A 72,089-nucleotide genomic window follows, 5' to 3' on the forward strand; every position below is an offset into this window, starting at 1 on the left:
TAACTTCTGGCTTCCCCATGCATACACACAAATGAACATATATACTTGGACACAATTGTGCATGTATATACACATGAATATGCATATACCTTGTACACATACACACACCTGCTGTATTAGTTGCTTTTATGTTGCTATGATATGATGCTACAGCCAAGGCAACTGATAAAAGGAAAGTTTATTTTGGCTTATGATTTCAGAAGGTAAGAGTCCATCTTAGCAGAAAGGCATGGCAGCAAGTGGCAAACATGAATGCAGGAACATGAAGATGAGAGGTTTACTTCTTCAATCACAGATGCAAAACAGTATGAGCTATGTAGCGATAGGAGCGGTGGGCTGCAGCCTGGCTCCCGGCTAGCTTTACCCAAAATAATTACATGGAAACTGTATTCTTTTAAACACTGCCTGGCCCATTAGTTTCAGCCTCTTAATGGCTAACTCTCACATCTTGATTAACCCATTTCTTTTTTTTTTAATTTTATTTATTTATTTATTTATTTATTTATTTAAGATTTCTGTCTCTTCCCTGCCACCGCCTCCCATTTTTCTCCTCCTCCCCTAATCAAGTCCCCCTCCCTTGTCAGCCCGAAGAGCAATCAGGGTTCCCTGCCCTGTGGAAAGTCCAAGGACCACCCACCTCCATCCAGGTCTAGTAAGGTGAGCATCCAAACTGCCTAGGCTCCCACAAAGCCAGTACGTGCAGTAGGATCAAAAACCCATTGCCATTGTTCTTGAGTTCTCAGTAGTCCTCATTGTCTGCTATGTTCAGTGAGTCCGGTTTTCATCAGGCGAGGAAAGGAGACAGAGACAGAGACCCACATTGGAGCACCGGACAGAAATCTCAAGGTCCAAATCAGGAGCAGAAGGAGAGAGAGCACAAGCAAGGAACTCAGGACCGCGAGGGGTGCGCCCACACACTGAGACAATGGGCATGTTCTATCGGGAACTCACCAAGGCCAGCTGGCCTGGGTCTGAAAAAGCCTGGGATAAACCCGGACTCACTGATTAACCCATTTCTAATAATCTGTGTAGCACCACTAGGTGGTGGCTTACCAAGAAAGATTCAGTATGTGTGACCTGAGGCTGGCTCCATGGCATCTGACTCATTTCCCTTCTTCCCAGCATTCTGTTCTATCTAGTCCACCCATCTATGTTCTGACCTATCAGGCCAAGCAGTTTCTTTATTAATTAACCAATGAAAGCAACACATAGAAAGAAGACCCATCTACATCGAGCTGAATGTGGGGTGAGGCTAGATTCACTTTCTCCAGCAAGGTTCTTCCTCTTAAAGTCTGTGACCTCTTAAAACATCACCACTAACTGGGGACCTATTGTTAAATATGGGAGCTGCTCGTTTTTTTTTTCTCTTTCCAACAACCCACACCCACACGTACATTCACACAAATAATTATTTGTAAACAAAACAAAGACAGAAAATAAAAATAAGACAACTAAAATTTATCCTGGTGAGAGCAGGGACTGCATTTTACATAGAAATAAGTCTGGATACTTGTGCATAGAATTAGTGTATTATACTGAGAAACACTGGGAATTTTTCCTGAATTATATTCATGGTAACTAATAAAGCAACCAATGATGGGGTAAAGACCTGACAATCAGGCTGAATTTAGCTTCCTTCTAGTTGTTTCTTTCTGCCATCTTGGCGATGAAGTTCAAATAGTCTCAGGAGTAAAGGCATATGCTTCAATTTATCTTTATGATAGAAGCAGAAAGTGGTGCTTTTCTCTGTGTTGACATCTGTCTGGGCTAGTCTCCTTTCATTCTGAAACAGATCAATCCTACATGTGATAGAGGATTATCCTCTTTGGTACCCATAAGCTGCCTTTGATCCCTCTTATCTCTCTTTCTGAAAGGGTCACACCATTTCACCATGTCTGTAGCAACTTACAGCATTGCAAACAACGCAATATTTTAAATACAGTTACTCTACCCAACCTCTCACATATTTTTATGTTTTAGTGCCTTGAATGTTCTCAGATTTTCAGAAATGGAATGCCTGAATGTCACATTTCCAATTTAGGAAAATAAAAAGAGAAAAAGAAATGCTGTCACTGGAAAACATAGTCTTATACTTTAGCACTTTTCTCCTAGCATGGAGTGTGACGGATTCAACTTTTATTTTATTTTTTTACAATTGTAACTTATGTTTACTCTCTCTACGTAGATTATTATTATTTTAGGCTTTTTCTCTCAAATGCCCATGTGAGTAAATTCATTTTAATTTGATTCAACAACTTTTTAATGAACTCTTGTTGGATGGAAGATACTAGATAAAGAGATTATGTATAGACTAAATCAGCAGGCAAGGGCATATGCTACTCTTGCAGAAGACTCCAGTTTGGTTCCCACCACCCATTTGGGCAGTTTACAACCTCCAGTATTCCCAGCCCCAAGTCACTCCGTGCCTTTTTTTTTGTCTTTCTGTCTAGCTACACTCATGTGTACAAACACAAGCACATACATACACATAACTAAAAGCAGTAAAATAAATCTCCTTTTAAAAAATCCTCCACAACCTCTGTCTGCATGGAGAACACAGACTGGAAGTGTGTTTGTTCTCAGTGCTTAAAGATCTGATAAGTAATAGGAATGAAGGCAAGCTCACCATAGGATTCAGAGAGGCTTCCATGAGAGGGAAATATTTAAGTTGAAACTTGCAATGTAATTTTAAGGTAGCCATGAGAAAACTGAAAATGCTTGCAACTCTTGCTATTTGGTGATCACGTTCTCTTTTATTCTGCCATGCATTCTAGCCTTGAGGTCATGCAAAAGTCATCAGCTAGTGCCAAATCATATAGAGTTAACAAAAACGTCAGTGTGTAGAAAGAATTTTATGCTCTCAGTAAATTTATTTGACTATTCGATAAATATTTAAAGAGTATATATAATGCCACACACTCTCCTTGCTCATGAGAGTATATTAGTTAAAAAAAAATAAACGATCAGGGACTTTTGTATTAAAGAACATTTTATGTCTAGTAGGAGGACCAAAAATAACTAAATGAGAAAAATACTAGGTACTGGTTATCATTGAAAATGAAATAAAGACTAGAAGATTTCCTTTTCATTAAGTTGGATAGTATTTAAGCTGAGGTATAAATTGCAAGAAAATCAGACAAGTGAGAAATATTCCAAGATATTGTGATTTTAAGGGTGAATGACTTAAAGCAGAAAGAATTTGGCAAACTGGAAGTCAAGATAAACCACTAAGACAGATCACTGGGAGGGATTGGAAGGTAAGGAAGGATACAAGCAGAAATGTGTGGCTTTGTGAACATCCAGATTTTACTCAAATAGTGGAGAACATTTCTTATATATTCACTATCTAATATGGCAGCAACTGTTAGATGTGTTTATTTAGAACTTACAATACAACTGGAACAAAATGAGGTATACCTAAAGTTGGTCTAAAAAGAGTGCAATATAAGGTATGTCAATAATAAATTTTAACGAACTACATACATATTGCATGTCATCTTGAAGATTCTAGATTTCCTAGGAAGTGAAAGGGTGGTTGAGCTGGAGCTCTGCACTGATGCAGCTTTTATGAGTTGTCACCCAAGCGGGAATGGGACTTTTCAGTGATACAGCTTCCATTGTGTCATATACGCTCCTGTCGTTCATCTCTAGCCATGCTCCTGTAGGGAGCCAGAATAAAGTCATTAATTCCCTGAGCTACTCTAGCTCAACTTGTCTATTTTGTCTATCAGTACATTACTTGTGGTAAACAGATGTTTGTTTATGTATCCACAGGAAAATTCATGCAACAACAGATGAGAATTGGGGTATAAATTTAAGATTCATAAGCATATATACATATACTCTGTGAGAATAGTCCATCACTCAGTGGTAGCTGATAGAATAAAGAATAGTGCCCATGAGAGGACTCTAAGGCCTTCAAACATAAAATGATTGGATAAGTGTTGCAGAGTTACCTCATGAAGCAGCAATGTTTGCAATGCAACCATAAGTATCTGAGTTCAAATCTCCAACATGCACTTCAAAACTGTGTATGACCATATATGTACCTATATTCTCTCTACTAAAGGAGGATGGAGACAGAAAGACAACTAAAGCTTGCTGGCTACCTAGGCTAGCTAAAATACAGAGAGTTTTAGGTTCATCAGGTGACTCTGTCTTGAGGAAACAATATAGAGAGGGTTTAAAAAGACACCTGGAAAAGAAAAAAAAAAAAAAGACACCTGATGTTCTCCTCTGCTCTCTGCCAGAGTAAGCACAGACATTCACACCTTCACAAAAAAATGTGCTTGCAGATGCATAAAACACACACACACACACACACACACACACACACACACACCAGTGACTGAATGAAAAAGGAGACTCCAACAAATGAGATAGGGGACATCTGGTAATCTGTTAGTGAAAGAGGGATGGCAATACAGAAGACAAAATAGAGAAATCTTTAGTGTAAGGAAAAAGTGTTCAACTGAGTTGTGCTCTTCAGTAGTCAAGTGAGGAAGAGAAGTAATTATTTTATTCATAACTGTACTAGTTTGAAACTGAGATGCCTATCATAGTCTTATGTGGTGAATGTTTTGCCCTGAGCTAGTATGGCAACTTTGGGAGGTGGTGAAAGTTTTGCTAGGTGCGACTGAGTTGAGCAAAGTAGATGAGCGGGGACTTCTGTGCACCTTTGACTGTTGTACCTGATTTTCTTTTTGCTGCATGCAGACAGGCATAAAGTGAATAGATCCTGCAACATGCTTCCACTTCTGTGATGTCTGCTTTACAACAGGCCAAGAATCAACAGAAACAGTTATTACAGATGGAAGCCTTTACAATCATGAGCCAAGACCAACATTTCCTCTTATGTCAAATATTTTATCATAGCAATAAAAAGTCTATTACAGAATCGTGGAGATCATTGATCTTAGTGAAGCGATGGCCACATAAGCGTCATTAGAATGAGATGAGATGTGAGTGTAAGTAGAGACAGTGAAAATGGAGACTCTTCCTAGATATTTCTTGAGAAGAGTGCTTTAGTCACTGTTCTATTGTCGTGAAGAGACACCATCAGCAAGGCAACTCTTATAAAATATAGCATCTAATTGGGGGCCCGCTTACAGTGACAAAGGTTAAGTCCATGTTTATGTCAGCGTGCATGGTGGTGTGCAGGTAAGTGCTGGGGCAATAGTTGAGAGCTTTGTATCCTGATCTGTAGGCAGAAAAAGAGAAAGAGCCTAGGCCAGTTGTGGACTTCTGAAAAACCTCAAAGCCCACCCCCAGTAGCATACTTTCTCCAAATAGTTCACACCTATACAACAAGGCCATTCCTCCTAATCCTTCTAATCCTTTCAGACAGTTCTACTCCCTGGTGCCTAAGCAGTCAAACATATGAGCCTATGAGGGTCATTCTGATTCAAACCACCACAAAAAGAAATGGGGGATTAGCTAAAGAAAAATAGAGTATTAAGGGGAGGTAATTTTACAAAATGAAAAGTATATTAGAGTGATAGAGATGGCTTAGTGGTTAAGAGTACTTAATGTTCTTGCAAAAGGTCTGAGTTCAGTTTCTAGTACCTACATGGTGACTCATGAACATCTGTAACTTGTATTCCAGAATATCCTTTGCCTCTTCTGACTCCCTCAGATTCTTCCATACATGTAATTTACATATATACATGCATTCAGTGCACATACACACACCAACATAAAGTTAAATAAGCATTTTTAAATGAGAGATACTATAGTGTTTTAAATAATGAGGGAATGATTCCACAGAAAGAAGAGAGTACACAGGAGAGAAATGAAGTGTTGAGAAATATAGACAAGGCTTTAATTAGAACAAAGATGTGCTAGTCACCGAAGGAGTAGAAACAGTGAAAGACATAGATTATGGCAAGAATTATCTGGTTGTTTCTGGGACTAGGAGCCATGAGTGGAGGTTATGAGGCAAAGACAGGCAAATGAGCTATTGCAGCTGATTTGAAGAGGAAAGAAGTTGTGAAATAGCTTTGAAAAGTAAAACAGTAAACATATGAGGGTCTGAAAATATCCCCGGGCAATGCTGTATGCCATTTAAGATTTGAGTTCGTGCATTTAAGGGCAATGTACACAGTTGTATGATTTCTGCCAGTAACTGCCTAGAATTGACAGAAAGCTGAAAGAAGCTGCTCTTCATAATTTCTAGAGTGAGGGTCATAGACATACACTTGTGTAGTTTGTTTATGTTACCTCACACTCATTTATCTGGAGTTGGCTTTTTTCTATATAAGACAATTACTTCAGAAATCTGCATGTTTGCTTGCAGATTGTATCTTTTTCTAAACAGATTTTCAAACAGGAACTAATAGTTTTGCCCCCACCTTTGCTTTAATTCTAATGTACATTTTGAACTAAAGTTGTCAAATATCATTTCTCCCTGTATACCAGGGAAACATTTAATTTAATACATTTTTCTTAATTTCTGACATTTAGTCTTCCACTTAGCATGATTTCCTTCCTCTCCCTTATGTCATCCTCTTTACCTTTGCATATTCCCATCACATTTTCATGGCCGTTCTGGTTCTTTTAAGTAGCTCTTACTCCTCTTTGACTCCTCTGTCCCTTCTCAACTTCCGCTTTCATTTTCCTTACAAAGCTTCAGTGGATTCCGTGCCTACCACCTCATATATGAATATATGTTTTACCTTTGTTATCCCTTTCCCATGGAATACATTCTCAGCAAGGCTCTCAATATGTTTTAACCTTTATTTTTAGAAAGTATTTTCTTCAAGTGGACTAAACTTCACAAGTAGTATGCCTATTATTAGTAGGGAATTGCAATTAGAAATTTACTTTCTATTTAATTTTATCTTTAAGTACTTTTAAGTGAGAATTTAATGCACTCATAAAATTTGTTTTGATCAAATCCACTCCATTCCCTCTATTTTAATTCCTCACCTATCCCTTCTCTTCCTTTCCCTCCCAAATTCTTGTTTTCTCTCTCCTCTCTCTTTCTCTTCCCTATAGAGTCCACTTAGTGATGCCTCTGTGTTATATATATTGTGAGACACTGTTCTCGAGGAGGAAAGAATAAATGCCCACTCACTCCAAATAGGAAGCTGATGACAAACAAAAGTGCAGATCCCGCCAAAGTCTGTCTTGGTGAATTTAAGAATTTTATTGTGATTACTTACAGGAATATGGATGAGGGGTTACTTTATAAGCATATAAGAGCAATAATTCGCCACTTTTCCATTGCAATTTCATCTGCTGCCTCTCTGTACAAAAGCATGTTAACTGGCCAAGAAACTGGTGATTAACTAGGTAACAGCTCTAGGGCAGAACCTGCCTGATACTGATTTTCAGCTAAATGGGCATAGTATTAAACTATCCCTAAATCCTTATCTTTACACGGGTAGATTAGTGCTTCTCTGAACTCTCATCGAAGAAGCCTCTTTTTGCATTATATGGCAATTAATTCAGAGACCCCCTAGCAGGTCGAATGCCGAGATTAAGAGACTGGAGTGCTTAGTTCTGATGGAACAGCTGAATCACACCCCTTACCTAAAGGCTCAGGGATCATTCTGGAAGAGAGGATAGAAAGATTAAATGAACCAGAGGGTGCAAACATATGCAGTGAAATAGCATTTGCTCATACATGTGAAGTCACAGCATCTGGGGCTGCATGCAGAAGATTTACACAAGATCAGGCCAACCGTAATCTCAGCATGGATGGGAACGGGCTCATAAATTCCCACCCCTAGTTGAGAGGATATTGGAAAATGATGGCGTCGAGGATGGGGAGAAGAAGTTTTGTAAATACCTTCTCTTTAACAATTCAGTGGAAAATAGGAAATTATTATTGGACACTCGGAAACAGTGTAAAGATAGGGACAAACTTTAAATATCATTGAAAATCTAGTTTGGCTTTTCTTAACATCATATCTATAAGGACTCATCATACCATTGTTTGTCGCCAGCATCATTCTTCCTATCAATGCTCACATTTTATTGGTGATAGGGGCTGGAGAGATGGTTCAGTAATTAAAACCACCACCTGCTGTGGCAGAGGACCAGAGTTAAATTCTCAGCATCCATGTTGGGTAGCTCACCACCGCCTGTAACCCCAGTTCCTGGATATCCAACATCCTCTTTTGGCCTCCTGTAGCATAAATAATAAAAGCCCAGAGACAGATATTGGGGTTTAAAGTACAGATCAGAAAAGCAAAACAGCCAAACCACAAGAGAAGTTGTACCTCTACCAAGGCTGGGCAACTGCAGACTGAAAGAGTGTTAGTTCCTGTCTCCTTTCATTTTATAATCCTCTCTAGCGCTGGGATTAAAGGCGTGCACACCACTGCCTGGCCTCTATGTCTAACTAGTATGGCTGCTGGGATTAATAGTATATGCCACCACTGTCTGGCCTATATGACTGACTAGTGTGGCTGTTTCGCATTCTGTTCTTTAGGCAAGTTTTATTTATTAAAATACAAATGAAATATCACTACAGCCTCCAGGGACACACACATGACACACATACATATATGTACATCCTCACACATGGACACATAAAATAAAAATTATAAATACTTTTAAAAAGTCAATAAGTAAACTTGTATTAATGCAGCATATGAAACCCATTCAATGAGGTCTAACTTCTGATATTTTTAAACATTATGAATATTACAGGTTACACTAAAATGTAGTCTGTTGTTAACTATAGTTATGTGAGTCCCAATGTCTTACGCCAGTTTCATAGAACTGCATGTCTATTATAATTAAATTATAATTATTAACAATAAGAATCGTAAAAACTCACTTATTATCCCAACCTTAACCCACAAATGGGTGATTTCAATCAGTAAGGTTTTTCTTTCAACAATCTGATTCTTAATCAGAGGAAGCAAAGATGCTTTCTATATTGCCTCTTGATTGCTCTTAGTCACAAGATTCTTGCCTTCTATCCATATAGAAACAACAAGGTTCCCATGTCTTGTTTTGTACTTTCTGCTCTCCCTAAATTGTACCTGACACTCCCTAGCATTGTCGACTGATCCGCTGCTGTAGGGTTATGTTAGCATCAGTGTTGTCTCCCTGTGCCTAGTTACTTAATACTGAATTTTCTTGCTGCCACTTGCCTGTGTGATTAGACGCCCTAGCATTACCTTCTGCTGTGATCCAAGCAGAATGACTATAGAATTTAGATGACAACATCTAGTCTCCAATAATCTCACTTGCCCTTTCTGATTTTACTCACACATTGCCAGTTTAGTCATGCTTTGTAGACACTTTGCTGTAGTTAAACGTAAGCAGTTGTAAAGGAGCTGAGACATTTCACAGTATTCACCAAACAATACAAATCAGGATGAGAAGGAGGATCTATGATATTTTGTCATTAAGGCATGACCAGCTTGTCTCTGTTTGAAGGTTTCTAAATAAGCCATAAGAGAAAAATGAAATGATTAACACCCCAAATCGAACAGAGATAATAGACGTTAAATAAAAACTTTCTGAGAGACATGCCAAAACAAAGGTATTTTGTAGTACTTTCTAAGAGACAAGCCAAAACAAAGGTATTTTGTCAAGTGTTAATTCAAAAAAGAATAAACTCGATGTGTAAACTGGGCACCATTTTATTGCATTATTGTTTAATATTTGACAATTTTGTACTTGTCTGCAATATATTATCAATGCATTCAAGCATCAATTGACGACTGTTGTTCTATCTGTGGGGACTTAGTAGATGGATACATTCAGCAGTGGAGGTGACAAGGGCATGGTAAGTAAGTAAATTTGGGAGAGAAAGTGAAAGCAAATGAGAGCGCCAGGTTTGCATATCAAAGGAGTAAAAGATGATGTGGAAGGGCAGGGTATTCCTGAAGTGAACAGAAGTCAGAATCTAGTTAGGTTGGTAATTGCGAGCGAAGTGAAAGCAAAGGGGGTAAAAAAGAAAAGTGATGCATTCCTGCAGAACGAATCTGGGAAGATTGCAGCAAGAGCTGTGTGAAATTGAATGAGTGCAAGCAGGAAACGGCAGAGAATAGAAATGCAAAGCATTAAAGGTCCCTCAATAGAGTTCTAAGGATTCTGTCTGTCATCCACCAATAAAAATAATAGGAGCTAAAGAGGCCTTCTGTGTCTGAACTGCTATACGCAAAAAGCATGGCAGGACAAAAGGAGATATATTCAAGGAATAAAACATCAAGTTTACAGGGAGACAGGAAAATACCACAGCACAAGTTTGAGTGTGAAATAAAGATAAGCCTGACAAAAGGAAAGAATGAAAGGAAGAGCTGCCATATGTAAGATGTCTTGAAAGCCCATCCATTTCACAATTTTTCTTTTCTGAATTGATAGGCAGACACAAACTCCACTTAAATAATACCTTTTGTCATCTGGAAGTTGTGCCTTACATAATTTGAAATTTCTCCTTGTTCTGGGGAGTGAAGTCTTAGAAACCTTTTTCGTGTCAGGAGGAATTCAATATTTAAAAATTTTAAAAGATGGTCTATGAACTCTCTGGGAAAAAACAATCACAAACGTTATTTTTGTAGTGGAATCTGTGTTGTTTACAAATAACACTTTCCTTACTAGAATGAAGAATGTCAGTAGCCTTTATATCAAACTCTGCCATGCACCGATACACTAATGCCTTTATGTGTTAATACCGTTCCAAAAGGACATTTTTGGTGAGATTCTAATATTAACAACTTAACAAAACACAGTAATTTAAAGAAAGATTCACTGAAGGAAAAGAAAGTATGTTCTTAATGCTATAGACAGCTCACAATTTCGATGACCTAAGGCTGTACGTTCCTTTATAATATTACTTCATCTGTAATGTTGTGGTCCTTTCTTTGTGGAAAGTTTAAGGATCTTGCATGCCACAGAGTTGTTGAAATTCATGATAAAATGGAATGATTAATTAAGATGAAGGTTTTGGTCATAATGGAAAGATAAGTAGGCTTTCCAAATGTTCCTCATTTCTCATCCTTGTCATGGTATTTAAATATAGCAGATTTGCTTTTATATTCATGTTGAATAGGAAAATTACCTAGAATATACTTAAAGTCCAAATTCCTTGGTTCCTTTCAATTTAATAGATTACAATAATGTTCTAAAATCAGCACTCAGCATGTATTTTTTAATTTTTATTAGTCTATGATATTATCAGTAGCTAAAATGAATAAAATCTGATCATCAAATAATTGACAATAATTGTGGTAGAAATATGGAATGCTTAATTATCATGCAAAAATATAGGTCCTGAATTTCATTATGCTTCTAAACATTTCAAATGTATAGGATTTTCAACTTCTCTGTTTGATTATACAGGAACTACAGCTTGTATTGTTCATGTCCTTCAAATTCACTTTGGAATTTGATCACTTATTGCGGTGGTGCTAGGAATAGAAGCCTGAAAGTGTTAATGGGATCTATTGCACTCAAGGACTGGGCTAATTGCCATGGATATGAGTGACTTCTTGTTCTCCAGGGACTGGATTAGTTACCATGAGAATGGGATGATGTAAAATGAGGCCACACTTGTGTTTTGTCTCTCATGTGTGCTCACTTGGCCTTTCTCATCTTGCTACATTAAAACAGCCTGTTGAAATGCTTTACCGCCTTTAGATTTCTCAGCCTCCAGTACTATGAGCTACACACACACACACACACACACACACACACACACACACACATATATATATCTGAAATGTTCTTTAGTAGCATCAGAAAATGGGCTAAGATACAGGCAAAGAAGCCCTAACTTTTAGTGTTTTACAGTTTTTCTTATATTTATTTTATTTGTGATTTCTCTGTGTGTGTCATTCACACATTCTCTCTCTCACTCACTCTCTTTCGCACTTTCTTTTATGCCCTGAGTCATCTCCCCAACCCCTTGATACAGCTAAATATTCCCTTTCCTTAAATTACATTTCTACAATGTCTTTTTTAAAAATTTGAAATAAAAGTGGACATAAAGACTTGTGCATTGGATGAATTAAATACTTAACAACTCTTTGACTAGTGGTTACCACAGAGAAAACATTCAATAAGCATTATTTGTTGCCACAATTAGTATTTCACCTCATGGAAGAGAGGAAGAATGAATTCTACAAATACAGGTGAGAATTTGTGAGGATGCTATAAGGAGAATGAAGAAGGTGAAGAAGAACGATGTGCATACCCAGTATGCTTTGACAAACAGCTAAAGCTTTGAGTTGGGAATGATGTGCGAAGATGTCATACGGCAATTCCCAACAAATGTCTCAGTTAGAATGTGACAATGTTAATAGAAACCTGCTCCAGAAGAGCTGCAATAACCTACAAAAAAGTGACCCATCAACATTCTGTCATGAAAGTGGGGGGAAAACATACACCCCATAACTATATCAGGTACTAATTGCTGAAGGAGGGGGTGTCAATCTCTCCAGTAATGCAGATACTGATAAGTTGCCTGTGTGCCAGTTAATAATCTCATATCTATGTTCACACAGCCAACCCTGATTAAACACAGTGGGACACATACACAGACAGACAGACAGAGATTTGAAAGCAAGAGGGGGATATGTTGCAAAGAAGGAAAGTTTCAGTGGGACAAGGAGGATTTTGAGAGAGGGAAACAGGGTTGAAAATGACAAAAACTCATTCTGTGTGTGTATTTATGGAACTGTGAAATAATTAAAACAAAAAAGTTTTAGTATAATGAAATAAATTATGTACTGGTACACCAAAAAAAATGAAATAACTTAAAATATTTGGAGTGTGTGTGTGTGTGTGTGTGTGTGTGTGTGTGTGTGTGTGAAAGCCTTAGGACTTGTGTTCAAGTCCCAGAATCCACATAAAAAAACAGAGAAGGTGGTGTGTATTTGTAATCCCAGCATTCCTATTGTGAGTTTGGAATTAGAGACAGGAGAATAGCCAGGAGGTATGCGAGCCAGCTAGCTTGTAATATTCAATATAGGAACAAAATGTACCAAAGAGGCCCTGGCAAAAACTAAGATGGAAGGAAAAAAAAAACCAGATTCCAAAAAGTTGTACTCTGGCTTTTTATCATGGCACACAGGTACAATAGCACCACACATGCCCACAGCAGACACAGACATAAGGCATACAAACACACATGCACACATGTGCATGCACACAGGCATGCACACAGAGAGAGACACAATCATTAACTTAAAACTAAAGTACACTTTCAGAAAATCTATCAAGTACCAGAAACAGCAGACAATATGATTTCTAGCTGAATGTGTTGATACCCTATTTTCAGCATATGTGTCTTTCCTGGTAAGCTAATTTTAATGCTCCAGGTCATAAAAATAGGAGAGAGATCAAGATGTAAGTCTAGATTTTAAAAAGTAAATGTTCAGAATAAACTGATTTAAGACTAGGGGGAGTATCAATCGGGATCAGTTTTGCCAGCTTCATTTTAGTCGTAGCTTTAAAGGTGTATGCCACTAATATGAAAGTAACAATTACTTTTAAAAGTAGTTTTACAATTCAGGAAGTGAATGTAGCGTTTTTACAGTGCACCAGAAACAAGAAGTGAGATAAGAACATTTTAAATTTGTGATAAAAGTTGGTGACTTGCTCTCCGATTTCAACAATATAATTTCATTTTTATTAGAATCCTTCCTACCCATTTTAAACAATGAAAATTGAACTAGGATGAAACATTTGAGGAGCTTGTACAGTTAAAGTTTCAGGTATATAATTTTATTTTCATTAAATTATGTTCTCATGAAATGTTAAAAATTCATCGAAGAATGAAAATCTGTGGAGACCCTAAATCTTGTTTCTTCTCATTTCATTAAGTTTTTTGTGGTAACTCTAGTCCCAGGATATTACGCAAATTTGCTTTAAAATGGGATTCATCATAGTCCTGTCTCACATGTTGTGAAGTTTCGTGTGCAGAATGTGAGATGAGAGTATCTAAATTCAATTTACACGTTTGGTATAAGGTTAAAATGTTTCTGCCCCTCAATGAGGTGAGGGAGGAAAGTTGCTTTGTTTAATGTTAATGGGAAAGAGTCACCTGTGAAATAGTTTCAGAATGTGAAATAAAGTGCCACCTATGTGTGTTCTACACTCAGTCCCTCAGTGTTTCCTTCCCCTTTCTCAATATAACTTCCTTTTGGGTCATTCTAAGAAAGTATTAAAATACCGCATTGCACACAGGTATATCCAGATCTGAGTGTGGAAGATCATTTCTGTGATCTTGTGGAAACCCACTTGTAAATATTGGCTTTCCATGTAGACTGTAAGCTAAATAAGGTGACAGAGATTTTACTTTATGTAGCTTCTTACATTGTCTTACGTTAGCTAGTGCTAGATAAAGGTTTAATGAGTTTAATGTGAAACTGATTACTGTAGTTAATCAGTAACACTCCAGCCTACTCAATGAAGCACATTATATATAAATGCATTAATGTATTAAAGTGTCACAGGGAAACATATTACTCTGTACAATTAATATTTGCTAATGGAAATGCTAAAAAAAACTTTCTGATTTTCTGTAAACATGTCTTTGTCTGTGTTCCATTGACCAGCAACACAAAATTCACTTGGAACTTAATGGCTGCAGAATCGCAAGCCCTACTGCTGACTTAGTCAATACAGTGCGATCTGAGGAAGATCTACCTGTTATTTGATGCAGATTATTGTATTTCAAACTTTACTAATCCCACTTTAAACACTCTTTCTTTCTTTTATCTCATTTGTTGCCCCTCTTTCTTCAATAGATTGTGTTACATTTGTAAAGTTTAATCCTCAACAAGAGACATTAAATTCTTCATAAAGTAATCAAAACTGAATCATCTAGATTTTCTCTCTTAGCTTTATTAAAGGGAGGGGGAGTTTTATAGCCTTTTCAGACTGTGTTTTCTGAACTGACATCATATATAGTTTTTCTCAAGTGTCAAGAGGTACAATATTATTGCCTTTAAGCAATGAACAGAATTTTGATATGGAAATTGTTCCTCCAAGGGGTATGAAGTCTATTTCTCGGGGTGGTGAGGTTTTGCTTATATTTGGAAAAGACGGAAGGACAAGAGAATTAAAAGAAATTCATTCTGAGATTTCTGACATATGGGGGACATTTATATTTATCTAATGTAGATTTTTGATGTTTTGTCACTCTAAAATACACAGTACTTCAAAATTTAATGAGATTATATTATGCCGTATTTGCTCCTGCAATTTTCAGCTGTATTAACCCTTTTTAACTGAAGAAGCTCTATTGAATGTTTTGTTTTCCCTCTCCTCACTGGACATTTGTGTCATTCTTACTTGTTGAACTTTTACTGGAAGTACTGCAGATAAGATAAGGATATTTGGAATAAGTTTTTTTAATGACTATTTTTTTTGGCCTTAATGAGTGCCTGAGGGCAAATATCCTACAGAAATTCACATCACTTGGCAAATAAACTGTGTGTGTGTGTGAAGTTAACAATTCATAGATGAATAAACAATGCTGGACATTTCTTGTCAACTTAAAACACGCGTTTGATTAAAATAATTAGCAACCGCTTCTTTGATATGACTGTCAGAAGATAAGTGCTGTTCTGACGTTTCAAGAAAGATATACATGATTTGTTTTACCATTCTGAACCTCATTGAAGGAATCAAACGCTAAATCCCAGGCAATTACTCTAGGCATCTAAGCAATAAATCCCACAGTGTTACAAATGAGTTAACCAATTATTGGCTGATTAAGTTCACAGAAACCCTGAGATGCACTGTTTTCAAGACTGAGCCAAAAAGACACACTTTTTGAGATTGAAACTCTTGGGCTCTCATTGTATCACTTTGCCACGGCCCCTATTTTTACCAGCGTGCAGTTAGGGAAATTAAAGTCTTTGTTCCTTTCCCAGAGGAACAAGATGGCTTCATATGGCTTCGAGTAATGTATTTAGAACGAGGATGCACAATGATTATGTTTAAATATACCTATGGTTCTTTACCCTTATCTAGTTGATTATGAATATATTGACTCCAATCACAGTCCAATTAAAGCAGTCTAGCTGGCAAATATCTTTCTTATTCTGTATTTTACTCTCACAACTACCTTTCACCCATGCCAGAAACATGTAACCTTAGTTCTCTGGTAGTTGAAAGGCATAGTTAGATGCTAAAACAAGCACAAAGCTTGGGGAGGGGGATATAAACCCAAAAGAAGTCAAGTGACTTGTATTGAATTATAGAAGATAGTGGCAGTCCCTTGACTAATGAAAAGTGCTTAGTATTTATTAAACTATCTATCAAGCTTTGGAAGAAATAAGAAAGCATAGCTCCTCCATAGGTTCAACATTGGGACTTCAGTATGTAGTATATAGTCTGTAAATTTGGGCAAATATACCCATCAATCTCTTTGGATGCTAAGATTCTAGTCATAAAATCTACCAATATCAATGGAAATGATTCATGCTGAGCACAATACCATACACACTAGATCCCCGCTCCTGTCTTTTGAAGACAATGCAATATTTAATTAGTACACAATTATGGTCTTTTGACATGCACTGTTTCTTTGAGAGCAATCTGGGGAGAATCACAATGAGGATGCTAACTGATAATGTTGATATACTCCCAAATGATTCAGCCATCTGACAAAAGTGGGGGGGGGGAGTGTCAAGAAGACAGAGACAGCAGAGAAAAATCTGAAAAATTCAAAAGTGACTTGGTGGTTCACTAACGATGAGATGATCAATGAGAACAACCCTGACCTTCACAGTGGCATCTGTGAAGAGGGAAAGCTTCTTTCCTAATCTACAACCCCATTTATAGACAACTGTTTTCCAAAGGAGATACTTTGTAGTTACCGTTTACTGATCCTCGGCTTAACTATATTTCCTCCTGTGGGAAACATAGTTTATATGTGGAAGAGACAGCCTATATATTGTACAACTGATAGCATCACGAGTGGTCAAATACTTTGTCTTCTTCCCTCACTCCTGCCTCTCAACTAGCACATAAAATTCAATGATCTGAAAGGTAAATTATTTTCTAGTATACCAAACCTTACATATTCACTACTCATTCATCAATAGTAGCTCCGTGTGAGTGAAGTGTCTGACCCAATTTTGTAAAAAAGTAAAGATGAAAACACGGGGAGTCTAAGGTCCCTCGTGCAAGTAAGTGGAGCTGCAACATGGACTCTAGAAAAAGTTAACGTAAATAGCCTGATTCACAATCTTGTTTCAGATAGATTTGGTCCCAATGTGAACATCAGTGTTTACACGAGACATGTAAAGAAATAACACCTGTTGCCAGCATTGTGTTGGGAATGTGAAGTCTGGTACCATTTTACTAGATGCTGTAGATGGCACAGGTGAAGCAGAAATTATTACCCCAGCTTTTAAGCCAGAAATAGACATCATCAGTTATATGCATGCCAGTGGCAGAGCTTTGAGGAATCAAAGCTAGTCGATATTGTATGGTGTGCACAGCCCTAAAATGATAAAAAAAAAATTCTCATTTTCATTATGTTATAATACTTACTGTTTCATATGTAACTTTCCAATATTGCTTCGAATGGAATATTTTCCTTGTGAGTATGTTGGCTAACTACCATGCTCTTGCAGAAGCTGCTATATACCTTTCAGAAATTTAGCTTTGAGAGCCAAACCATCAGTAGCTATTCATTTTATTTTTTTATTCCCATTTTTGTCTCCTTTTCTGCAAAGAGTTGTATTTTTTGTCTCATTTTCAGTCAATTTGGTTTAAGAAATGGCGTGTCTCAAGAGTAACTAAGGGATTCCATACTTGACTGCATTCCCTAAAAGTTACAGTACACCCTATTAGCCTAGAAATGCCAATTTGAGGTAAAACAAATACAGGGCTTTGCTTTTCTTTTTCCAAAAATAGCACTTGCCACCTTGGCAGTAGCACATTTCTGCCTGTATGATTCCCCACTGTGTTGCAAGAGTTTTATTCTCATTCTGGGATGGACGTTAAGTTGCTCATTTGCAGGCCTATTATGACAATAACAGGCTATAATATTTGAAGGCACACATTTGATTTTTTAATCATATTTGTTTCCTTTTTACCAGAACTTTTCATTTGCTAATTAGAGCCAGAAGAAAGCTAATTTACTGCCCTTTCATGTTTATATTAGTACTTAATGGACTACTGTAGGAATTGGCCATTTCCTTCACCTTAATAACATTCCAGATTGAAGATCCTTTAGTAATACTCAGTAAAAATCATTTGTAGAGCTTCATCATAGATATATCTAGTCTCATATTTTCATGAATGTTTCCAGATGGATTTTCAGTAACTCTGGGCCTGCTGCACAGCATTTGCTGTTATGCCTAGGCCAGGAAAAAAAAAAAAACATGAACTAAAAAAGATACTATTAGGAATGTTTATAGAATATTAGAAAAACATTAAGCTCAAAATTAGCATAGGTCTATTCCATTGTCCCATCTCTGTAACAAAAACTCTCCATATCATTCAACTTATTATTCTAAAGACTGTTTGTTTAAAACCTTATGCTAATGACTAGTGGAAATAGGGAGACTTTGAGGATATTGTTTTCTCAATGATATTGCTGTGAGATACAGGCTGGAATGTGTCATATTAGAAATCTGAAGGGGAGACCTTGAAAGGAATGCATGGTAAAAATTAGAAATATATTTGAAGCTTACAGCATGCAGTTAAAGACATATACTTTAAATTCTAAACCCTAATTCTTCCCTTTACTGTTTGTATAGCCATGGCAAAATTTTACACATATATGAGCCTATCTCCTCATGAGTGAAGGTGGTTTTAATAACTCACAATTTCATTGTGAAATTTATAGATGATACTCATATAAAGTGGTGAGATAAAAGAGTGGTATGTATTATATATTCAACAATTTGAAAATAGCATCCACATTTTATTTAATTCTCAAAGTCTTATTATGTCTCCTCAAGTGTTTGCTTTACATTTTTTCAGACCAGGTATATTGAGGCATAATTTAAAGACCACATAAATCATTCACTGCTCTTGTACAATTAAGTGGCATTTAGTAAATTTACTCAGATTTATAACTATCACCATTACCCAGTTAGAACATTAATACCATAAGCAACCATAGATAACCCCTATGGGTTATGTTTACTGGTCCTATAGATTTGTCTACTATGGACAATTCTTATTAAATGTATCATGTAATCTCTGGTCTTATGTGACTGCCCCCCCCCGATTTATCATGATGTAAATCAGGTTCGTCAATGTTATACCATGAATCAGCATTTCATTCAGGTGAACAGTATTGTATTGGGTGGATATACAATATTGTTTTTATCAGATCATCAGTTGATCACCAACAGTTTTTATTTGAAGGGAAATGCGTGTTCTTAAGTGTACATCTCATAGTGAAATTGCCATAGTGTTATGAGTAAGGGTGGTAATGTCTGCTACTCTTTTGATTGTTAAAATGCATTGATTTCTGTAACAAACAAAGTAACCAGTTTCAGATGCACCTTTAAACAAATAAAAATAAAAACCAGTAGCCCTTATAATTAAAAATTATAAGATTTATATAGGGAATAAAATTTAATCACAGGATACATAATTTGAAGACATTTGATTCACATACCCTTTGAGAAAATGAAAAGAGTGTTTCGTTTAAGTTATATTGTAATACTGGGAACTTTGGCTTGTCTACACTGTCTGAATGTCAGTAGAACATGTGATGCCTCACATAGGCAAAGATTTACTGGTGATTAATACAGAGTCTAAATAATGGTGTCAGGATCTGGGCATCAAAACAAGGAAGATATATCTTGTGACACCTCTTCTTTTTCTGTGTGAGACGCATGAATCAACACATAACAGAAAGAGGAGAGAGGATAGATGCTTTCATAGTACTTCATGAAATGATATACAATCCCTTCACAAGGAAGACTACACAGTGGTTTGTATACAGCATTATATACAAACAGAAGGCATTAGGGCACTCTAGAATCCTAGGATCTTAGCTACAAGATTGTATTCAGTTGTCCTATGCTTTAAGTAATACATATTTCCAAGAGTAAGTCAATGCACATGTTATGGGAGATACTGTAACCATCTTTGCACTAACTTATAGAACTAGTCTGGGCTAGAAAGCAAGGCTATTTCCATTTCTCTCTTTCACATATATGAGCATATACATATGCTCCAAAAGAGATTATAAAATGTAATTTTATTAAATTATATGATATGAGGAGACTTATGCAAAAGGTAAGATAGATGTAGGTTGAAGGACTTGGGTTAATCAGACAAAAATCAGACTTTTGAATCTTCTTTTATTCTAGTTTCTCTAATTCTTAATCTTTTCCACATTCATTTCTTCTATAAGAAAAAAATGTCATTATAGTTTGAACACTGCTAAAATCAATTGACCAAGATGTCCAGCCAAAAAGACTGATCAGGTTAGATCAACTGTGGAACATTTTTTAAATGTGTTTTAGGACATTTCCCTTCAAATATTCATCCTCTCTTGGTTATGGAGATGCGCACTAGTTTGAGGAGTAGAGGTATTGTTATTTTTACTTCCATCTGTTGCTAAAATATAACTTGAAGGAATGGAATTCAATAAGGTATTATAAATAAGCTGTAATTCAACAAAATGAAATAAGTATACATGTAAGGGGTCTCGTGACTTGAATCAGAGTCTCTGACAACCCAGTTGTATCTGATGCTCTGTGACCACAGAAAAGAATAAGATTATCATGGTGGTAGGGAGCAGGTGTCTTTACAGAGCTTCATAACAGTCTAAGAGATTCATATTGAAAGAAGCCTTTTAGAAATACAGACTCTACTTTCTGCTAAGTGGAGACAGGGGCATCATATAAATTTGACTCTAGAATAGAAACGTTCTATTTTATGGAGGAAGAGGGACTTTCATTGTTTGTTTTCTGTTAATGAGAGAGGATTCCAGAAGATAGGGATTCAGAAATCTCTAATAATGATGCTCCTTTGTGTGGCAAAACCATATCTGTGGGGGATTTTGTTTGTTTGTTTTTAATTTTCTTCCATTGAAATACCCACTGTCTTCTTGTTATTCATACTGATAATTTCCATTTTTCCAAGCTTAGCTCAAGCCATTTCTCCTTTAAAACTTTTCAAAGATTATTTTCTTGCATGTTGATTGCTTTTTTCTATTATGTCTCATAGCATGCTATTAATATGTCAGTATGTATTGCTTTGTTTTAAAAATTGTTATATGTATTTGTTTTATCTTCTCAATTAGATTGAAAACAACTGATACACAGAGTGCAACTGCCTTGACTAATTTGATGTTACTTGACTAATCTTGCATAGTAAGCCATATATACTGGATGGAAATGCTAGAATGTCAATTGCTCTTAAATTTTATCTTATAATTGAATGTCTTCCAAGATAATGTTCTACCAGAAATGTTGGAAGAGTATCTATAAAGAAATGGCAAACTCAAATCAGAAGACAGGAATTTAAGAATGAAAGCTTGCTGCAGTTCTAAGTAAATTTATACTCCATATTAAAAAAATGCATCTTATTTGTACAAAAGAGAGAGAACATTACCTTTACAAAAGGAATATCTGATCCAGTAATTACACATTTAAGGTTCTGACTTGTTCTCTAAAAGAAAATAGCCTTTGCAAATATCAGAAAGTTAAGTTCTGTAAACCAAAAGATAAAAAAAAAGGCCTTCAATGTACAATTAAAGTATCACTCAAAAGAGATTGCAAATCAAAGAGGTGGTATAGACAGGTATATTACAAGAATAATAGAGCCACCCATAATAGCAAATGGGGAGTGTGTGCGAGCTGAGAAAAATGGAAGTGAGAAGTGAGAGGCCACATAGGAAGGGGAAAAGGTAAAATGAAGAAAACTGGAAATAAAGTACCAAGAGAAGAGTATGCTCTTCTCTTGTCTTATATGGTATAAGATACCATATAAAAGATTTGAAAGACCAGGAGTTGAAGAAAAAAGCCTGGCTGAAACCAGAACTTTTCATATGCTCCAATAAATAATAACAGCTCAGGTCAGCAACTAAGAAAGTTGGCCTTTATCTATTTGTTAACAAGCTCTACAATGTGATACAAGGGCTTACCAAGAGATGTGTCTGGTCCCCAAATATTTTCCTTTCCCCAATCCTGTACCTGGCATTCCTACCATTAAAGTCAGCCTTTTGGTAATGGCTTTGCATTTCTAGGAGCCATTTCTTTAAAAGGCCATTTAAATTGACTGGAAGTTTTAGGATACATGGCCATAAGACTTTCACAGAAGATTAGTCTTTCAGAGTACTTTTCAGTGTTTCCTCTCTGCCCAGTCCATCCTCACTCCCTTCTTCCTAAGCCTTCTCCTTTGCTTCTTACAGCCTAGTCCTAAGTAAACACATTATGCTCCCTTTTTAGCCAGGGTCTCTGTGTGTGTGTGTGTGTGTGTGTGTGTGCGTGTGTGTGTTTCCCCTGCTGTGTATCCTCTTTTTACACCAGTCTCACTTAATAGCCTTTCTGTAAAGCTTTCCCGAAGTGCTTTTTCCCGCCATTGCAACTTGGAGGGAGATTGTTGATGTAATTGGTGGCTTCAGTACCTCTTTTTACTTTATACTACAGTTTTTTTTTGCTCCTAACCAAAACTACACTTACTCCATAATCATATATATAATCTGAAAAGATAGCACTCTATTGAAACTTTGGACTGTGGTGTTGGAATTACTTAGTTTAGAAAATTTGCCCTAAAGTTGTATAGGTGAGTCTCAGTTTCATCACTTAAAAGCTAGTTATAACAATAATATTTAATAATATCATGGAGAGTAAACTAAAATAAAGTATTCATGAACCATTATGTTCTGAAATCTTTTGAGCTTCTAAGCATGGGTAAATACAAAAGAATTGTCAAGAAAATGTGTGCTATTTGGGGTTCCCTCACTTACTTGCCTTTTAGTCCTAAGAAGTTAATCAAGGGCCCTGCTTTCCCTATTGTCAATAAGCACTATCAAAATACAGGTTTCTTATGTTCCCCGTGTAGCCATTGATTTTAAACCCAGGGAATAACCTACAAGGAGATTGAAGCCTCTCAACGTGATATGATGAAGAATTGCCTGGTATTACTGAGGCCCTCTGAGAAATAGCCAATCATTTCAGTCACAATTGTTACATTTTCTTAAGGGCTTACATTTATTATACGTCCAGGCACTAGGGCAGCTGTTTTATTTATAGCTCTTTATTTTTAGTCATGTATAAGTCAGGGCTGGTTGGTTACTGGCCAGGCATGCAGAGAGAGAATTCAAGTATGGACCTGAGGAGCCTGGGAGTGGATGACTCTATTCTCCAGCAGTGTGATTCACGTTCTTATCTAATCATTTTTCTCTGCTTTCCTACCTTCCTTTATTGACTCTCTGCATCCTTATTCTTTGTTCGAAGCAATATGAAGATAACTATACCTTCAACCACTGTGTGAAATCTTGTCTTGCCTGAAAACTGGCTCACAGGGAAAGCTGCAGAAATTAAAGCATTCTCTATAAAAACAACCATAAGCTCCTTCTCCCTGGAGTGGGGTTCCTGCTAAGGTATAATTAGTAGTAACACATATATTAGCAATTAAAAAGTCAGAGAAATCAAGACGTGAACAAAAGACCATCTGTTATGAGAGAAATATCCAACCCTCAAAATCAGTAGGTAATAGATACTCTGTTCTTGAAACATAATAAATAGTTAAAGAATAACAAAGGAATGTCTTACCCCTTGCTAAAAATACTCTTGGGAATTCCCCCAAGACAGCCACACACGACTAGTAAACGTTCTGAGTTTTTAAAAGTTGACTAGAAATAAAGACTGGTAACAGTGTCCTTCTAGCTTTGTCCCCATATTCAGAGACTCTCCTTCAAATGCAATTGACTGAAAGTATACTTTTTCTCTAAAGAAATTTCTGGTTATTATTCAAGCAAACTTTAAATATAAAATCTAACTGACTAAAGAAATGCATAAGAAAGTTGCTTTGCTTACTGAATGCAGCAGATCCAGTAGAATCTTCTGAAACCATGGTCCAAATATTTGCAGTGAATGCAACATGAGAGTTGAGAGGTTCTGCATTTTTCACCTAGACAGGTCTCTAACCCCATGAAAATGAATTTCTCTTCTCTATACAGTGGAAGAATAGTTCCTAACTCACAATGCCATTGTGGCTTTTGTAGGTACTAATGCAAACAGTTGACTCAATGACACTGCTGTTTCTGTTGTTATAACCAACCGATTTCATGACAGAACAGACTAGAAAGTTAGTTACCCTGAGTAACCATCAGATGTCATCACCCAATGGGATCAGATTATTCTGCGTCCATAAAATGAGGATTAGTAAGATTATAATTTAGTGTTATGGGCTCAGGAAAACAAGAATATAATCCAGGTAAAGCAGCACAGTGCCTGTCTGGCAATAAGCAAGCAAGAAATGTTAAGCATTGTTGTATATTAGCACAATTTCTGGCACGCAAGCTCTCAGTGGGTGTGGGCTCTAATTGTTACTCTTGGGTTAGGAGCCTAACCTCTGGAGAGAAACAATTATCAAAGGCAGAGATACCCCAATGTTGGTTAGTGTTTTGGGACTATCTCTGCTGGTGGACTCGAGCAGTGATGAGAACAGAATGGAAAGTAATGGCAGCAGTCCTCTCACATAATGTGAATTCTATATATGAGCATGGGGACTTTGCGTTATATAAAAGTGACGAGATATATCGGTTGTTTTTTTTTATCAACTTGACACAAACGTAGACATATCTGGGAATAGGAAATATTAATTGAGAAAATATCTTCTCTCCATAAGCTTGGTCTGTGGACAAGTCTACAGGGTGTTTTCTTGGTTAGTGATTGACATAACTCACTGTGGGAAGTGCCATCCCTGGCCAGGTGGTCCTAGATAGTATAAGAAAGCAGGCTGAGAAATCCATGGAGAGCAGGCCAGTAAGCAGTGATCCTCCACAGCCTCTCGCAAGGTTGTAACACAAAAAGGCTAACTTTAAAATCAAATTGATGTGATGCCTCTTGGTTCTAATCTGATTGCCATCCTTAACTTGGGAGATAGCCTTGTTATTTTCAAAATATTTATGTGACCATTACAGAATTATATTCAGCTATTCTCAAGTTATAGTGTTGTTTTGCATGCCATTTTAAAACAAGGTCCAGCCTCCAATATAACCAACATCTCAAATTGTAATGTCTATTCTTCTGTCAGGACCATGGATGATAGTTCTATGATACTGTGGACTACGGTGCCATCCAAACAGCTGTGGAGCCAAGGAAAATTATACTTTACCTTAGCTATGTCATCTGTATCCTCACAAATTTTAGGTCAGTTTTTATCTTCCTCGAGGAACATTTTTAAAGCATATGTAATTAGCCAAGAGTAAGGATATACATCTTTAATCCCAACACTTGGGAGGAAGGAAAGGGAATCTCTAAATTCCAAGCCACCCAGGTCTAAAAAGAGTGTCAAGACAGCCAAGGCTACATAGTGTGAAAAATCTAAAACCAACCAAACAAAAAAACCTTATGCAATTAAATGCGGAAGCTCATAATTCTGTATGAAAAATTTATATTTTAATTTTTATTTAATAGTGTTTATTAATTTTAAATTTAAATATTATAAATTTAAATACGCATAGACCAAGGTTGTGAAAACTCTTGTAAGTATAAAGAATTGAATAGTCATGAGGGTGAAGAAATTTGAAAACTGTGACCATTTCTAGATAATTAACTTATTATCATTCTGCTATCAGAAAACTTCAAGAACCAAATTTTGATCTTAACTTTATGAAGATTATTTTTAATTTTTAAGTGCCTTGTTTCTTGAGTTTCTTTAAGAGATTTATTGATTTCTTCCATTTTTTTGTCTCTTCCTCCATTTCTTTAAAGGAATATTTTCATTCCCTTTTTAAAGATCTCTATCATCTTAATAAAGTTATATTTAAGATCGTTTCCTTCTGCTTCTTCTGGGTTAGAATGATGGTCTTTCTGATGTATGACCACTGGGTTTTGGTGTTACCATGTTGTTTTTAAGGTTGTTGAATGAATTCTTGCATTGGCGCCTACCCATCTGTTTCTCCAATTGGTACTGGCAGTGTCTTTGCCTCTTGTCCCAATCCTTGCAGTTGCTGTCTGTGTCTCAGGAAGCCACTGAGGTCTCTCTTGGCCTCTCTCTTGGTCTGCTGTGTGCAGTTGCATCCTCTTGGTCCTCTGTGCAGTTGCAGCCTGTGGTTCAGAGTTCCTCTAAGGTCGCAGGAGATGAGTGGGTTTTGAGGTGGAGTGGGCCTTGTAGTTTTCAGGGTTCAGTTGGTGGGGCGGCGTGTTAGAGGAGCCTACCTGCAAGAAGCTTGCCTGCTGGCTGGCTAGTGAAGCTGGGGCAGGTGGGGGAGGGGCCCAGGGTTTTGCCCCAGTACAGAGGGCCCAGAGAGTCCCGTGCCCAGCTGGCTGGTTGATCACTTACCTCTTGGTCTGCTGTGTTCAGTTGCAGCCTGTGGTTCAGAGTTCCTCTGAGGTCTAAGTGCCTTGTTTCTAAAGGATTCTTTCTGACATATCCTCTCACTCCATCTTGATGAGGAGCTTAGCCAAAACACAAAGGAAATGAAAAGTTTAAGTTATGCCCTCAGAATATGGGGGAAATAAAAAGGGTATTCTCATGCGCAGAACAAGGTCCTTAGCTGTTGGCTGCTATTTATCAATGCTCATCCCATGGGTCCTAAGCAGTTGCCTCTAACCAGCACATGAGAGACAGTGAACATTTTCCCTACTGTTCTCAAAGGCAGAATCTCCCTCCAGTTGAATGATTCTTTCGAGACCTTTCAAAGTCTGTATTTGAACTTGAGCTATGTAGTGTGAGAGGGCTACATAACGCAGCTCTGTGCCATAGAGGTAACAGTTTAGTGAGCAAGTGAATTTGCTTTTGTAGAGAGCTCAGAAAAAGTCCATTATTTGTGAGATTCTTTCAGATGCCATTTCTGCCGCTCAAGAGAAAAGGATGCTAAGGCGGTTAAACACTGATACTTCTTCATACCTGCTACAGACTGAAATACACACATACAGAGATGTATGTGTGTGTTTATAAATATATGCCTATATGATATGTGCATACTTTACAATGAGATACATGAGACACTAGATGGAGAAATGGTCAGAGAGAAGGCGAATGATAGTAACTAAATAAAACGCCTCACTACTTTGTAATTTTGTTAAACTAGCGCTGTCAAGTTGTGTTTTGTGTAGGTGTGTGTTTGCGTGTGTGAATGTGTTTGTGGTGTGTATATACATGTGTACACAGGTGTACATGCACTTGTGAGAGTACAAACACCAGAGTAGAACTTTAGGTGTCCTTCTGGCATGAGAGCTAAGCTGGTAGCGAGCAAGCCCTCGCCTTTCGCCTGTTTTCTCACCTTTTTCCTAAAAGTCCTTTCCAGGGGAGACTAAACAATTAAGCTTTTAAGCTATTAATGTACTAAGCAAAGATATTTCTACCCCTCCTCCCAAGATTCCACCAACAAAACTGAGGTATGATTTTGCCAAAGTTGGTTGTGAGGAATAGATGAGTTAGTTGCATTTCCCTGCAGAGATGTGGTGAGGGGTTGCTTACAGGACTGTGTGCAACCTACCCTCACCTGGTTCCATTTGAAAATTCTTACTCTAGAGGAGTACGGGCTTCCTCTACACTATAGACAGTTCTAATATAGGACCTATCGTCACCAAGTGCCCCTCACCACCTCCCTATGGGGGCTATAAACTGTCAGTAAGCCCATTGCGAGATCTTTTGCAAGAGAGTGGGGTTGATTCAGCTGAACTCCCAAAGATGGCAGTTGCTTGACTCAGAGGACAGTTGCTTATGGCGATACCCCTGAAAGTGCTTGGGTTACAGATCTATGTGACCATATGTAGCTTTTTACAGAAGTTCTGAGGATCTGAACTCAGGTCCCCAGGCTTGTTCAGCAAGCACACTTACCCCCTCATTCATCTTTTCATTTATGTTATATCCTGACTGCAGTTACCCCTCCCTCTTTTCCTCCCATTCTCTTCCCCATACCTCCCCTCTGCCCCTCCCATCCACTCCTCCTTTGTTTCTGTTCAGAAAGGGGCAGGCCTCCCATGGGTGTCTACAAAGCGAGGCATATCAAGTTGAGGTAAGACTAAGCTCCTGTAGGTAAAAGTATGTGAAACAAGAGTCCAAATAAAAGGATATCAAAGATTTATTAGGAAATTCTCACAAATAACAACAAGATAGGGGGCTGCTGCAGTCTCCCATTCTGCCCTGGGGTGAAGGGAAGCAGCAATTCAATCTCTGGCCACCACACCAGAGAGTGAGTGCCTGCCCCCCTCTTTTTTTTTTTTTTTTTTAAAAAAAAAAAGAGTTATGTCAGCAAACAAGAAGCTATCCCTCTATTGGGCCAGATAGCCCAAGGTCATGGGCAGGACAATTACCGACTACAAGCTCCTCCCTTTGTATTAAGGCTGAGCAAGGCAACACAATATGGGAATAGATTCCCAACAGCCAGGTCAAGTGTTAGGACAGACTGGCTCTGTTCCCACTTCCAGGAGTCCCACAAATAGATGAAGCTACACAGCTGTCACATATATGCCTAGGTTGGTCCCACACAGGCTCCCTAATTGTCAGTCCAGCTTCTGTGTCCTCCTATGAACCCAGGTTAGTTGTTTCTTTGGGTTCCATTTTGATGACCTTGATGCCCCTTGCTCATACAATCCTTCCTCCCTCTCTTCAACTGGACTCTGGGATCATGGCCCATTACTTGGCTGTGGATCTCTGATTCTATCAGTTACTGGATGAAGACTCTGTGATGACAATTAGGGTAATCACCAGTCTGATTACAGGAGATGGCCAGTTTGGGCATCCTGTTCACTATAGCTAGGAGTTTTAGCTGGGATTGTCCTTATGGATTCCTGGGAGTTCTGCCCTGTTTTTAGCAGAACTGATCAGCACATATGGACCAGAATGGTCAAGTTATATACCCCACTTAACTCTGAGCCTTTGAGAGACAGAACCTAGATTCTAGTTGTTTTGTATGACTTCCCTTATATCTTGCCTGATATAAAAATGTTGAGTAAATACTGTTTCTTAAAGAAATATTGGCTGTCTAAAACCTTTAAATCTTCCTTTACATTCTCACTCCCACCCCTAAAACTGAGAATATAGTTGATCTACTTCACCGCTGCTAGGCCTATGCACTACTATACCTGATCTTTATGGTGTGTTGGGGACTAAGTGCGTGATGGGTAAGCACTCTAACAACTGAGCTTTAGTTCCCAGTAACAGTCTTTATTTTGACTACATGTAGTATTACCAACTTCCTTCCACAATTACATCTAAAATTGTATCATCCTGTTCTAGGACCTTAACTTGATCTATTTTCCTGTTGGAGCCTGCTCCGACAAAGTCAGCTGGGGTACCTGGAAAGGGGCACAACGTTGAGGAAATGACAGAATGAAAAAAAAATGAGACAGAAAACACAGGATAGATCCAGGAGGTGTGTTGGTAAATACCAATCAGCCGCGAGTTTATTTCAGAGCCTGCTTAGACACAAAAGCAGAACAAAGCACAGCACAGCACAGTCAGGCAGTCAGTATCTAACCACAAGACTACACTGTCCTTGAGCAAGTAGTTTTATTTTTCTGTCTGGATGTGCCCTCGGCTGTCAATCACCAGACTGGTTCTTAGTAGATGATATGTTCTTTCCCACCAGCTTAATCAGAACTTTCTCACAGCCTTCAAGGAGACTGAAACAAGCAAGTTTGAATTCAAATGACTTTTAAGTCAGGATGGACTCCAGATGGAAACTGATTCACATGTGGGCTACCGCATTTTCCTGCCTAGCTATTATCACTGCCTGAAATTATAGAGGTCTAATTTTTATTTTGTTTATTGTCTACTTTTTTTGATAAACTGCGCTCGTCCTAATAGCAGAGGCATTGCATATATTTCTCTACTGAATATCCAATAGCTAGAACACAGTGTCAAGTCAAGCTCAGAATAAAAATCAAAGCAAGCATTTGTTGAAGTATATAAAAAAGATCAAGGAACATGCACCCAAATAGATTTATCTCAAGAGTTTTTGCTATGCTGAATTACATAAATATCATATATATTTAAAAGACAACATTGAGAGCAAGGACTCTTGGGGAAAGAAACTGTCTTCTAGTTCTTCATTTCTTTGCTCTGAGTAGTCAATAAAGTGTTAAGAAGAATCTTAAGAGAGCAAGCATTGAATAAGAAGTTCTCTTGGCAATATCAGAATATTTTCATCTTATTAGGGATGGTTTTTATAAATGCTTGTTTACTCCAAGAGAATGACATTATTTGAATTAATTCACTAGTTAAAGCCTTCAGCTCCTTAAAGAGGTTTTTTTTCTTTCATTTTAGTTATTTATTGAAATATTTTCAAGGACAATGACTTCTTGCTGATGATGGAAGAAATTCTATGTTCTTCACAATTAGCAGGAACTGTGAAATGAGCCTCTTCTTGTATTTCTCAGTTACCATATTTCTTTAAAAATAATAATCAAAGGATGAAGAAATATTTTGAAACCCAAAGGAGGCCATCTGCCATTTTGGTGTTTACCCTGTATCCAACAGGTTACTTAATATTGCTGCATGTCAAATTTAGAGACTCATTTAGCATTTTCTCAGACAAATAACTTGCCGAATTTGCCTTAAAGCAGTCTAATAATGGACAATATAGGAGAAATTAGTCAAATCTTGCTTTTAATTTCGAAACGTTTACTCTGGAAATTTATTTCATCTTACAGGGATCGTTATATGATTATGAATGTGACACTTTGTATTTCAAAGTCTACCCTCAGGGTTCAACTGTGAGCACCATGAGGAGCAGACAGACAAGAATTTAGGCTCCTCTAAAAGTAGAACAAGTGAGGGGTTAATGGGATGAGTTAATGAATAAAAGCACCCACCTCTAAGTCTAGTGATCTGAGTTCAACTCCCAGGATACACACTGCGGAAGGAAAGCAATGACTCCACAAGTTGTCTTCTAACCTCTGCATGTGTGCCATGTCATCAGAGGTGCCACTCCTCTCACACAGAATTAATGGGGGAATAAAAATAGCACAACTTTGTTGTGATCGGAAGTAATACCGCAAAACTTCCGTATATAAAGATACCCGGGTTGATCAAATACAAAATTGTGAGAACCAACTTACGACTTAGAGGTTCTGTTCTTAGAGGTGTCCAAACAAGTACTGGCTGGTAGTAAGGGAGTGTGCATGAATTAGACATTGATTGTTTTCTTTTAATCTTTTCTTGTGTGGTGGGGAGCGATGAGGGTATAGCAGTCTGAAAGAGTCACTGCTTAAGCAGAGAAGAGTAGTTCTAAGATAAAACAAAGAAGAGTTCAAAGTTAGCAGGAACTGGAAGCTTTTCTAACATGAGTGTTTGGTAGTTTTAAGTAAAGCAAAATAGTGTAGGTATAAGGATGAGATGGGACTTAAAATGTGGCAACAATCTTCATTAGTTAATGTCTTTCTGGAAACTTCTTTTTTATTTCTGAAAGACAAGTGCAGTTGTTGGGTTATTTTTCACACTTTTCCTTTGCTTTTCTTTAATAGCAGTGATACTGCTAAATTGGGGGGGGGGAGTTGGGTTGAAATACATTTTCTGCACCGACTGATGGCAAGTCAGGCATTTTCTACCCTGCTTTCTCTGTGGTGACATTTGAAAATTAACTTGCACTGTTTTCTGCTGTGTATAGTAGGAAGATTATAGACAAAACATCTTTTAAGATATTTCATTTTGTTCCTGCTTAGAACTATTATCAGTTTCACACACTCCTTAGTCTTTTGTCTTGATTTAAGATGAAAGAAGACGAGAAGGGAGTCTTAGAGGCTTTTAAAATAGGACTCTTTGTTTATCATCATAGGAGAGTGTCAAACTTCTTTATTTATGCCAAATAAATCCTTTAATATGATTTTATTAGAAAGCTCTTAATGCTGATTAATGGGCAACCATGTAGTTAGGGATAATTTTTATTATTATTATTTGTAAAACACAATTGAATTTAAAAATATTTCCACTGCCTCTAAGTAACTAGGCTGCTAACACTCTTCTCCAACACTAAAGTGAATGAACTTGATCTTCCTTCCCCGCGTCGGTGCATTTCTGTTTTGGCCCTAATTGTCAGATTAAAAACTCATAAGATTACTAGAAAATATGGTTTTACTTTTTTCTTTTATATAAAAAAAAACATTGAAAACTTGTATGTATATGAGTATTTTGTAGTATGTGTGTGCCTGGTGCCTGCAGAATCCAGAAGGAATCAGATCCCTTGAAATGGGAATTAAAGATGATTATGAGTCTTAATGTGGATTCTGGGATTGAACCCAGGTGCTCTTAATTTCTGAACCATCTCTCCAGCCTCTTCTTATTTCTTAAATCAGCTCAATACTGCATTGGTCCTCCCTTTCTTCATCTTTTTAAGTACTTGAGTCATAAAAACAAAACAATTCATATTAGTCTCAACATGGAACTTGATATGTCAATTAAAAAATTACAAAATGGTGTTGATTTTTTTGTCCCCCAGGTAATGTCATTCATATTGTCACCAATATTTCTTATCCATTTACCATTGCATTCTTTCTTTATGGACAAAAAACCCTGCAACTGTTTCTGCAGTCCTAAGGGGAAGAACACATTAACAAGTATTTCAATTATAAAGGCTAAGGCCTAAGCTGATGGTGGATGTTTAAACAAAAGGGAGGTAAATTGACCTTCTCAATAAGTGAACTTGTTTTTCAGGCATCCAAAGAAGCAAGAGCTAGAAGTGAGGATGAATCCATGGGAAAATATTTTTGGGAGAATGGACTCCAGAATCCTGGCAGCTGGCTGTTACTGTAACAGAACATTAGCAGGAACTGATATCTAAGAGTCAGTTTTTACAAGCTGTTACTTCCCATGTGCAGCACTCCATTCTCTGTTAAACCAGCCTTTAGTGGAAAGTCCATTATGTGCAAAAACACTTTTAGTGATGCCTTGAGGGGTCATGCTGTACCTTTGTAGCTACATGTAGAGTGAGTCGATAAGAGAGAGACAACAGTTATCATTATGATGGTTCCAAGATAAGCTACAAACTGGGATTCAGAAATAAAGGTAAGGAAAATGACCAGAAAATAAAAGGGATATTTAAGAACATGCCAAATATATATATAATATTTTAATTATGTATCAGTAAGGGCTAGAGTAATTTCATTGAGATGTTAAAAGGGTAAATCCAGAAGGCTAGAGAACCAGGGGAGATATATCTTGCATATGTGAGAAAACACAGGCAGAAACACCCCCTGCCTCCACGACATGGGGAATTTATTAATACTTATGCACTCAGATTTTATGTATTTTTCATGTACTTGTACTTGATCAGTTTTATATAGAGCTATTCAAGATCAGTTTGAAATATATTTATATTTTACTTGAGCATCCTGATTTATATTTTAAGGTAATTGAATGTAACTGTCTATTTGTATTGAACAGTAGATACCTTTCTTTCTGATTTTTGTCTTCATTTTCCATTAACATAATTAACATTTCTTCATTAACATATTTTTAAACTACCATTGTTTTATGTGATATGTACTCTGATTATATATTATGGTTGTCAGCTTGGTGTCCTTTGGCACTCCTAATAGTGTGAGTGGGGGCATCCCTGACTCTTTTGCCTGCTCTTGGGACCCTTTTTTCCTATTGGGTTGCCTAGCCCAGCTTTGATATGAGTATTTGTGCCTAGTCTTATTGTATCTTGTTATGTTGTATTTGGTGGATAACCCTAGGAGGCTTGCTCTTTTCTGAAGAGAAAGGGAGGCTCATTGGACCTGTGGGGAGAGGGGCTAAGGGGGGAGGGCTGGAGTACTAGAGGGAAGGGAAACTGTGGTCAGGATGTATTATATGAGAGAAGAATAAATAAAGAGGAAAAAAGAAAAGGTAAAAACGGCATCCAATAGTCTAGTATGTTCTGTGATGTACCTAGTCATCCACAGAAATACAATTGCATTAAAAATGTGTGAATTACTATAATTCATAATCTGCTATGAACAGATTCTTTGTTCATAATGGTGAAGTAATAGCTCCAAGTCCCACAGAAATATTTAACTTGGTTGAATCTACTTTTATTTGACTATTAAACACAGAAACCCTGTGTGTTCCTATGTTATCTAATTTATTCTCACAAATATAATAAAACGGATTTATTAGTCAAAGGGGCAGAAATCATATAACTCCATTTGTGTTTAATGGATCTTTACATAGGGAGAGATTTTACCAAAATCAATTTGTGCCCTTCATTGCTTGAGAAAATTAAATCCCATCTGACTTCTGCCTTATTTTCTACTTATGTTTTCTGAGCAATTTATTCTTTCTTCATTCTCCGCAGTACAGTGTAGAGTATCTACAGTGTTCTACTGAACCAATATGACAAAGCATTCTTATGATACTTTCATTAAGCAATATCATTTTTTTGCATATGAGTCTTTTCTTAAGCCAGTGTTTCATATAACCTCTGAGGTTCCCTCCATACACTATGACTGCTGTAGCAAATCATAAGGCTAGCATTATTTTAATAATAGGATGAAGCAAAGGGAACTTGACGAACATTTGGGATGATTCAATTTCACCTGCACTTGGGTTTTCTTAATACTAAACCTCTAGTCAGCTCAGTGCCTGTCTCTTATTCCCAGTGTAACACAACATGGGCTTCTAGAAGGGAGCTAAGCATAAATCAAGTCCAGTTCCTTTCACTAAGATTTTTAAGAAATGACAGTATGAAAACTTCAAGTTATTTAGCTAAGTTTGCATAGTAACTTATCAACTAACAATCCCTACTAACAGGTAGAGGCAATTATCTTTTCCCTCTTAGTCCTCATTTCTATTACTTATGGACCAGTTTTAGGTATTCTGGAGTTTCCAAAACGTATCACCAATACCCACAACAATTTATGCGTGTTTGGATACACACACACAAGCCAAAATGAAGCTACATTTGGAAAAAAATACATATTAAAGTATCTTTCTAGCCACTTACTAAAATAGAAAAGGTCTGAAAATGTTTCTCTTTGAAAACTCAGTAAGAATGCTTATTTCCACAAAAGGTTTTGTCGAAGATTTGCCTGTTAGTTCTTCACATGCTCTCAAAATGCCAGAACCTACAGATTCAGGAAGTGTCTACAATTTTGAGAATTTGACAAACTCTACTATTTTGATCTTATAAATTTAAACTTTTATAATTTATTCACAAAAAAGTCCATAATTTTTGAGCTACTATAGCTGAGCACAATAACATATAATATAAAGAGATAGAGAACCAAAGTCCATGAGTGCCTGTATGAAAAGATTTTTACTCATAATTACTTCATTTTGTCATCGCCACATAGAACTCTTAAGTAAATGGAGAAACTCCATCTTAGCTTACAAGTTAATTTTGTATATGCTTCTAGAAAGCCTTCTTCGCTCTATATTAGCATGCACAGATTTGCTGGTGTGTATTGTTTAAATATTTCCTGGAAGACAGGAGCAGCAGGACATATTAACAAGAAGAACAGAAGCTAGACAAGTAGAGTGTAATCAAGAGGATGGAGTGGTAACTTGGGTTAATGGTTATATCCACTAGATAGAAAAATTGACTCGGGTTAGAAAAGGCAATAGAGTGACGTCACCTGAAACAATTCTAAGAGGAAACCGAAGATGAGTTTGATAGTGATTAGTTAGGGTGAACTAAGCAATATGGGGGGAGTGACGGGGAAAATGGACATTCACAAAGCAAATGACACTCAGAGAAGACACACTAAGACCTGGGTAGTTACAGGAGATGAACAATGTCAGACTGAGGAGTATGGACTAGATCAAAAGGGTTGTCAGATGTCAGGTTGACCATCAGGTCACCAGGGCAACAATGTTAATTAAGAACTTTCCACATGGCCATCAATAGACCAATAACTTGAAATTACTGTCACACTGAAATCTTCAGAATAGCCCTCTAAGGGCTTAGTGTGTCCCTGAATCTGCATCTCTGCTTTGCTGTCTTTCTGTTGCCAGGGATGTAGAGACCAAGGCCCTATCAGAGGTCACCCCTACTATATTTGACCTGAATCTAATTTAATTTCTTTCTTTTTACCAGAACATTCCCATTGATATTGAAACATGTTCCATTCTCTCCCACCTAAGTAATAAGCGAGCAAAGCTCTTCCTCCTCCTCTTCCCACCGTAGCTACTGTCCATGCCATGATAAAGCTCCTTGAAAGAGGTTTCACACTCACTAACTTAATATTCATCCTTCTAAATGGCTTTGAAAAAAACTAGTAGAACAGAGAAATGATATTCTCTTTAAATACAGTTCGCCAAAAATATTCCATTGTCCTGATAGCTAAGACTATGGTGTGTGTGTTTCTTGTGCCTTTTCTTTTCTTTTTTGTTTTCAAAATTCTTCTTTGTTTGTTTCCTTTGCCTGTTTCTTTTCTCTAAACAGAGAAAAATAAGGGGTGGGAGTTTGGTGGGTGGGGAGGACCTGGGAGACGTTGGGGTAGGGGAAATTGGTCAGAATATTGTCTGAAAATTATTTTGAATGCATATGGATTTTTTTAAAAAAAGAAAATGTTAAAAATATTAGAGTAAGCTTTGACAACACATGAATATAACTAGAACTGGGATCAAGTTTTTCCTAATTCTAAAAGTGTACTTCTGCCAGGTGTGATGGCACATGCCTACACTCCCAGCATTTGGGAGGCTGAGAAAAGAGGAATATTATTCAGGTCTTCTTAGGATATATAATGAACCCTTGTTTCAAAAAATAAAGTAAGGAGGGAGACCAGTAGTCAAGGATCTCTAGAGTAAGATAACCCATAGAGTACAGATATATTAAAAATAAATTTATTAGATTGACTTACATGGTACAGTCTAGGTAGTCCAACAATGGTCTGGAGAAGCTGAGAACTCAGAAACTGCTCACTATCAATCTGGTATTGAAGACCTGGAAAGGTTTCTGTAAAGCCACTGATTTTCAGTCCAAATTGGGAAGTAAAAGAAGATGTGTTCTGATGTCAACAAATTATGACAGCAACAGTGGAAGTGGCAGCATTCTCTCTGGTAAAGCAAATTTCCAGAGAAACGTAAAGCCATGCAGGCAGGCAGAAAGGAATAAAAAGCTTTTTCCTTAGAAATCCTCATATGTGTTCCAAAAGTGCCATTCACATCCAGGAGGGATGGCAGAAAACTCTTGACAGCTATACCTCCAGGAGGAACTTGAAAATGAGTGACAGCAATTTGAAGATGAATTAATTACTGATACGTAGCAAAATAAGTATGCTTTAAAAAAAAAAAACAGAACAGCCATCTGATGAACTGCAAAATGTTAAAATCACAAAAGAAAGAAATTATAATCATAACAAACTGAATAACTCAATTACAAATAGTGGAACATAATCATAATAACATAACACAATCACAATGCATCATATCTGAACTCATCTAACCAAATATGGTTTAGCCACCGAGGGTGAGGGCGGTCTTTAGCAAAGCTGAAGACTTATAATAGGAAGTCAGCAGACATTACCTAAAACTAAATTTAAAAGCTAACAGCAGGCCTGGAAAGATGGCTCAGTGGTTAAGAGCATTGCCTGCTCTTCCATAGGTCCTGAGTTCAATTCCTAGCAACTGCATAATGGCTCACAGCCATCAGTAATGAGATCTGGTGCTCTTTTCTGGCCTGCAGGTATACATGCAGACAGAATACTGAGAATAGTGTATAATAAATAAATAAATAAATAAATAAATAAATAAATAAATATTATTTTAAAAAAGCTAACAGTATAACTATGTGTTGTTGTTTGTTTTTTATTCTTTACTCTTTTCTCTTTTGGGGGTTCAAAATCTAACTCCCAAATAATCACATAGAAGTTTAGTATTACTTATGAATGCCCGGCCTTAGCTTGGCTTCTTTCTAGCCAGCTTTTCTTAAATTATCTATCTTTTGCCTCTGAGTTTTTACCTTTCTCTATTTCTGTATATGTTTTCTTTCCATCTTATTCCTTGCCTGGCTGTGTGGCTGGGTGGTTGTCCCTTTTCTCCCCCCTAAATAGATATCTTTTTCTCCTTCTATATATTTTCTCTGCCTGGCAGCCCCATCTATATCCCTCTCCTGCCTAGCTATTGGCCGTTCAGCTCTTCATTAGACCACTGAGGTGTTTTAGACAGGCAAAGTAACACAGCTTCACAGAGTTAAACAAATGCAACTTAAAAGAATACAACATATCTTTGCATCATTGAGCAAATGTTCCACAGCATAAACAAATGTATCACATCTTTAACTAATATTCTGCAGCAACTATGTAATGCACATAATGGAGGTAAACACCAGAAGAACAAAAGTTGGATGTTGCTCCTTTGAGGGGACCTGGTATCACTCAGCACTTGAATAGGATGGAATGGGGACCAGCTATTTCCTAGACGTGAAACTGAGATTTTAAAGACTATGCATTGATGAGTTAGATTAAAAATTAATTTCAAATTGTTGCTTGGGGGTGTGTCTCAGTGATAGAGCAATTGCCCAGTACACATAAGGCTCTGAATTCAATCAACAATACCACTGAAATAATTAAATTCAGTTAATCAACCTGATCTCTCCTACTTTATCAATTAATAATTATGAAAAATGCTGTCTTTCATCAAGTGCTTTGAACTCACTCTCTTTTACTATGTCAGATACTCTTTGGAAACAGGGCATAAGAAGACTTGCAGGCACTTTTATAGTTATAGATAACTTATAACATAGCTAAAATTTACTTTGGTAAATTTTGTTCCTGGCTGGCTTTGCTTCACTTTGGGTATGGCCTGACTTCCATGTGTGTGCTGAATCTAAAAACAAATATGACTCAACACAACTAACCATCCAAAGCTTCCATGAATACTATTGCCCTGACTCATTAGAGAATGTTTTACATCTCAAAAGTGATTCATATTCTAGCTTCCTGCATTGACTGTCTGCTTCCTGATGTGAATTTCTGCCTAGATCATAATTTTCTTTTGTTCTTGTTTGATTGTCTTTACTTAATGACTCTGAATAACATTTCTTACTAGTATTAGTAACCCTTAAATTTGATCTCCTGTAAAGCAGAGATATGTCTTACCCCACTCAGGAAAAATTAGGAAAAAGCTTTTTAAGAATACCATGATTCAGTTCTAGCTAGTGCCCAAAGAGAACAGAAAATTTGATTAACTTTCATAGACCTCAGGCTTATACAATCTATATATGCTGCCATCCTTAAATCTCTTTCAGGTCCTCACCCCAGGTATCACTTAGACAATTTAAAGAAAGACAGGGGACCCCAAGTCTGGCCCCTTGGGCAGATGGGAGCTTTACAAAGCACAGATGTTGTTTAAGTACACCAGTGTTGTTCTTTTGAAATAGTTCTAGCCTGGGGTCATCTAGCCCACCTGGCAGAATTATGCTTAAGAAAATAACTGGGGATTTACAGCAGGCCGGGACTTAAGGGCTGTGGTTTCCCTGTGCTGCCTCCCTGAATTGTGCTCTAAAGGAATGTTCTCTGATAGAGAAATAGGCCTAATGGCTGCCAGGCCTAGTGATCAAACATTTATAGGATGCATTATCCTAGCAATCCTAAACCAGTTATTTCTAACAAGCCTGGCAGTACACGCCTTATCTTTGGGCTAATTAGAGGGAGCGCTCCTTTAACTACATTCTACTTTGTGTGGAATAATGTTTTCTAAGTAAGTTGATTATTAAATCCTTTAGAGCATCAATTCTATTACTTTGATCTTTTTCTATACCACATTCACTCACCAGAGAATTCTGTCATTTCATTTTTCTTTGGAGCTGAGTAGGATTCCACTGTCTATATGTATCACATTTTCATTATCCATCCATCAGCTGAAGGATAACTATGCTGTTTCCATTCCCCAGCTATTGTGAATAGAGCAGCAATGAATATAGTTGAGCATGGATCTCTGTAGTAAGATGTAGGCTCATTTGGGCTTCTACCCAGAATGGTATAACAAGATTATATGGTACTCTAGCTTTTTGAGGAGCCCCTACATTGATTTACGTTGTGTCTCCATGAGTTTGCACTTCTACTAACAATGAGTAATCGTTCTCCTTTTCTCACCTCCTCACTAGCTATTCTCATCATTTGTTTTCTTGATCCTAGCCATTCTGACTGGGGTCAGAAGAAATGTCAGAGTAGTTTTAATCTGTATTTCATTGAAAGTTAAGGATGTTGAAGTACTTTTAAAATATTTTTCAGTCATTTGTGTATCTTTTTATGAAAACTCTGTTCAGTTCTATGACCTATTTTTTTTCATCCATGAACACTTTATTTTTTTACCATTTAATTCTTTTTATTTTCTGATTTTTTAATTGATTTTTATTGAGCTCTACAGTTTTCTCTGCTCCCCTCCTTGCCTCTCCTCTCCTCCCATCAACCCTCCCCCAAGGTCCTCATGCTCCCAATTTACTCAGGAAATCTTGTAGATTAGATCTATGGCCTATTTTTAATCAGGTTGTTTTCTGGATGTTTTGGTTTTTGAGATCTTTTACATCGTACATCATAGCCTTTAATCCTCTGTCAGCCTTACATCTAGCAAAGGTTCTTCCTATTCTGGACACTTCATGTCTACAGTGTAAACAGTAACATCAAATCCTGTCAAATATAAGCTGTGGTATTTCAGAGGCACTCATTGGCATCACACGGTGGGACAGCCTGCACAATGCAAAGTGAATATTGTGAGTTCTCATCCAAGGCTGTGCTGTGTTTGCTTGCTGCGCCAGAGTTGAACTTTGCTAGAAACTACTCAGATTCATTATGTGTTTGATTTTGACTTAATTTTTGATCCCTACGCACTCACAAACTTTTTATAGCTACCAGTTTTGTGATAACCACTATTCTTATTCCCGTGAGCACGTCAATCATGTAGGATGGTGATCCAGAGTTACGGGAGTGCTCCAGCAGCTGTTATCCAGTTTTCTTGGTCTGTTCTCTATATTGCTTCCTTTTTAAGAATTAAGAGCATTTTGAAATTATTATTGGTGTTCCACCAAGTAGGAGTGTCAACATAAACAGTTGTTCCTGGACATTTTGCTGTGTGTTTTTTTTTTTGTTTGTTTGTTTATTTGTTTGTTTTTGAGACAGGGTTTCTTTGTGTAAGAGCCCTGGTGTCCTGGAATTCACTCTGTAGACCAGGCTGGCCTTGAATTCGAAGAGATCTACCTGCCTCTGCCTCCCCAGTGTTGGGATTAAAGGCCTGTGCCATGACTGCTTGGCTTGTTATGGTTTTTGAGAGAAGGTGTCCTATAGCCTTCACTGTCCTTGAATTAGTTATGTAGCTGAGGCTGAACTTGAGCTCCTGCTATTTTTGTGTCCCCCATAACCTAAGTATTGGAATTATAGGTGTGTGCCATTGCCCCTCCCCATCCTGAGCATTTTCTGCCTCCCTTACCCTGCTCCATTCTCCCATTTAGCAGATGAAATCTTTAATATGATCTTTATCTTTTCCTCTTAATTTATTCCTGGATATCTAGAGATTCTCAGTACAGTTTCTTCCATATGCAAGAAAACATTCCATACCAAGACCTATCTTACACTCCAGAGCCTAACAGAATTTCCATATCTAAAATTCAACTCATCTTGGATTATGCTCTCTGCTATGTAATTGGGACTAAAAACAATAGAGTGGTAAACTTTGAAGTTTATTTAATGTAATTTTTTCTCTGAGTAATAGCTATTACACTGCAACTGACTTCTTTACTCTCCATTATCCAGATAATGTAGTGCGCGTGCCTGTGTGTGTGTGCGCGCGCGTGCGCGCATGTGTATCTATACAAAATGGAAAATAATAGATTTTTTTCCTTTAATGAGTTACTTTATTTATTAATTTATTTGGACAAGAAGGGGAATTTACTTTCTTAAATTATTTCCTTTGGATTGGTGATACTTGTTGTTAGCTTGAATGTTAAGGTTGATTTTCGTTCCAGCTGCTAATAATGCAGAGTTGCTATGTATGCTCTCGAGAGAAGATTTTAGACGTAATTAAGTGTGAAGACACCCTTATCAGCTTGTCTTCTAGTGTTCCAAGAACTTTTGCTTATTTAAAAGTGCCAGCTCCAGCCTAATTCTTCTCCCAGTGAACACTTTAGGATTATGCAAGCGGACCGGGAATTCTAGTCTAATTCAATCTCTTGTTTTGAAAAGATATAGTGATGGGGGTTACAAACTGAGAAATAATGATCAGTTGCTATCACGTAGGGATAAATGGCATCATAGGAGACTTACATATTGAATCATGTTAAAAATATGAAAAGTCTGGGTTATACAACAAAACCAGCCAAACAAAAACCAAAACTCTTTCTCGCAGCTAATAGAATTCAGAGAAGAACAGATGAGAGATAGCTAAAAAGCTCAATGAAATGATAGTGACTCAGCCCCTTGAAGGATCTGGTTATTGTTATGTTGGTTTTTCTCTTTTGGCTGTTCGGGAATCAAACATGTGATCTTGCACATGCTAACTACATATGGTGCTACTGAGCTTCCCCTCAGCCGCATATCTGTTTTATAAACAACTTTTCAGAGCACTTTTGAGAGCATTGCCACTGAAGAAATGAGGGATCCAAAGATGTAGCCTCCGAAGAAAGTGCTAGCTGGTCTAGAGGTCACCTACCAGGAGTACTGGGACAGTCTCCTTAGAAAGGGGAGAGGAGTTATAACTGTGATGAGAGAGTTTAATTCCTTGGAAGATACTGGGGAGACTTTCATGTGTCATGAGCACATGGCAAAGAAAGAAACTGCTTAATAATATAGAAATCAAAGAACTGTGAACTTCGTCAGCATTACAGTATTTTTTCACTGAGCTGATATATGTTCATGCATAATGAACTTGGAGTTTAGCCTGACTAGCGTAGCATTGCCTACTAGAAATAAAATATGAGTTGTGCAAGAAAGAATCTGGATTTAATCCACATCACTACAAGAAAGAAAGAATGAGAGAGGAGTATGTATACTAAGGTAAATTGTAAGGTAATTGCTTAATTTAGAATTTTCTAGTGGCTAAATTTAAGCATGCCAAATATAAAAGAAACAATTAAAATTAATATTTAGTGCAAGGCATCAAAAATATTCTTAAGTTAATCAATATTAAGTATTGATCAGATGCAATACTCTTTTCATGTTGACGTTTAGAAACCCATTGATAGCCTGTCTCAATTTGAACCAATAACATTTCATGTTCTTAATAATCACATGTAGTGAAGGAGCTGACATATTCAGTGTTGATTTCAAGGAATCCATCTTTTCATCACCGTACATGCAATCATGGGAACAAAACATAATTTAAACATACCAGTAGATCAGCACTATCAAATATAGTAACCACTACTACTATTGTTACTAAACTTAGTGGTAATAGCCTGTGTCCCAAGAAGCTAGGTTTAACCACTTGTGCTCAATAAGCCACTTAAAGAAGCCAAATTAATAGTGGAAAACAGAAAAAGATTTATTCAGTGTGACCATGATGGGAAGAGGAACTAAGGGATCCAACAACTCCTTCAAATCTATCTTTGGAGGTCCTGACTTGAAAGTAGGATTTAAATAAAAAGCAAATGTATGCAGAACTAAAGGGCCCAGCAAAGTGTGGTCTCTTCCCTACCCCTCTCACAGCAGTAAGTCTCTTCTACAAATCTCTGGCAAGTCATAAATCTTTCTCCAGGAGACAAGTCACTCCTCTGGATGCTCCCACAGCTTCAACTATTTCCTCTCCCATCAGGAGAGTCCTGCCGGAAGTTCTCCATTTGGGGGGCCACTCTTTCAACAGTCTTATAGCCAAATTAAGGACCAAAGTGTCTATTTAGAGTATATTAATTTCTGCCAGACAAAATGGATACAAAATGAGCCAATCTACGTTTAAATTAATTTTAATCAAAATTTTAAACCCAGCCCCTTATTTGCACTTAGCCACATTTCATACCCTCACTAACCACATGAAGCAATTAGCAACTTTTAGGCCCTGTCACAGGCCTGGCTAGAGAGAAAGAGTCAGGGTGGGGGGGGGGGAACGCCAGGAGAACCCCCTCCCCCGCACGTCTTTCAATCTATCAGACTACTGAAACAATGGACGCCAAAGAAATGGGAATTTTTCCAGGAAGCTCATGCTGGGAGAAATAAAAAGGCATCAGCTGGAGGGGGATCTTGCCCTCTGCATGGGACTACAGAGGGACCTGGACTGCTTAGGTATGCACATTCTTGACCCTCTATTTAAACTTTGATCTAACTTTAAGGCCCAAAAGATGGACTTGAAGGATTTGCTAGATCTCTTTGTTTCAGTTGCTAAGGTGGCCACATTGAGTAACCTTTTACTCATTTACATTATTAATTTGGTTCTTTTAATTGACTTTTAATTGATGATGAGTGGCCAGAACTGACTTGGAGCATGTTGTGGCCACCCCAAGTTTAATAACAACACAAAGGGTTTATAGAATCCTGAAAACAGACCTATTCTGAGAACAGGCTTTCTGTCTAATTGCATTTTTTTCTAAGTTTCAATGTGTATTTGAAATATGGGTATGTCTGGAAAAGCAGGGGGAAGAAGCACTTCCAAACAAGCCAGATACTTGTTTGAAAACGGTTGCAATCTTAGAGCGCATCATTAGGATTGTAGAACTCCCAGTTTCAAATAACAAAGAAAAATGCAAACATATAACAGTAGTCTTTTGTCCCCCTTCTTTATATATTTTACACACTTTTTCCCCTTGTCAAAGCTCTGGGCAGTGTTCTAACTTGGTATTTGCAAGTCAATGGCAGGGCCTGCTCAGCACTGAGGGAATTGCATAGTCACAGACAATTAGTCTTTGAAAAGGTCTGCTGCTTGGAAATCTGCCACCAAAGCCGGTATAGCCTCAGCACATAATGTAAATTTTTAATGATTATAACTTTTCTAAATTCAGCCTTTAACAAATCTTATAGTGGTCTTTTGAAACTTTTCAGTCAAACATAACCCAATTAAGTTGGTATTTGATTAAACTGAACTGCCACTTCATCGAAATGCTTAAATAAATCAACATTAATATGTTTTTACTACAGTAAATAAAGTTAATGCTATATAGTTGAAATGTCAATATTAGCACGTGGTTTTTGAAAAGTACTCCCTGCACTCTGAATAATGAATCCAGTATTTGAGGGAAGGTATTGACTTTTTTTATTGCCCCCAAACTCTCCAAGTTCTTATTTTTAAGCAACAGTAAATCAAATGTGTTTCAAATTTTAAAAGCACTTTGTAGTTGTCTTAAGACTGACTCTGATTAATGTTTTCTTTTTCCTTTCAAAAAATACAATATCAACAGCTTCTTCAATGAATACTTGTAAAGATTTTTTTATATTCTAATAGGATTAATTTGTTAGAACACAATTGGTAGCTTTTCTTCTAGAGCAGTAGTTCTGAACCTCCCTAATGCTGTGATCCTTTAGTACAGTTCTTCATGTTGTGGGGACTCCCTACCATAAAATTATTTTCATGCTACTTCATAATTGCAAGTTTGTTAGTTTTATGGACTGGAATGTAACTATCTGTGTTGTCCAATGGTCTTAGGTGACCCCTATGAAATGGTCATTCAACTCTAAAAAGGGTTGAGAGCCACTGTTCTAAAACTTACCAGAAAGCACAGTTTGAATGGCAAAATTTGAGTACCCTAAATACCAGGAACCAGAAATGTTTCAGATTTTTATTGAAGCAAAACCACAGCGCTCATCCTGAAGGGACTAAGAGACACTTAATTCTGGACCCATTTTGAGTGACTATGACCACAGATTTAGGTTTACCCCAAATTCTATGCTTCAATGTGGAAGCAGTTTCACAAATGTAGTTGTTTAATTTTACTCTGTGAACTCTTTACTCTTTTGGGGGGGCCACCACCCCACTCCCAAATAAATCACATGGAAGCTTCTTCTTTCTTATGAATTCCCAGCTTTAGCTTGTTTCTAGCCAGCTTTTCCCATCTACATTTTGCCTCTGGGCTTTTACCTTTTTCTATTCTATATACCTTTCTTTACTTCTTACTTAATGCCTTGTTGTGTATGTGGATGTCTGGTCCTTGATGTCCTCCTACTTTTCTTGTTCCTTCATCTTTTTTCCAGATTTCTCCTCCAATTTATTCTCTCTGCCTGCCAACGTTGGCTTTTCAGCTCTTTATTAGCCCAATCAGGTGTTTTAGACAGGCCAAAGTAACACAGTTTCACAGAGTTACACGATGAAACATAAAAGATTGCAAAACATCTTTGCATCATTAAACAAATGTTCTCCAGCATAAACAAATGTAACACATCTTAAAATAATATTCTGCAACACACAGTTTTTATAGTTTTACAGAACAAAGAAAGCCGTAAATTAAGGCAAGTATAAAGTACGTTGGAAGGTACATCAAAAAGGCAGGTACAGAGAGATGGGGGAAACTTTCCTATAGGGTTAAGATGCTCGTAGATAGCATTCTTAACATTTGGGGTTGGAGAAGCTAATTGCCTGCTAAATCAATAGCTCTAAAAGTTAGCAGTTTTTTCCCATTGTTGTTTTGTTTTGTTTTAATCTATAACAACAAAATACTAGTTACCACACAGGGGTGGGCAAGGAATGATTATTCTCACGGGTCAGAATTCTGTCATTGTTTATAGTATAATGGTCTAAGGTTTAAAGCTGCTTCTTAGAAACAGGGCATAGTAGGTTGATAGTACACATTTCCACTTCTCTTTAACCGATAGATGTTATAAGATGATGTTACATTTTCCATGATATTTATAGCTCTACATTTCAGGGCTAGTTCTTCCTGTTAGAACCTTAACAGTCTACTTGTGCTTTAACTAGTCTTTTTGATTTTGTATGTAATAATTCTAAAAATATATTGTTATGCTCAATGTTCTATTGCTGTGAGAGGTAACATGAACACAGCAACTCCTAAAAAGAAAACATTTAATTGGTGCTTGTTTACAGTTTCAGAAATTTAGTCCATTATTAGCATTAGATATTTTCCTAAAAGAATCAGTTTCAATATCTTATTTTTCCTGACTTGCTACATTTTGATTGTCCCTCTCTCCATATCACCTTGAACTCCCATTCTTCTCAGAGACCATGTTCCTCAGATTTCAGGTCTTCCTTATGTAAACTTTCCTTCCAACCATGATAAGAACTTAGGTTTCAAATTTCTGTCCTGGCATAATATCTCACAGGATGAGGAAAGCTTGAACTCCTTTCTCAAAAGTCTGAAATACTGACTGGTTGACCTTCTGGGTCTTTTCCCTCTCCATACATTAAAATACTTCCACTGACATTGAAAACATTCTGGAAAACCCAAAGTTGAAGAAACAAATCTCTAAAACATATTGGAGTCTGCCATGTATAAAAGTGTCAACTACTGTGCCTTTGAGAGCTTTCTCTATGCCAGGTATTCTGTTACCAATTTGACTCAAATTGTATTATTAAATCTTCAGAAGAACCTTCTAAAATAAGACTATAATTGAAGAAACTGAGCTTCAAAGACACCATGGAGCTTGCCCAAATGCTTCAGATAATGAAAAATGAAGCATGGATTCATACCAAATCCAGATGTCCCTGTCCTTCTACTCTGTGTTCTTTTCCCATGTTCATTGGTAAACTTATTTTACATGAAAAGTATCTAAATCTTCTGTCAGTATGGTAGCTACTAGTCCCTTATGGCTATTTACATTTCAACTAAAGTTGAGTAATTAAAAACTTTAAAAATCTCATTCCTTCAGTATACTCATACCATGTGCTCATTAGACCGCATGGTTAGTGGCCACCATATACATTTCCATCACCACGTATTTTACTTAGAGACTACTTGATATAGATTATTGTAATATTAAGATGATATAACCAAAGAAAAATAGTGCCAAAACCTTAAAGAATTTTATCAAGATTAGTCATTTTGCCACATAAAATAAAAGCTACATGAGATCTGTGAATAATCCTTGAATTTGTCTCTGAAACATCACTGATTCAATCAGAGCTTTAGTCTCATTTTGGTTTGTTTTCTGCTCTAGAGAGTAAGTGCTGATATGAAGTGTACCATGGTGGCTCTAAGAATCCATGACTGACCATTATTCCCAGGATTACAGCTCTATGGAGCACACTGTACTTACTTGAACTAAAAATTTGCCTTCACTATAACTACTTGCTACATAAATGTTATTTTTTCACTGGTGAAATAACTAGGTATAATATGAGTCTAGATAGTGGACTTTGATTTGACTGCTGTAATATAAATACTACAGACTAGGTAGTTTCTAAACAACCATAATTCGTTATAATTTTAGAGGCTGAGAAGCCCAAGAGCAAAGTATTGATATATTTGATATTTGGTAAGAATGCACTCTGATAAATGGTTTAAGGGACAAGGGTGCTCTTCCAGGCCTCTTTCATAAAGTAATAACCCAATTCATAAGGCTTTAATAATCACCATGTGCTAATTATCTCTCCAAAACCATACTTCTTCACCCTATCAAATCAGGGGATACAATACAAGCAATCAGTTCTTAGCAATAGTTAATGTTTAAGATAAATTACTGAAGGTCACAGAATTTATAGGATCTATTTGTCCATTCTTTCTACATTACAAAGATATAACTTGATTCTCATTCTTTTCAGCATTATGCAGTGGTAAAAGTAAAATAACAAAAGATGCAAAAATATGTAACTGTGTGCAAGATGAAATATTATTTTAATCTTATCCTATTGGCTGTTTTATGAATCCATTTCTAAGATAAAGACTCAAAAGTGAGAAGTTAGGAAAAAAAAAAAAAGAGTATTACCTATACAGTGAAATGCATCGGAATTACCAATGGCAGGAATTTCAAAACTTTTATGGCAAAAAAGCACAGTTTCACTAAATCACTCCTAGCTTTTACCCAAAAAAGCCCTTCAGGTTTTTCTATTTGAAAAAAATGCTACATAAAGGGAATACTTTGGTATCTGGCCAGAAAAAGAGCAACTCAAATGATTTAATACACTACAGCATTCAATTAGTTCTACTTTTCTTTTCTCAAAGGTGAAAAGAGAAAATTTACCTAGGAAAAGCAACATTTTTCTGTAATTTGGATATCTAGTCTTTTGTGTTTCAAATGTATACTCAGATGACAAATTAGCAAACACCGTTTACTTTAATATGGAAAAAGAAAATGACAGGTTACTTCTAGTGAATGAAACAGTCAAATCAGTTATTTCCCTGTGTTTCTTCTGAATTAGAGAGGTATGAGTAAAATAAGAAAATACTATATTGTAAATGTCTAGGTGTCTTGATTGCATTCTTTTCTCTTCCAATTAAAGAATTAAAATGCATAGAAACTCTTGAGTCTGACAGATAGTAATAGGGATATTCTCTGAACACAGCAAAGACGAACAGATAGAACCAACTGATAAAAAAAAGGCTTTTCTAGGTGATGAAGAAATGCACATATACAGCAAGTAAGTACACATAAAGAACAAATCCTTTGCAAAACAGAGCCAGGGCAGGAAACCAAATCTGAGTCTTGTTGGAGTCTGCTTGTGTGTTTTCCAGCTGTCCATTCTCCCAAAATATTCACACATAAAACTATATTATTTAAGTCACTGCTTGACCAATCACTTAAGCATATTTATAGATAGCTCTTACATCTTAATTTAACCCATTTTTATTATTTTATATTTTACCACGAGGCATGTGGCCTACTGGCAAGGTTTTAGCTAGCAGCTACATGGTGTTTCTCTCACTCTGCTTCTTTCTCCCAGCATTCAGTTTAGTTTTTCCTGCCTAGTTCTACTCTGTCCTATCAATAGACCAAGGCAATTTATTTATTCATTAACTAATAAAAGCAACACATACACAGAGGGACTTCTTACATCAGAGTCTCTTCTTGAGGGCAGGAGACACTTTGGGGGCCATCATCCTCCATTTAGGGTTGGTCAGTTTTGAACAAAGACAAGTCAGAAAGTTTGGGGTAAATTTTCTTGTCTGGCCTTGAACTTGTCAGATCAGTCTACATTTAGGGGCTTTACTGGTAGAGAATAATGCTGTCAGGCCTTTACCTTAAGCTGCCTGCCTTTTATCTCAGCTCAGGATGGTGAAGATGAAAACAGCAATCTTAGAAGTTCACCATCTTTATTATATAATCATGGCCCATCTGCCTATCTGGCTGTCTACCAGGGAACCTATCTAACCCTTAGTCCCTCAATTTTAAAGAAACATGTATTCCTATTCCCCTACGTTAGATAGAGACTGATCGAGGTAATGTGGAAATGAAAAAGGAGATAGACCTCTTGAGAAGCACTTTATCTTTTAATCAAAACAATGAAGGGCTGTAGTCTCTCTGCAGGAGTGGAGACTGTGCACCGTGGTGTAGGGGGATTGGAGGTTTAATAGGGCATAAAAAGGAACATTTGGATTGAAAGATTCCATCTGCAGGCCTGTTCCCCTGTGGTTCCAAAGTGATAGAAACCAAGGGAGTTTGGTATATTGGTCTTATCAAAAGGTTCCAGGATCCTAAACCCCAAAGGTGTTATCACTCGTCAACTTTCCTGTCCCTAGTTTCCAAGCCCACCTGATGCTTTTAGGTCATTAGCCCTTCATCACCCTATCCTGGAACTCTTCTTAGCAATATTAGGCAATCTTTAAGAAATACTGCAATGAAAGAAATCAACCTGGGAGAAGAGCAAAGTGATGATCTTTCAAAGTTCCATGTCTAAGTAGCTCTGAGACACAATGGGCCTTCTGACAGTTGCCTGCACCCTATGTTGTGTTGTCTGTTTTGAAGTACTATATAAAAGTCCAAAAATGTGCTTGAGCCTAATTAAAGACAAAAAATAATATTAAACAAGCATGCTATCTATGCATAGGCATATTAGTTGCCGGATTGATTTGAAGAAACCAAAACAATGGGAGTAAAAGCAGATAGTTAGATATAAGAGAATAAAAGAGAACTTTAGCCCAGAGAACTTGAGTTCTCAATGAGTAGGTAGAGTAGAACAAACCTGTACTTTGAACGGGGGAATCTGGCTGGAAGAGTTAGGTCTGAGGTCACTTGCAAGGCTTAAAATAGGTCCTCTGTAAAGAACGAATTAAACCTGCTTTATATGTAAGGTCTACGCATGATTTGTGGTTATTTGGTAAAGATAAGTGTTAGATCTTCCACCCCTCCCCGCAAAAATGGAAGTCCCTTAGCTAAGGTTGGACACAGAAGAATTGCTGGCAGACAGATAAAAGCCTACACTCAGTATTTCTCAGGAACCCATGGAACAGGTTTCTGCCTGCCAGGAAGAGCCCCCTCTATTTCCTTTTACCTGGGGCATCTGGATCCCCATGAACATGTACCAGTAGTACATATCAGAGCCTGACTGTGTCCTGCTGGCTTTTCTCACCTCGGCCCCTCTTGCCCAGCTGTGCTAGCACCCAAGCTGTTTCAGTTTCCAACCTCCTCCCTGCACCCTGCAGCTGCCTGTTCTCTTTAAAACAGGCGAGATTTTCCCCATTTGCCTTCTCTCTGCTCCTAAGAGACAGACTGTAAGATACAGCATGAGAAACCTTTGTGGGTCCCATGGCAGGTGGGGCACTGTGGAGGGTAACAGAGTACACCATGCAGAGAGAGCTTGGGTGTGGGGGTTTATTGGGAGGGTAGGAGGGAAGAGAGATAGATAGATAGAGAGATAGATAGATAGATAGAGAGATAGAGAGATAGAGAGATAGATAGAGACTGAGAGAGAGAGAGAGAGAGAGAGAGAGAGAGAGAGAGAGAGAGAGAGAGAGAGAGAGAGAGAGAGAGAGAAACTCAGAGAGAGGGAAGAGGGGAGAGGAGAGAAGAGGGGGCAGAGAGGAGCTTGCCTCAGCCTGAAGACAGGAAGAGAGATTGGGGGTGGGCTGAGCTTCTCTTAAAGGGGCCTTTGCACCTGCGAACAGTGCCATAGAAGAGGGGTGCCTGTGTCTGAGGGGCAGGGCCAAAGTGTACCTGGATCTTAACAAAAATGGCAGTCTCTCGTCTACTGTCTACTATCTTCTCTGCTTCTGGAAAGTTAGCCATGGGAGCTTTGTACTCCTCAAGCCTCCAGCTGTCCTTTCTCTGTTACCTGATAGCCACAGGATAGTTTCATATTCCCAATGAGCTTTTCTTCTTTATACTCATGGAGTTGCCAATTTTGTGGTTTTGCTGTGCCCTTGCTTATAGTAATCACTTAGTGTTTTAGAAGACTACCTAACAAAAACACTACATTTGATAACCTTATTATTACTGTTTAATTGATTTCAGAGATCAAGCCAAGGGTATTGAAATCAAGAATGCGCTTGATGCTGGGCAGTGGCAGTGCACACCTTCAGTCCCAGCACTCAGGAGGCAGAGGCAGGTGGATCTCTGTGAGTTCGAGGCCATCCTGGACTACAAGAGCTAGTTCCAGGACAGCCAGAGAAACCCTGTCTTGAAAATCACCCCCCCACACACACACAAGCAAAAAGAAAAGCAAAAGTATTTGAAACAAATAGCATTCAGGAAATGTTTTAGGTCAAAACCCAGTCTCAAATATTCTCATTTCCCTTTCTGTGCTTTAGACAGTGAGTGTTATTGTGTGCAATGTTGACAATGAAGCCTTATCTATTTATTATTGCCAGTAAAATGAAATTCTGTATGCTACCTTGCACTGACTTGAGCTAGAAATCTGCCTTGGATATTTGAAAATAATTTTAAATACGGGTTAAAAAGAACAAAAGCGTTTTGCTCAACTTTTGGTTAGACAATTCAATTATTTACAATATCCTATTCCCCAAACACACCAGTTAATCAAGATTTCACTGTGCTTTCTTTAAACTAGCTAGTAAGTTAATTAATTGGAGCAAGTGAATTGTTTGGTCAGGCTAGATGCATACACTGATGTAATTACTTGGAGTTTATTGCTTTGTTTAATAAGGAGAAAAAGTGCAGGAATAGTGACGTTTATGCATATATCTGGCTAAGCAATGACACTGCATAGCCGGTAGTGATGGTCAGACTTGGGAGTGAAAATTCCCAGAAAGAAGCTGGGCTTGCAAAGGCTGATGGACTGATCACAACTGTGGTGATGAGGAGAGGTTAGAATGTTGCAGGCCCAGGCCTAATTACCTTATCTTGTGCTAGCTGCAGCCCCCCGAATATCATTCCTTACCCATCTCTGTGTTGGAACTAATATCCTGTGACTAACAGATAAAATACTGTTGGACTAGATGTCCAAACATCAGGGAGGAGTTGCTCCAGACACCATTCACATAACCACAAATTGATGCAAAAGCAAGAGGATTTTTATTCTGTCATGACAGGGTCCTTCAGGTTCGGGATAGGACATCGATAGCTGTTACAGTCCATCTTTTAAAGCGAAAAGCCACAGACACAAGGTGGGGGAGGACCTATAGGTTGCTTCCCAACTTATTGGACTGGCTTATTCAAAGGGTTACTAGTAGTGATTGGTCTGTTCCAGGGCAGGAGAATAGCTGTGTGGTCAGGTGATAAGGGAGAGCATCTGTGGTCCATCCTGACCTTTGGTTCAGTGACTAAATTAATACATCAGGAACTGAGTCAACATCTATGGGTTGTATTTGCCTCAATTCCCAAAATGGAGTTACGTTTGAAGATTATTCTCAAGGACACAGTGATGGAGGAAGGATATTGGTTAATTATAATAAAGAAACTGCCTTGGCCCATTTTATTGGTTAGAACATAGGTGGGTGGAGTAAACAGAAGAGAATGCTGGGAGAAAGAAGCTGAGTCAGGAGTCGCCATGGTTCTCCCACTCCAGACAGACACAGGTTAAGATCCTCCCTGGTAAGCCAGCTCGTGGTGCTACACAGAATATTAGAAATGGGTTAGATTAATATGTAAGAGCTAGCCAGTAAGAGGCTACAGATAATGGGCCAGGCAGTATTTAAAAGAATACAGTTTCCGTGTAATTATTTCGGGCATAAGCTAGCTATGCGGGCGGCCGGGTGCCAGGGACGCAGCCCCGCCGCTCCTAATTCAACAACACAGGGGGATGAGCAGTCCAGCATGTGGTTATTTACAAGGACACAGGAGGATAAACAGTCCAGTATGTGTGTGTGTGTGGGGGGGACTGTCCCTTTTCCAAGATAGAGCATCATACCTGGGTAACTAAGCTCCATGTTTCCTAGATCTTCATGGCTACAAAATAAATAGTCTTATATAGTTTTACGGTAAGAGCTGTGTTTCTTTGCTTTGACAGGCTAAATTGTTGTTGAAATTGCTGCACAGTACCTCCATTACACAGTGTCCCCGATGTGGTGGCCTGAATGATACTGGCCCCCAGGCTCATGTATTTCAATTCTTGACTCCCAGTTGATGGACTGTTGGGAAGGATTAGAAGGTGTGGCTTTGTTAGAGCAGGTGTGTCACTGGGGTGGGCTTTTCAGTTCAAAAGCCCACACCAGGCCTAGTCACTCTCTGCCTGGAGCTTGCGGATCAGGGTGCGGCTCTCAGCCACTTCTCCACCACTGTGCCTACCTTCCTGCCCCCATGCTTCCTACCATGATAATGTACTAATCCTATGAAACTATAAGCAAGCCCTCCATTCATGCTTTCTTTTATAACAGTTGCCTTGGCTGTGGTGTCTCTTCACAGCACTCGAACAGTGACTAAGGCACCAGCTAGCTCAGAAAGTGATCCTGTGGGCATTTTGTAACCCATTTTATAGCAACAGTTAGAAGTCAGCACTTTTTTTTGTCCTTGTCCTTATTTCTTATGCTAAGCAGTAGTTTAGCTTCTTCTATGTAGCAGGTTTCTCGTGTACTGAGAGGAATAGCAGGATTGCCCCATGGCAAGAAATGTTCTGATGTTCAGCATTTTACGTCTACATCTATTGCATAGTAAATGTGCCAGAAATGACAAATGAGTAACCAATGAATTGGTTTTAATTTATAGATTATTTTAGTAGCTGCTCTTTTAATATTAGTTTTGTAGTTATCAAGTTTTCATCATTCCTTAAGATCTAGTCAAGATGAAAGAGAATGTCATCCGAATGTATTTGGAAGTTTGCCTCTCCCTCTTCCTGTCAATAGAGAATATTGGACAAATAAATGATTAATAATGTTTCTTGTAAAAACTCAATTTTGTTGTGTTCAAGCAAGTGTTACCATCTAGGGATCTTGATCATGTTCATTTTCTCTGCTAGTTAAGGAGCTAAAAGGCAGAAAAAGCTGCTTCTCAATTGCAGCAGGCGGCAATGTGGAAAGACTCAGGCACAGCAGACAGAATCAACCAGTGAAGAAAGACTTTTATTAGGGGTGAGGAAACACACTCACACACACACACACACACACATACAAAGAGACACAGACAGACATACACACACACCATACACACACACCATACACACACACACAAGACAGAGACAGACAGACAGACACACAAAGAGACAGACAGACACCACATACACACCACACCACACACACACACACACACACACACACACACACACACACAGAGAGAGAGAGAGAGAGAGAGAGAGAGAGAGAGAGAGCACATAAGGCATCTAGAAAGACCCTCTGCAATCTGCAAAGCAAACTAGGAACTTGGGGTCCACAAGCCAAACGTCTTCTGGAGGGGTTGCGATTTTAAGGGTCTTTGATGGATCTTCTTCTCTTGGTTTAGGACTGATTACTTTGTACATAGACAGGGAGGTTGATAGAACCACAACTTTAAGGCAAACATCTCCTGATGAGGCCTTGAATGCAAAAGGGTCCACCAGCAGGGTATCCTTCCTGCTTTTAGGCCTTTGTTTTAAGGTCATGAGTTTGAAGAAGCAGTAGAAGTTTGACATTTTTATTATCTAATTGTGGCTCATTTCCCTTTCTGTCTGCTTATCGGGGTTCTGTCTAATACCTAGTCCTCCAGAAGGAGTTTATAAATTTAAGAAGACCCATTTTTTATTGTTTCATTTTCTCTAGAAAAATAAATGTATAACTTAGTCTGTCTGGTCCCAAAGAAGCCTGGGACAAGTCTCACTCAGTACATGTTGCCCCTCCCAGTACTTCTCACCCCACCACTTACCCTAATCTCTCCACCACAGGGACTGGGCTTCCTTTTCCCCTCTTTCAGATTCCTATATAACTCTGCCATTTTGAGCACAAGCTCTCTTGACTCGTTCTTGGTCTTCTTGTTTCTAGGCTCACTTTTGGTCTTTTTTCCCTCTTTCTTTTCCTCTCTCACTTCCCAGACCTGCTCTCATGCCTGGTTTATTTTGCTGATTGTATTCAGTCTCTACACTCCTAGATGCCTCTGGTTGTTTCTTTCATATCCACAATAAAATCCTTCAATTGATTCTGTGGCCCATGTTTCTTGGTATCACTTACCATTATGGTTTCTCCAGTTCTTCCTGCCTCTCCTCTTCAGAACCTCTGAGCTCTGCCTAATTTGCCTGCGGGACTCTGCAAATTCTCCCTTCGGTTACTGGATGAAATCTCTCTGTTTGTTGTTGTTGTTGCTGTTTGTTTTTTTTTTTTTTTTTTAATGGGAATTTGGCTATACTCTGGTCCCAGAACACCCTGCAGGTAGGTCGAAGGTTTTGTGACTGGGTTGGTATTCCAATTCCTCCACTTGAGACTACCTGGTTACAGAAGCTGGCAAGTTCAAGCTCTGTGTCCCGCATTACTTTGCTAGGGTTTCTCTCATAGATCCCATGGAGTTTCCATTGCAATAGGTTTCTACCTCGCACACAAATGCCCCCTAATTCCAGTTTTTCTCCCAGTATCTCCACAGTTGATCTCTCCTATTCCTGACACCACCTGCCCCCAGTCCACCAACAAAATTTATTCTATTTCTCCCTCCCAGAGAGACACTTAAGAAACCCCCTGAAGCCCTCCTTGTTACTTCGCCTCTCTGGGTCTGTGAACAGTAACATGGCTATACTTTACTTTACAGCTAATTTCTACTTTTGACTAAGTATATACCATGTTTGTCTTTCTGGATCTGAGTTACCTCACTCAGGATGATTTTTTTCTAGTTCCATCTATTTCCCTGCAAATTTCATGATGCCATTGATTTTTAACAGTTGAGTAATACTCTATTATGTAAATGTACCACTTTTACTTTATCCATTCTTCAATTGAGGGACATCTAGGTTTTTTCCAGTTTCTGGCTATTATGAAGAAATCTTCTATAAACATACTTGTGATAAATGGAGTGTCCTTTGGGTGTATGTCCAGGAGTGGTATAGTTGGGTGTTGAGGTATATAAATTACCAATTTTATGAGAAAACACCATACTGATTTCCAAAGTGGCTGTGCAAGTTTGCACTCCTACCATCAGTAGAGGAGTATTCCCCTTACTCCACATCCTCACCAGCATAAGCTGTCACTTATGTTTTCGATCTTAGCCATTCTGACTGGTCTAAAATGGAATCTCAGAGTTGTTTTGATTTGCATTTCCCTGATAGTTAAGGATGTTGAACATTTCTTTAACTGTTTTTTGGCCATTTGAGTTTCCTTTGTGGGTAGTTCTGTTTAGATCTGTACTGTTTTGCATATGTATTATGGTTTGGTGTTTTGTGTTTTTATGGGGTCTCTATATGTACAAATGCATGTGTGTGTGTATGTGTGTATTTCATGTACTTGTTCTTTGGTTCTTTTTTGTTTGTTTTTTGTTTTATTTTAATATTATTTTTAGAATCTTGTTTATTTTTGTGATGGTGAGAAAATATATACATTTGAATAGATCATGAGTTCTATTTGGAAGGATCAAGGACAGGGAAGCTATAATCAGAACATATTGTAAAAACTCTATTTTCAGTGAAAGAAAAATAGATAAAAATAGATATGAGAAAGTATGGCTATATTCTAATAATACTTTGTTTATTAAAAGACAAAAACTGAGGTGTTTGTTGTTGGGGGTATTTGTTTCTGATTCATCACTGAGAGAAGCTCAAGTCTCATTTCAAGAGCAACTACAATATTGACCACTCCTCCCATGATAAGCCACGGTTATATATCCTTTATTATGTCCACACTGTGTATGCTTATCTTTTCTTTGAATTTTTAATTAGTATATATTAATTGTAAAAAATAATGTTTTTTATTGTGACATTTTCATACATGTGTATTGATTATGTTCACAAACACACATGTTAGTTTCTTTTCATAGCACATTTTCATGCAGCTCTTTATGGATGTCATAGTTCCACCTTTGATTTTTATATCAAATATCAGAGCCATGTTTACCTTTGTCATACATTTCTGTAAACCATTGCAACCAAATGTTGAGAAACTCTCCATTTATTTGAAATAAAATATTGGAGAGTGATCGGTTTCATCCTCTCTGAAAAAAAATTTTGGATCTACCTGCTCGGAACAGCTGCTTCGCACCTGTGCAGTTTTCTCTTTACTCTCCTGTCAGCCAGTCGCCTTGGTCTCGAAGGGAAGGCAAGCTATTAAGTGTCTAAAATCCACAGGCTCTGTATACTGCTGCTGTCAAAAAAAAAAAAGCATTTTAAGATGATTTAAGAGACTGTATATTTTATGTTATATAGTTTTTTATATAGTTTTCTGGACACAAAGCTGTCAAGGTGAAATAGGTACTTGAATATCATAACTACACTTGATTGAATAAATGGAGCAAACCCAAAATTTTGCTGGTAATAGAATATCTAGCCCCCGAAGACTATGCAGTGGTAACTGAGGATTCCTAGGACACACATGGAAAAGTATTTCTTTGGCTTCTGTTTCTTTATATAAATTAAATAAGGGTTCTTTGATATGTTTTTATAGAAACTCATGGTCACAAAATGTCTGCTAGGTGAGTTGAGAGCAGATTTCATAGTTACAAGATTGTTTATATTAATTTACATCTACTAGAGTCAGGTAAATGTCTCTAATTGCTGTCTTATCTTAAAAAGCACCAGTTTCTCATTTCTGTGCTATGCCAGGATAAGACGTGAAAAAGACAAAAAGGAAAAGGTCAGGATAAAAACTAATTTGAAAATAAATGAAATGTGGGCAAAAGATCTTAAGAGAGTTACCTACTAAAAATCGTGAAAAAACGTCAGTACTGACGTATACAAAGTACACTGAAAAATCATAAAAAAAAACAAAACATACTCAATACATAGCAGCTTTCACTTTTACACTTTTACATTAATGTTTTTTCTGTTTATATTCTTCTTGTCTTTTTGGTTTTTTAAGATAGGGTTTCTCTGTGTAGCCCTGGCTGTCTTGGAACCCACTTTGTAGACTAGGTTGGCCTCAAACTCAGAGATCTGGCTGCCTCTGCCTCCCAAGTGCTGAGATTAAACATATGTGCCACCACTCTCTGCTTCCTGTTCCATTCTTATTGCTCTTTAGAGAATCATTTTTCTAACCGCACATTTTTATGTAATTTGTTATTTGGAAGATGACATTATTTTAGGCAGGGCCTGTTCTAAATTTGACAATCAAATTCAGAAATCTAGCTGCTGGAGTTTGGGGTGAAACTATCTCTGTATAAAGACACCCACCAACTTCCTCTTCCTCTGTTCCTCTCTTCCTCCTTCCAAAGTCTGAGAGAAGATATTTTAGGTCATTTGTAGATTGGTCTTGATTTTTTTTTACAAAGTTAAAAGGGAGAATAAAAGAACACTAAAAGTCACTGGTGTTAGGAGAGGCAAGGAATGCAGCCAAAAGGTTATGTGAATGAACTGAACTGGAGGCTCTGTTGTCATGTTGGCACACAGTCCCCAAAGGCTTTCTATTGTTTTCAAACATCCGTATGAACATTTCCTTTTCTAACTTCACTCTTGGAATTCAATTTCTTCTTCATTGCTTTTTCCAAGGTTGTCAGTGAAACAATTGCATTTTGTCTGGTCCCAGAGTATGTCTTAATCAGTTTTCCTAGCTGTTCTTCCTCCTATCCACATTCAACATTATTGTCTATTAAATTTCATTTTTTTACACCTACAAGCATGTCTTGTATCATGAATAACATCCTCTAAGTTCTAACTGTGGTAACAAGTAAACGCTAATGAATCTTAGGTGTAGTTGTTGACATTTTAACTCACAAATCTGACAGCTGGTGAGGGATAAAAAACTATAATTTTTCAGTTTAAAACTGTCTTTCCCAACCAGTTCCATGAAAATATATTTTTGATTGGTGTCTCAGAATTGTGAAACTTAGCAAGGACCTACATAAATTTAACAAATAATAAAGTGACTTGTGGGAAAATTTTTGGGATTCCCAGTTAAATATATGTTATCATAATTAATCAATAAGTGTGCTACATAGTCATTCCTTTATTCTCATACCACCTTCTTCTTCCTGTACATTCCATTTTCAATTATTTCTATTATATATGTTTTTGTGCAAAGATGGCAACTTAGGGGAGAGTATAAAAGTTAGCACCAGGAATATTTGTTATGTACAGTGAACTTTGCTTTCAAGCTAAGGCAGAGGACACAATGTACTTCTAAATGATATGTCAGATTTCTCCCTTCTTCAAAACATCTACATTGTAATGATACTAAGTTAATGTGCCATCTCTTTAAATGTAGTCTAGAAGTGATATGAGTTGAATGCTTTGAGAATTTTGCCCAGGAAATAGGCTGCATGAATGGAAAACAGTATACTTTTTGTAACTTCAGGTTTCAGGAAGCCATACAGTAGTAAAAATGCCTCCTATCATCACTAGGATAGACCACTTATTCTCAATGAAGCATGGCTAGGGAACTTTCAAATGTTATCAAATTCCACAGAATATAGACACATATACTGAGGTTATATCTCCTTATCAGATCTATTAGGGGATTGAGAGGAAGTAGATATGGAGAAGGGCCAGAACACCTGCATTTTTAAATACCCTATAGTACATTTTGACCTATTATTGGAGCACACACAAATGTGAGCCTGTTCCCCCTTGTCTGAAGGTCAGAGAGTTTGAGCTTATTTGCTCTTTCAAAGTTTTTAACAACAAGTATGGCTACAAAACAAGATATCCTGACCTAGGGTATGGTTCCTTGGTGTTTTGGACATTAAGATGGCCCATAGAGGTAGATCCTTTCCACTCTGACCAAAGAATTCGAGCATATTTCTGATTTTTCTTTTGAAATAGGAGGTTTAATTTAAGGAGTGACTGCCTACAGGATACTTGGTTTAGGGTGTGTTCACTGCCCCAAACCATCAAATGCTTTGCTCAGGAATTAGTGTTGATGTCTCAAGTATTGAAGCAAGCGGGTGTTATGGTTGTTCTTTGTGTCATATTAAAGCAGTCTTTTGCCTTCTTCCCCCTTCTTATATTGGGGTATAAAAGTATATGTAAAATAATCATGGGTGAAATTCAGCATTCACAATTGGCTGAGTTGCCCTCCCAGTACTCTCCTGTGTCTCTGTTTCTTTCTTATCTCTGTTCCTCCTACCTAACTTTTCGAATCCTCATGCCCCTACTCTGGAACGTACAAACCTGCCGAGGCTAGACTGTGGCAAAAGTTACCCCCAAAAGGTGGTTCAAGACAATGTATAGACCAGATGGAAAATACGCTGGGCCAGACAATTTACTCTGAAATTACATGCCCTGTAAGTATCCCTTATATAGCATATTTACTTAGGAAGTACTATTTTCCAGGCATTAGTCCAAGTTCCTTGTAGCATTCATTTAATTATCACAACAACTCTATGTAGTAGTAATTATATCACCAAAAGAAAAGAGTGTACATAGATTTTTCTAGATCAGTTATTCCTTTATGGTTAGGAAAAAAAAAGACACAAAATGATACTTCACAGAAATATATTGGCCAAGGTTAGAGAGATGGCTTAGAATTTAACAGTACTTGCTGTTCTTAAAGAGCTTTAGTTCTCAACAACCATGTGGCAGCTAGCAACCTTCCCATCAGTACCAGAGGATCCTGTGACTTTTGGGTTTCACAGGCATACATGTGATACACATACACATGGTGTAAAGTAAATAAATTGTTTTAAAAAGAAATGCATTGATTAGTCCTTTAAAAATGTGTGGGGGGGTATCCTTTTTTGATACAGAGTTTCTCTGTAGCTTTGGAGCCTGTCCTGGAACTCCTTCTGTAGACCAGGCAGTGGTGGCACACGCCTTTGATCCCAGCACTCAGGAGGCAGAGATAGACAGATCTCTGAGTTTGAGGCCAGCTTGGTCTACAGAGTGAGTTCCAGGACAGGCTCCAAAGCTACAGAGAAACCCTGTCTTGAAAAATCTCAAACTCCTGGTCATCCTGTCCCATCCTTCCAGGGACTGAGATTATAGACATTACATTGACTATTAACATGAACATTGAGAAATGGGTATATATCATGATGAACTGTGGCATTAACTGGCGGTGAGAGAAAGTACCTTGATCCTTTTGAATAAGTGCTGAAGAGCAAATAAATCAGTGTATCTGTGTTACCCTCTACATGTGTAAAAACCAGTTGAATAGCTGAAGATTAGGCTCCTTATTAAAGTTAGGATGGAAAAGAGCAATAAACAAGCATAATAAGTCAATGTTTATTCCTGTCCTTAACATATATGGTTACAAGCTTCCTTTCCTTATTTTTTTAATTTATTTACAAATCAAGGAAAATGTTGGACTTCTTAACCTTTAAATGAACCCCATATATATCAATGATAATATTAGTTACTCCCAAATCTAGTAACCAGAATAACAGAAACAGATGTAGTCTTCTGTGTGTTAATCTACAATAACAAGCTGACCTTTCAGAGTCTTTCTTAGTCAAATTAATTCAGAAAATAATTTCGTAATCTAGTTTTAGCCTTGAGACTTCATAAGTCTATTTTCTTGTCCCTTAAAAAAATCCTAAGTTTCTTCATCTGTCAAAGGGTTAGATTTGCCCTATATGATCTTTCAAAGGTCTCTTCCAGGATCCACATTCTATAGTTTTGTTGAGCATTATCATAGCAGGAAGTTGTCAGGTTCTGTTCAGTCTCGGCACTAATTTGTTTCTCCCTTCCTCCTGGGATCCATAAGTGAGCATTGATTAGGATGAAGTCAGTCCTCTGCAGTGGACAGCTGACTTCTCTTACCCAGCAGAAATGAATCTGCCAAGTCTCATTAGGAGTTGTCAGGTAGCATCATGCTCACTGATAGCCTGCAGTAGAAGTAGTATTTGTTGGCATTCAGTTATATCAGAGTTCTAAAGAAGTAGTGTATTCTCTTGTTCTTTAATGTGTTGAGGAGAAATGCAGCAAATCATGTAAAGTGAATGACTGGATGCAAGACTTGATCATTTTATGCTTTCTAATGCTTTTGTTTTGAGGGTTTTGAAGTTGCATCTGGTTTTACCATCAAAGCTGTGTCTTTTAAATTTTTGTCAAAACAGAACTAAACACAGGTTTTCAGAAGACCTCAATTTGGCCTTCAGAGACTGACCTTTGTGCTTTTGTTTAAGGTGTTCCTTAAGGTGGCATAAGGTGGTAAGAACTCCTTTCTGAGGAAAATGTCCTAAGAAGGATCAAGTTGAGAGTGGTAGTTAGGGAGTAGAACAGGGCTTCCCTTAATTATCCTGATCTTTTAAATAGCTATGTTATAGTCTGAGGATGGAGAAGATACTGAGACATAAGCAGACCAACAGAGAAGTACTAAGGCATGAATAGACCTATAGGAATGATTATGTGGGTATTTCATTTCTCACCTGATACAATCTGATTTATAATTATTATCATTTGAATATTCAAACAAATCCAATTTGATATATTTAAATTGATCTGCAAACCTTCATTACATTTTCTGTACAGATTCAGTCTGAAGTTATTGGTTTCTAATGTCTGACATAAAAAATTATTCATGTTGTATTGGTAAATAAATGAGGCAAGATTTGGGAAAAGGTGTTAGTTAGATCCTGTCAAAAGAATCTATTTAGTATAGGTTATATGAAGAAATGGGTGTATTATAATGTACAGAATGGGGGCTGTGAATTCTAAATGACCTATTATCCATTACATTTCTTTATTATTTAACTTATGTAATAGAGTAATATTAGCTTTCCATCACATCAAATAAAAATAAAAACATTTTGTAAGAAAAATAAAGTCAGGAAAACTTGAAGTCTTTGAGGTATTTTTTTCTTTTAAAAAGAATTTTCTGTATTGTCAGAGTCTTCATTATCAGCTTTTCTCCTTAATCTAAAAGTTAAAAGCTATTATTCTTATTAGGATTGATTTTCTGTTCCTTGCTTTACTTCATCTGACTTTTTGATGAGGACCCATTGAATAATTCAAGACATTGTAAGGTTTAAAACAAGACAAGAAAACTAGCCCAGGCTTTTGTGCCAACACAGAGTAGTAAGAACTCAGTCGAGCTTATATTGTTGAGCACCCAATGGCTTCATGGCATTCTTTATGCCTTTATTACCTGTTACAAATTTGGCATGGGAACCTGTAGTGGTTTGAAAGAAAATGGCCCCCAGAGGGACTAGAGTCATTAGAAGGCATGGTTTTCTTGGAGTAGGTATGGCTTTGTTGGAGGAAGTGTGTCACTGTAGGGATGGGTATTGAGGTCTCCTATACTCAGGTTATGCCAGGTGAGAAAGTTGCCTGTGAGGGATGATGAAGAACCCTCAGCTCCCTCTCCAGTATCATGTCTGCCTGCGTGCCACCATGTCCCACCATGATGATAATGGACTAAACCTCTGAAAATGTAAGTAACTCCAATTAAATGTTTTCCTTTAAAGAATTACCATAGTCATGGTGTCTTTTCACAGCAATAGAAATCCTAATTAAGATAGAAGTTCTTACCAGGGAGTGGTGTGTGTGTGTGTGTGTGTGTGTGTGTGTGTGTGTGTGTGTGTGTGTGATAGGCCTACAATGTTTTGGTTTTGAGAAATTTGGTCTTTGCTACTTTGGGTGAGGAAAGCAGTGGAATGTTTTAAGCACTACTCAATGGACCATGCTAACAGGGGCATGGAAGATTTGAACTCATAGGGGCCTGTATCAAGAGGTTTCCAAGGAGAAGAATTTTCATACGTTGCCTAGAGATCTTTCTTGTGATATGTTGGTGAAGAATGTGGCTCTTTTTCTAAGAGTTTGCTAAAGTGAAGAGATCTGGATTAATTCCATTAGCAGAGAATAATCTCAAAACAACCTACTATAGACTCTCTCCTGTGGTTATTAGTGTTAACACTAATAGAGATACATAATGAAAAGGAGCAAGCTGACTAAGGAAAAATACAAAATGTACAATTAGAGGAGAAAAGAAGTATCAGAAAGTGGAATGAAGCTAAATTCTGTGTTCAGTGAGATAAACAGATTAAGAAATGGAATAAAATGTGTGGTGACCTCAGTTTCCAATTTGTGATAAAGAATTAAAGAAAAGCTTAGAGCTGGGTGTGGTGATGCATGCCTTTATTCCTAGTACTCCAGAGGAAGAGGCAGGAGGATTTCTGAGTTTGAGGTCAGCTTGGTTTACAGATCCAGTTTCAGGACAGTCAAGCTTAGGCAGTAAAAGAAATCATCAAAACCAGGAAGATGGTGAAGATATAATTGAACAAAGGGCCATGTTCCAGCCCCAGTAAGCAGCAGAGCTTGGTAGCTTTGGCCGTGTGGTTCTGGAGTTAAGGATATAAGTAAGGGGCTATGGAATCTACCTCCAAGACTAAGGACAGCCACTGAGGCCAGGGATGTGTCAGGGGTGTCTCTGAATGGAGACCTAGAGAGGCCATTCTTTTAAGCTGTGAAGGTGAAGCTTGGATTGCATTGGAGGCCCTAAGATGCTGGAGATGCCAGAATTGCGGGTTACCTTTCAAGAAAAGCTGCTAACAATGAGTAAAAACAGTCTCAGAGAAAGAAGTGTGTTGCAGTCAACAAAGCTGAAAGGAGTTGGAGATCTGAAGAGAGCTTTGATACCAGATATGAAGATAGAGATATTAGAGTTTGCCCAGCTTGTTTTTGTCTTGTTTTGGTCCAGTATTTCCTCATTATGCTCCCTTTCCTATATTTTGGGATAGTCATGCATATCCTGTGCCATTATATGTTGGAAGTATGTGATCTGTTTTTTATTTTGATTTTATAGGGGATTACAATTAAGAGATGGTATGAATCTCAAAAGACATTGAACTTTAGAATTTTAAATAAGTTAGAGACTGTTGTAGACTCTGGGAACTTTTGAAGTTGGATTGAATGCAATTTTTCATTATGGTATAAGTGTTTGTGGGTCAGGTATGGAATGTGGTAGTCTGAAAGAAAATGGCTGCTAAAGGGAGTGGCACTGTTAGGAGGTATGGTTTTTAGGGGTCAGTATGGCTTTATTTGAAAAAGTATGTCACTGTGGAGGTGGTCTTTGAGGTCTCCTATGCTCAAGGTACTCCCAGTGAGACAGTTCACTTCCTGTTGCCTGAGGATCAAGATGTAGAACTTTCAGCTCCTTTTTCAGCACCATGTCTGCCTGTATACTGCCATATCCCACCATGATGCTCCTGACTGAACCCCGAAACTGCAAGCCACACCAACTAAATGTTTTCTTTTATATCAGTTACGGTGGTCATAATGTCTCTTCACCACAATAGAAACCCTAACTAAGACAGAATGTGTTGATATTCGTGAGGCCATGTTAAAGAGTCAATTATGCCCACACCAGGATAGGACTACACTGATGATCCTTGTTATCTTGGTATAAAACAACAGCAACAAAAAGTTACTCATCCACCACTGGTCCAAAGAAATCCCCTCTGTAATTAATGTTTTATTTGGTAGCAGATATTTGTTATATGCCATACACTGAGGAGATTGCCAAGGACCTTCATCCTTGAGTGAACATATTCTAGCCAGAAGAGCATTTTCCCTAATCTTTTGACTCTTATAATTAGGTTAGAAATCCTAGATCTTGGGCTGGAAAGATGACTCAGCATTTAAGAACACTTGTTGATCTTCCATAGGACCCGAATCAGTTTGTAGCACTCATATCAGAAGGGTCTCAACCACATTTAATAGCTCCAAGGTATCCTACACCCTCTTTTGCCTCTGTGGGTATCTATACATGGTGGTATACATATATACATACATACATACACACACACACATACACACACACACACCTAAACAAAACCTAAATCAAATTCTATAATATTTTTAGACTTTTAAAGAACTAAAATTCATACTTGTCAAAATACTCCATAAAATAGAAAAGGAAACAATGCTTTCAATTTATTTTTATGATGCTAGTACTACATTGATCCCTAAACCAGATAAACACACAACAAAAAGAAAATTACAAACCTATCTCCCATTGAACATAGACTCCAAAATTCTCAATAAAATGCTTATGAAGTGTATTCAAGATCAGATCAAAACAGATTATTCACCATTATTAAGTTGGCATCATTCCAGGGACGCAGGAATGGTCTAATATATGTAAATTTATAAATGTAATTCACCACATAAATGGACTCAGGGGTAAAAAAATGCACTCAGGTGCCACAAAGGTCTTGATAAAATCCAACATCCCTTTATGATAAAATACTAGAGACATCAGAGATGGATGCAACATATCTCAACATAATAAATACTATGTATAACAAAATGATGGCTACCATCACGTTAAATGGAGAAAGACTCAAAAACTTTCCACTATGATTAGATACATGGCAAGTATGTCTACCTCTCCTATTTATAGTGCTTGAAGTCCTAGCTAGAGAAGTATCACAAGAGAAGAAAATAACACGAATACAAATAGGAAAGGAGGATGACAAATTAGGCCTGTTTGTGGATAAGTTTGTTCTATACAGGAAAAATGTCAAACATTGGATGAGGAAACTCCTTTATTTTATAAATGCTTTTAGCAAATGGCAGGTTACAAAATTAATGTATTTAATTAAGTAGCCTTCCTATATTCCAAAGACAAACAGACTAATAAACCATGGAAACAATCATAAAAACCTCAAAAATATCTGAAAAGCACAGTAAAATAAGAGCTTGGTCATATTGTTACTAATCCAGTAAACAGGCTGAAGTAAGTTGACCCTACTTGATCATACTTTGTGTGCACAGAATTTTGACTGAGATAGTGAGGCAAGGGAGTCCGTATAACTGTTTTATTAAGTATAAGGCTAAATAAATGCAGGCAGGTATTTGGCCTGCAGGACATAATTTGTTAGTGTCCAGTACTGGAAGTAAGACTGGTTTGTACCTTAGTTCCAAACACACTATTAAGTTGAGCTTGGGAAAATCATCTGCTATCTTATTTTTTCCAGTGTCCTCATCTATAAAATGAGGACAATCTTGCACTGTAAGGATCCAGTGGAACATGTGGTAACACTACCGCTGCTGCTATGGCTTCTAGGAAAAGCAGCCTCTATAGTAATTCCACTACCACCATCATCTCTCAAGGAAGGCAGATTGTGGGCTACTTAGCTTCCAACCCCAATTGTGCGGCATCCTAAGAGACTACACAGTTTTCCCAACTTGGGTAGTTCAAAGATTTTCTTTGTCCAAGCAGAAATAACTCTTTGTCCATGACTGCAGTGAAAATTAATTAGAAACATGTACTAAATCTTTGGTATAATCAGGTGATGTTGATCCGTCCACAGGAAAGTATTTCTTTAGAGTCAGTACCAATAAGGGAGATGGTGTCTTTGGTGTTCTAACTTTAGATCTCATGAGAGATCCATTTTTTTAATTGGATCTTCTCTCTTCGTTAACTTCATCCCCCAATGATATGGTATCTTGTAGCATTGGCAGATGATATGGAAGTTTGTATCCATGAGATTTAGATCTGGGTTTGTTTATGGTGTTCTTCTCCCTTAATTTTCCTAGCCCTGGAAGAAATGAAGGCACTCCTGGTTATGTGGTTTATGAACACCGCATAATTTCATTAGTGTGATGTGTTATGGTGGTGCATTTGAACTACATGCATGTGACACATACAATACTAATGACTTTAAGATCTACTGGAAATGTCAGGATCTTTTTAAAGGAAGTCATTAAACAATAACATAATGAAATTCTTCCAGAAAATAATACATTATAAATCATCACATTGCTTGAAATGGTAAATCACTATTAGTGCCTGGTAATTGTGAGCAAGACCAAGCCGAACTTCTAATGAGTCTAAATAGGGGAAGATGTAAAAAGGAGTACTGGGCACTTAGTGATGAGTAAGACTCATGCTGAGCCTGCTTTAATGAACGATGACATTCATTTGTAATTGTAATCACTATAATAATGGGATGGAATTAAAGTATTTGAAAGCAGAGTTCAGTCTATTAAGTAGTTTGAATATTCTTCCAGCATTTCTGTTTATAACATTAATTTGCTTAACACAGCCTTTCTTCATAGATAATACAAGGTCAACGTAAGCCCAATCTGTGTCCAAATAATCACAAAACTTCATTTTGTAAGGGCCACATTAATGAGTGTTTATTATGGTAACAATGCAAGAAAGCAAAGCGTAAAGTAGGCTATGGGCTAGGCTGTCTTACTTTGTTTCCTTGCTTTGTTTTCTTCCTATCACAAATTTCACCTTTATTGCCACTCTACACATGATATTAGGATTATAAAAGTTCCCTGGAAACAATCACAACTAAACGTGTGTTTTTAAATAGAGACTTACTTATTGAAACTTGTTAATCTTCAATAAATGTAACATTAGTAGCATAAGAAGTTAATACAGAAATGTTAAATTTTATTGCTAATCTTAAATCTTGCTTTAGGGAGAAGGAAAACCTTAATACTATGGCAAAAGAGTCAAGTCACACTGGATTAACATTGGTGTACATTAATAATGAAAATAGCTGAGCCCGATTACTGTCACTTAATGTTTTCTGAATCACAGATATGGCCTTACAAATTAAACAGCTTGAGGACCAGATAAAGAGTCTTGGTGAATAATGATTATTTTTAAAAGTTAAAGCCATCACGTTTCTCCTAAAGGAAAATTTATCACTGCTGTAGAACTGCATACTTTTCCCTCTAGAGCATGAAAAGAATGGGACTTTGCCAACCATAAAAAGTGTTATAAAGAAGCCACTAAAATTGATTTTCATTTAAGTAGATTACGAGTGTTTTCTTCCTTAACTGGAAAGAGTCAGGACTCTGCTTCTTCAGACTATTTTTTTGTCATTATGCTATTATATAAGTATGGTTATACTATACCCCTCTTGGGAGTGTTGAAATGTCCCATATTACCTTCACTACCAACTCGAAGACATTTCCCACTTTAGTAAGATGAGGAAATTATAGAAATAAGTATGTTAAAGATTCTCAGTATGTATACACATAGCCCAAGTTGTGAGACAGACGGGATGGACAGGTCCCTGTTGCCCTTCTTCTCTGCATGTGTTGCCCTCTGTAATTTTTTCCAACCTTAGTATGCCCAGTGGCCTCCTCTGTAGCCAAGAACCTTTTAGTTCAATAGCCCAAACAGGCTTAAGCTTCTGTTTCCCATCTGCTTTTCCATCTTCTACTCTGTCCCCACAAAATTTACTGTCCTCAGTCCATTTTCTCAGACACTTGCTGTCTTTCAAGAGTGTTATTAGTAGAGTAATGGCAGTAGGAGGAATCATAATAGAACAATGAAAACAATAGCCAGTGTTGAGTATAATCACTGTTTTATTATGCTCTGGGCACTCTGTAAGAATTTTGTATCCAGCACTTCATTTAATCCTCACTTTACAAATGATAAAATTGAGGCTTAAAAAGATTAATTGTCTTGTCTAAGATCCCATAGTGAATAAAAGGACTCAATTTGTTTGTTTAATTCCAAAGGACTAGGCTTTTAGCCACTACAATTCTACAATTCTATGCTGCTTTTTTAGTTGTAGGAGAAGTAGTAAGAGCTAATATCCCAGAAAGTATTTTTAATGTATTGTTAAAAGGCAAAGTGTTTTTTCCACCCAATCATTTATACATAGTTAGTTATTAGACTTATCTGGACATCAGTACACTTGAGGATGAGGAAGGAAGGATGACAGTGGAAGTCAAATAAGCAAGGTATAATGATGCACATTTGTGACTATTTCATCAAAACATGTTATTTTGTAAATGAAAATAAAAATAAGTAGGGTATATATGACACATACCATTAACTCCAGCATTCAGGAGGCAGAGGCAGGAGAATCTATGTAACTTTGAGGTCCACCTGGTCTGCATAGAGAGTTTCCAGGCTAACCAGATTCATAGTGAGACGCTGTCTCAAGAAGAGCTGACCCAGAGGGCATGAAAATAGGAGAACTGTCCCCATCGCTCACTCATTGCTGCAAGAGGTGAATTTCCAGAGCAAGGCTGGAAAGCTCACCCTGGAAGTGAGGATAGGGGAGAATTGGCTGGTAGACCCTACAGCTGTCTAGGCCCAGAGCCAGTATTATGACTTGGCCCGCCCCAACATCCACCTCATCTATGAAATCTGGAGCACGTGATGGGACCTGACTTGCAGATCCAAAGCTCTAGGATCTTCACAACACAGGGCAACAACAAGATAAGTCCTTGTGAAGGCCCAGCATCAATAGTGTAGTGGAAACTAGAGACCTTGAACCAAGCTGATGACTCTTTGCAATGAGCACTTACAAGTAAAGCTATATGGACAAAGGGGTTTACTGAGTGACTCACCGTGTCACTGCAACTTCAAAGATGCGATTTTTAAATTTACCTTTTTTTTCTCTTAAATTTTGTTTTATTTTAGGGGATGCAGGGGCAGAGGACAGATGTAAAGAGACATGGAAATAAATGGGATCAAGGAACATGATGTAAAAGACACATAGAATAAATAAAAAGGAAGTAAAAAAGAAAGAAACATAAAAGTGACATAAGAGAAAAAATGTTAAACGAGGAAAAAAAATGATTCTCAATCCGAAATGTCAGTTTACCTGAAATAAATGTCCAGGTAGTAACCTGATAATCTTCTTATTCCCTTTGTCAAGTCACAGGCCAGTCAATATTGCGGAGATGCTATGAAACTGATATATATATACACACACACGCACACACACACATATTCTTGATTTAATGTTCCCATTCTTGAAAAAAGAAAACCTGGTCTAATAACATGTAGCCAAAATATAAAGGTTTATTTACTCAGCAGAGGTCATACACTTCTCAGAAGAAGTATAAATGGCCAATAAGTAGATGAAAAATGCTTGATATCCCCAGCCACCATGGAAATGTATGTAAAAACTACACTGTGATTAAATTTCAATTAA

Source organism: Alexandromys fortis, unplaced genomic scaffold (genome assembly GCF_014885135.2).
Source record: "Alexandromys fortis isolate MF-2015 unplaced genomic scaffold, M_Fortis_MF-2015_v1.1 scaffold_205, whole genome shotgun sequence".
In the NCBI taxonomy this organism is placed as follows: Eukaryota; Metazoa; Chordata; class Mammalia; order Rodentia; family Cricetidae; genus Alexandromys; species Alexandromys fortis.